Genomic DNA, 71,141 nt, shown 5'->3' with positions numbered 1-71,141 from the left:
AGCCACACAAGTCACCCCATCTTGGATTCCCCTAGGTGTCTAGTTTTCAGAAATGCACAGGTTTGGTAGGTTTCCCTAGGTGCCGGCTGAGCTACAGGCCAAAATCTACAGGTAGGCACTTTGAAAAGACACCTCTGTTTTCTTTAAAAAATTTGGATGTGCCCACATTGCGCTTTGGGGCGTTTCCTGTCGCGGGCGCTACGCCTACCCACACAAGTGAGGTATCATTTTTATCAGGAGACGTGGGGGAACGCTGGGTGGAAGGAAATTTGTGGCTCCTCTCAGATTCCAGAACTTTCTGCCACAGAAATATGAGGAACATGTGTTTTTTTAGCCAAATTTTGAGGTTTGCAAAGGATGCTGGGTAACAGAACCTGGTCCGAGCCACACAAGTCACCCCATCTTGGATTCCCCTAGGTCTCTAGTTTTCAGAAATGCACAGGTGTGGTAGGTTTCCCTAGGTGCCGGCTGAGCTACTGGCCAAAATCTACAGGTAGGCACTTTGCAAAAAACACCTCTGTTTTCTTTCAAAAAATTGGATGTGTCCACGTTGCGCTTTGGGGCGATTCCTGTCGCGGGCGCTAGGCCTACCCACACAAGTGAGGTATCATTTTTATCGGGGGATGTGAGGGAACGCTGGGTGGAAGGAAATTTGTAGTTCCTCTCAGATTCCAGAACTTTCTGCCACAGAAATGTGAGGAACCTGTGTTTTTTTAGCCAAATTTTGAGGTTTGCAAAGGATTCTGGGTAACAGAACCTGGTCCGAGCCACACAAGTCACCCCATCTTGGATTCCCCTAGGTCTCTAGTTTTCAGAAATGCACAGGTTTGGTAGGTTTCCCTAGGTGGCGGCTGAGCTACTGGCCAAAATCTACAGGTAGGCACTTTGCAAAAAACACCTCTGTTTTCTTTCAAAAATTTGGATGTGCCCACATTGCGCTTTGGGGCGTTTCCTGTCACGGGCGCTACGCCTACCCACACAAGTGAGGTATCATTTTTATCGGGAGACGTGGGGGAACGCTGGGTGGAAGGAAATTTGTGGCTCCTCTCAGATTCCAGAACTTTCTGCCACAGAAATATGAGGAAAATGTGTTTTTTTAGCCAAATTTTGAGGTTTGCAAAGGATGCTGGGTAACAGAACCTGGTCCGAGCCACACAAGTCACCCCATCTTGGATTCTCCTAGGTCTCTAGTTTTCAGAAATGCACAGGTGTGGTAGGTTTCCCTAGGTGCCGGCTGAGCTACAGGCCAAAATCTACAGGTAGGCACTTTGCAAAAAACACCTCTGTTTTCTTTCAAAAAATTGGATGTGTCCACGTTGCGCTTTGGGGCGATTCCTGTCGCGGGCGCTAGGCCTACCCACACAAGTGAGGTATCATTTTTATCGGGGGATGTGGGGACATGCTGGGTGGAAGGAAATTTGTGGTTCCTCTCAGATTCCAGAACTTTCTGCCACAGAAATGTGAGGAACCTGTGTTTTTTTAGCCATATTTTGAGGTTTGCAAAGGATTCTGGGTAACAGAACCTGGTCCGAGCCACACAAGTCACCCCATCTTGGATTCCCCTAGGTTTCTAGTTTTCAGAAAGGCACAGGTTTGGTAGGTTTCCCTAGGTGCCGGCTGAGCTACAGGCCAAAATCTACAGGTAGGCACTTTGCAAAAAACACCTCTGTTTTCTTTCAAAAAAATTGGATGTGTCCACGTTGCGCTTTGGGGCGTTTCCTGTCGCGGGCACTAGGCCTACCCACACAAGTGAGGTATCATTTTTATTGGGAGACGTGAGGGAACGCTGGGTGGAAGGAAATTTGTGGCTCATCTCAGATTCCAGAACTTTCTGCCACCGAAATGTTAGGAACCTGTGTTTTTTTAGCCAAATTTTGAGGTTTGCAAAGGATTCTGGGTAACAGAACCTGGTCCGAGCCACACAAGTCACCCCATCTTGGATTCCCCTATGTCTCTAGTTTTCAGAAATGCACAGGTTTGGTAGGTTTCCCTAGGTGGCGGCTGAGCTACAGGCCAAAGTCTACAGGTAGGTACTTTGCAAAAAACACCTCTGTTTTCTTTAAAAAATTTGGATGTGCCCACATTGCGCTTTGGGGCGTTTCCTGTCGCGGGCGCTACGCCTACCCACACAAGTGAGGTATCATTTTTATCAGGAGACGTGGGGGAACGCTGGGTGGAAGGAAATTTGTGGCTCCTCTCAGATTCCAGAACTTTCTGCCACAGAAATATGAGGAACATGTGTTTTTTTAGCCAAATTTTGAGGTTTGCAAAGGATGCTGGGTAACAGAACCTGGTCCGAGCCACACAAGTCACCCCATCTTGTATTCCCCTAGGTCTCTAGGTTTCAGAAATGCACAGGTGTGGTAGGTTTCCCTAGGTGCCGGCTGAGCTACAGGCCAAAATCTACAGGTAGGCACTTTGCAAAAAACACCTCTGTTTTCTTTCAAAAAATTGGATGTGTTCCTGTCGCGGGCGCTAGGCCTACCCACACAAGTGAGGTATCATTTTTATCGGGGGATGTGAGGGAACGCTGGGTGGAAGGAAATTTGTGGTTCCTCTCAGATTCCAGAACTTTCTGCCACAGAAATGTGAGGAACCTGTGTTTTTTTAGCCAAATTTTGAGGTTTGCAAAGGATTCTGGGTAACAGAACCTTGTCCGAGCCACACAAGTCACCCCATCTTGGATAACCCTAGGTCTCTAGTTTTTAGAAATGACAGGTTTGGTAGGGTTCCCTAGGTGGCGGCTGAGCTACAGGCCAAAATCTACAGGTAGGCACTTTGCAAAAAACACCTCTGCTTTCTTTAAAAAAATTGGATGTGTCCACGTTGCGCTTTGGGGCGTTTCCTGTCGCGGGCGCTAGGCCTACCCACACAAGTGAGGTATCATTTTTATTGGGAGACATGGGGGAACGCTGGGTGGAAGGAAATTTGTGGCTCCTCTTAGATTCCAGAACTTTCTGCCACAGAAATTTGAGGAACATGTGTTTTTTTAGCCAAATTTTGAGGTTTGCAAAGGATTCTGGGTAACAGAATCTGGTCCGAGCCACACAAGTCACCCCATCTTGGATTCCCCTAGGTCTCTAGTTTTCAGAAATGCACAGGTGTGGTAGGTTTCCCTAGGTGCCGGCTGAGCTACAGGCCAAAATCTACAGGTAGGCACTTTGCAAAAAACACCTCTGTTTTCTTTCAAAAAATTGGATGTGTCCACATAGCGCTTTGGGGCTTTTCCTATCGCGGGCGGTAGCCCTACCCACAGAAGTGAGGTATCATTTTTATCGGGAGACGTAGGGGAACGCTGGGTTGAAGGAAATTTGTGGCTCCTCTCAGATTCCAGAACTTTCTGCCACAGAAATGTGAGGAACCTGTGTTTTTTTAGCCAAATTTTGAGGTTTGCAAAGGATTCTGGGTAACAGAACCTGGTCCGAGCCACACAAGTCACCCCATCTTGGATTCCCCTAGGTGTCTAGTTTTCAGAAATGCACAGGTTTGGTAGGTTTCCCTAGGTGTCGGCTGAGCTACAGGCCAAAATCTACAGGTAGGCACTTTGAAAAAACACCTCTGTTTTCTTTCAAAAAATTGGATGTGTCCACGTTGCGCTTTAGGGCGTTTCCTGTCGCGGGCGCTAGGCCTACCCACACAAGTGAGGTATCATTTTTATCGGGAGACTTGGGGGAACGCTGGGTGGAAGGAAATTTGTGGCTCCTCTCAGATTCCAGAACTTTCTGCCACAGAAATGTGAGGAACGTGTTTTTTTAGCCAAATTTTGAGGTTTGCAAAGGATTCTAGGTAACAGAACCTGGTCCGAGCCACACAAGTCACCCCATCTTGGATTCCCCTAGGTCTCTAGTTTTCAGAAAATGCACAGGTGTGGCAGGTTTCCCTAGGTGCCGGCTGAGCTACAGGCCAAAATCTACAGGTAGGCACTTTGCAAAAAACACCTCTGTTTTCTTTCAAAAAATTGGATGTGTCCACGTAGCGCTTTGGGGCGTTTCCTATCGCGGGCGGTAGCCCTACCCACAGAAGTGAGGTATAATTTTTATCGGGAGACGGGGGGGAACGCTGGGTGGAAGGAAATTTGTGGCTCCTCTCAGATTCCAGAACTTTCTGCCACAGAAATGTGAGGAACCTGTGTTTTTTTAGCCAAATTTTGAGGTTTGCAAAGGATTCTGGGTAACAGAACCTGGTCCGAGCCACACAAGTCACCCCATCTTGGATTCCCCTAGGTCTCTAGTTTTCAGAAATGCACAGGTTTGGTAGGTTTCACTAGGTGCCGGCTGAGCTACAAGCCAAAATCTACAGGTAACACTTTGCAAAAAACACCTCTGTTTTCTTTCAAAAAATTGGATGTGTCCACGTAGCGCTTTGGGGCGTTTCCTATCGCGGGCGGTAGCCCTACCCACAGAAGTGAGGTATCATTTTTATCGGGAGACCCGGGGGAACGCTGGGTGGAAGGAAATTTGTGGCTCCTCTCAGATTCCAGAACTTTCTGCCCCAGAAATGTGAGGAACCTGTGTTTTTTTAGCCAAATTTTGAGGTTTGCAAAGGATTCTGGGTAACAGAACCTGGTCCGAGCCACACAAGTCATCCCATCTTGGATTCCCCTAGGTCTCTAGTTTTCAGAAATGCACAGGTTTGGTAGGTTTCCCTAGGTGACGGCTGAGCTACAGGCCAAAGTCTACAGGTAGGTACTTTGCAAAAGACACCTCTGTTTTCTTTCAAAAATTTGGATGTGCCCACATTGCGCTTTGGGGTGTTTCCTGTCGCGGGCGCTAGGCCTACCCTCACAAGTGAGGTATCATTTTTATCAGGAGACGTGGGGGAACGCTGGGTGGAAGGAAATTTGTGGCTCCTCTCAGATTCCAGAACTTTCTGCCACAGAAATATGAGGAACATGTGTTTTTTTAGCCAAATTTTGAGGTTTGCAAAGGATGCTGGGTAACAGAACCTGGTCCGAGCCACACAAGTCACCCCATCTTGGATTCCCCTAGGTCTCTAGTTTTCAGAAATGCACAGGTGTGGTAGGTTTCCCTAGGTGCCGGCTGAGCTACTGGCCAAAATCTACAGGTAGGCACTTTGCAAAAAACACCTCTGTTTTCTTTAAAAAAATTGGATGTGTCCACGTTGCGCTTTGGGGCGATTCCTGTCGCGGGCGCTAGGCCTACCCACACAAGTGAGGTATCATTTTTATCGGGGGATGTGAGGGAACGCTGGGTGGAAGGAAATTTGTAGTTCCTCTCAGATTCCAGAACTTTCTGCCACAGAAATGTGAGGAACCTGTGTTTTTTTAGCCAAATTTTGAGGTTTGCAAAGGATTCTGGGTAACAGAACCTGGTCCGAGCCACACAAGTCACCCCATCTTGGATTACCCTAGGTCTCTAGTTTTTAGAAATGACAGGTTTGGTAGGTTTCCCTAGGTGGCGGCTGAGCTACAGGCCAAAATCTACAGGTAGGCACTTTGCAAAAAACACCTCTGCTTTCTTTAAAAAAATTGGATGTGTCCACGTTGCGCTTTGGGGCGTTTCCTGTCGCGGGCGCTAGGCCTACCCACACAAGTGAGGTATCATTTTTATCGGGAGACATGGGGGAACGCTGGGTGGAAGGAAATTTGTGGCTCCTCTTAGATTCCAGAACTTTCTGCCACAGAAATTTGAGGAACATGTGTTTTTTTAGCCAAATTTTGAGGTTTGCAAAGGATTCTGGGTAACAGAATCTGGTCCGAGCCACACAAGTCACCCCATCTTGGATTCCCCTAGGTCTCTAGTTTTCAGAAATGCACAGGTGTGGTAGGTTTCCCTAGGTGCCGGCTGAGCTACAGGCCAAAATCTACAGGTAGGCACTTTGCAAAAAACACCTCTGTTTTCTTTCAAAAAATTGGATGTGTCCACATAGCGCTTTGGGGCGTTTCCTATCGCGGGCGGTAGCCCTACCCACAGAAGTGAGGTATCATTTTTATCGGGAGACGTGGGGGAACGCTGGGTGGAAGGAAATTTGTGGCTCCTCTCAGATTCCAGAACTTTCTGCCACAGAAATGTGAGGAACCTGTGTTTTTTTAGCCAAATTTTGAGGTTTGCAAAGGATTCTGGGTAACAGAACCTGGTCCGAGCCACACAAGTCACCCCATCTTGGATTCCCCTAGGTGTCTAGTTTTCAGAAATGCACAGGTTTGGTAGGTTTCCCTAGGTGCCGGCTGAGCTACAGGCCAAAATCTACAGGTAGGCACTTTGAAAAAACACCTCTGTTTTCTTTCAAAAAATTGGATGTGTCCACGTTGCGCTTTAGGGCGTTTCCTGTCGCGGGCGCTAGGCCTACCCACACAAGTGAGGTATCATTTTTATCGGGAGACTTGGGGGAACGCTGGGTGGAAGGAAATTTGTGGCTCCTCTCAGATTCCAGAACTTTCTGCCACAGAAATGTGAGGAACGTGTTTTTTTAGCCAAATTTTGAGGTTTGCAAAGGATTCTAGGTAACAGAACCTGGTCCGAGCCACACAAGTCACCCCATCTTGGATTCCCCTAGGTCTCTAGTTTTCAGAAATGCACAGGTGTGGCAGGTTTCCCTAGGTGCCGGCTGAGCTACAGGCCAAAATCTACAGGTAGGCACTTTGCAAAAAACACCTCTGTTTTCTTTCAAAAAATTGGATGTGTCCACGTAGCGCTTTGGGGCGTTTCCTATCGCGGGCGGTAGCCCTACCCACAGAAGTGAGGTATAATTTTTATCGGGAGACGGGGGGGAACGCTGGGTGGAAGGAAATTTGTGGCTCCTCTCAGATTCCAGAACTTTCTGCCACAGAAATGTGAGGAACCTGTGTTTTTTTAGCCAAATTTTGAGGTTTGCAAAGGATTCTGGGTAACAGAACCTGGTCCGAGCCACACAAGTCACCCCATCTTGGATTCCCCTAGGTCTCTAGTTTTCAGAAATGCACAGGTTTGGTAGGTTTCCCTAGGTGGCGGCTGAGCTACAGGCCAAAGTCTACAGGTAGGTACTTTGCAAAAGACACCTCTGTTTTCTTTCAAAAATTTGGATGTGCCCACATTGCGCTTTGGGGTGTTTCCTGTCGCGGGCGCTACGCCTACCCACACAAGTGAGGTATCATTTTTATCAGGAGACGTGGGGGAACGCTGGGTGGAAGGACATTTGTGGCTCCTCTCAGATTCCAGAACTTTCTGCCACAGAAATATGAGGAACATGTGTTTTTTTAGCCAAATTTTGAGGTTTGCAAAGGATGCTGGGTAACAGAACCTGGTCCGAGCCACACAAGTCACCCCATCTTGGATTCCCCTAGGTCTCTAGTTTTCAGAAATGCACAGGTGTGGTAGGTTTCACTAGGTGCCGGCTGAGCTACTGGCCAAAATCTACAGGTAGGCACTTTGCAAAAAACACCTCTGTTTTCTTTCAAAAAATTGGATGTGTCCACGTTGCGCTTTGGGGCGATTCCTGTCGCGGGCGCTAGGCCTACCCACACAAGTGAGGTATCATTTTTATCGGGGGATGTGAGGGAACGCTGGGTGGAAGGAAATTTGTAGTTCCTCTCAGATTCCAGAACTTTCTGCCACAGAAATGTGAGGAACCTGTGTTTTTTTAGCCAAATTTTGAGGTTTGCAAAGGATTCTGGGTAACAGAACCTGGTCCGAGCCACACAAGTCACCCCATCTTGGATTACCCTAGGTCTCTAGTTTTTAGAAATGACAGGTTTGGTAGGTTTCCCTAGGTGGCGGCTGAGCTACAGGCCAAAATCTACAGGTAGGCACTTTGCAAAAAACACCTCTGCTTTCTTTAAAAAAAATTGATGTGTCCACGTTGCGCTTTGGGGCGTTTCCTGTCGCGGGCGCTAGGCCTACCCACACAAGTGAGGTATCATTTTTATCGGGAGACATGGGGGAACGCTGGGTGGAAGGAAATTTGTGGCTCCTCTCAGATTCCAGAACTTTCTGCCACAGAAATTTGAGGAACATGTGTTTTTTTAGCCAAATTTTGAGGTTTGCAAAGGATTCTGGGTAACAGAACCTGGTCCGAGCCACACAAGTCACCCCATCTTGGATTCCCCTAGGTTTCTAGTTTTCAGAAATGCACAGGTTTGGTAAGTTTCCCTAGGTGCCGGCTGAGCTGCAGGCCAAAATCTACAGGTAGGCACTTTGCAAAAAACACCTCTGTTTTCTTTCAAAAAATTGGATGTGTCCACGTAGCGCTTTGGGGCGTTTCCTGTCGCGGGCACTAGGCCTACCCACACAAGTGAGGTATCCTTTTTATTGGGAGACGTGGGGGAACGCTGGGTGGAAGGAAATTTGTGGCTCATCTCAGATTCCAGAACTTTCTGCCACAGAAATGTGAGGAACCTGTGTTTTTTTAGCCAAATTTTGAGGTTTGCAAAGGATTCTGGGTAACAGAACCTGGTCCGAGCCACACAAGTCACCCCATATTGGATTCCCCTAGGTCTCTAGTTTTCAGAAATGCACAGGTTTGGTAGGTTTCCCTAGGTGGCGGCTGAGCTACAGGCCAAAATCTACAGGTAGGCACTTTGCAAAAAACACCTCTGTTTTCTTTCAAAAATTTGGATGTGCCCACATTGCGCTTTGGGGCGTTTCCTGTTGCGGGCGCTAGGCCTACCCACACAAGTGATGTATCACTTTTATCGGGAGATGTGAGGGAACGCTGGGTGGAAGGAAATTTGTGGCTCCTCTCAGATTCCAGAACTTTCTGCCACAGAAATGTGAGGAACATGTGTTTTTTTAGCCAAATTTTGAGGTTTGCAAAGGATTCTGGGTAACAGAACCTGGTCCGAGGCACACAAGTCACCCCATCTTGGATTCCCCTAGGTCTCTAGTTTTCAGAAATACACAGGTGTGATAGGTTTCCCTAGGTGGCGGCTGAGCTACAGGCCAAAATCCACAGGTAGGCACTTTGCAAAAAACACCTCTGTTTTCTTTGAAAAATGTGCATGTGTCCACGTTGCGCTTTGGGGCGTTTCCTATCGCGGGCGGTAGCCCTACTCACAGAAGTGAGGTATCATTTTTATCGGGAGACGTGGGGGAACGCTGGGTGGAAGGAAATTTGTGGCTCCTCTCAGATTCCAGAACTTTCTGCCACAGAAATTTGAGGAACATGTGTTTTTTTAGCCAAATTTTGAGGTTTGCAAAGGATTCTGGGTAACAGAACCTGGTCCGAGCCACACAAGTCACCCCATCTTGGATTCCCCTAGGTTTCTAGTTTTCAGAAATGCACAGGTTTGGTAGGTTTCCCTAGGTGCCGGCTGAGCTGCAGGCCAAAATCTACAGGTAGGCACTTTGCAAAAAACACCTCTGTTTTCTTTCAAAAAATTGGATGTGTCCACGTTGCGCTTTGGGGCGTTTCCTGTCGCGGGCACTAGGCCTACCCACACAAGTGAGGTATCCTTTTTATTGGGAGACGTGGGGGAACGCTGGGTGGAAGGAAATTTGTGGCTCATCTCAGATTCCAGAACTTTCTGCCACAGAAATGTGAGGAACCTGTGTTTTTTTAGCCAAATTTTGAGGTTTGCAAAGGATTCTGGGTAACAGAACCTGGTCCGAGCCACACAAGTCACCCCATCTTGGATTCCCCTAGGTCTCTAGTTTTCAGAAATGCACAGGTTTGGTAGGTTTCCCCAGGTGGCGGCTGAGCTACAGGCCAAAATCTACAGGTAGGCACTTTGCAAAAAACACCTCTGTTTTCTTTCAAAAATTTGGATGTGCCCACATTGCGCTTTGGGGCGTTTCCTGTTGCGGGCGCTAGGCCTACCCACACAAGTGATGTATCACTTTTATCGGGAGATGTGAGGGAACGCTGGGTGGAAGGAAATTTGTGGCTCCTCTCAGATTCCAGAACTTTCTGCCACAGAAATGTGAGGAACATGTGTTTTTTTAGCCAAATTTTGAGGTTTGCAAAGGATTCTGGGTAACAGAACCTGGTCCGAGGCACACAAGTCACCCCATCTTGGATTCCCCTAGGTCTCTAGTTTTCAGAAATACACAGGTGTGGTAGGTTTCCCTAGGTGGCGGCTGAGCTACAGGCCAAAATCCACAGGTAGGCACTTTGCAAAAAACACCTCTGTTTTCTTTGAAAAATTTGCATGTGTCCACGTTGCGCTTTGGGGCGTTTCCTATCGCGGGCGGTAGCCCTACTCACAGAAGTGAGGTATCATTTTTATCGGGAGACGTGGGGGAACGCTGGGTGGAAGGAAATTTGTGGCTCCTCTCAGATTCCAGAACTTTCTGCCACAGAAATTTGAGGAACATGTGTTTTTTAGCCAAATTTTGAGGTTTGCAAAGGATTCTGGGTAACAGAACCTGGTCCGAGTCACACAAGTCACCCCATCTTGGATTCCCCTAGGTGTCTAGTTTTCAGAAATGCACAGGTTTGGTAGGTTTCCCTAGGTGCCGGCTGAGCTACAGGCCAAAATCTACAGGTAGGCACTTTGAAAAAACACCTCTGTTTTCTTTCAAAAAATTGGATGTGTCCACGTTGCGCTTTGGGGAGTTTCCTGTCGCGGGCGCTAGGCCTACCCACACAAGTGAGGTATCACTTTTATCGGGAGATGTGAGGGAACGCTGGGTGGAAGGAAATTTGTGGCTCCTCTCAGATTCCAGAACTTTCTGCCACAGAAATATGAGGAACATGTGTTTTTTTAGCCAAATTTTGAGGTTTGCAAAGGATGCTGGGTAACAGAACCTGGTCCGAGCCACACAAGTCACCCCATCTTGGATTCCCCTAGGTCTCTAGTTTTCAGAAATACACAGGTGTGGTAGGTTTCCCTAGGTGGCGGCTGAGCTACAGGCCAAAATCTACAGGTAGGCAGTTTGCAAAAAACACCTCTGTTTTCTTTAAAAAATTTGCATGTGTCCACGTTGCGCTTTGGGGCGTTTCCTATCGCGGGCGGTAGCCCTACCCACAGAAGTGAGGTATCATTTTTATCGGGAGACGTGGGGGAACGCTGGGTGGAAGGAAATTTGTGGCTCCTCTCAGATTCCAGAACTTTCTGCCACAGAAATTTGAGGAACATGTGTTTTTTAGCTAAATTTTGAGGTTTGCAAAGGATTCTGGGTAACAGAACCTGGTCCGAGCCACACAAGTCACCCCATCTTGGATTCCCCTAGGTGTCTAGTTTTCAGAAATGCACAGGTTTGGTAGGTTTCCCTAGGTGCCGGCTGAGCTACAGGCCAAAATCTACAAGTAGGCACTTTGAAAAAACACCTCTGTTTTCTTTCAAAAAATTGGATGTGTCCACGTTGCGCTTTGGGGAGTTTCCTGTCGCGGGCGCTACGCCTACCCACACAAGTGAGGTATCATTTTTATCGGGAGACTTGGGGGAACGCTGGGTGGAAGGAAATTTGTGGCTCCTCTCAGATTCCAGAACTTTCTGCCACAGAAATGTGAGGAACATGTGTTTTTTTAGCCAAATTTTTAGGTTTGCAAAGGATTCTAGGTAACAGAACCTGGTCCGAGCCACACAAGTCACCCCATCTTGGATTCCCCTAGGTCTCTAGTTTTCAGAAATGCACAGGTTTGGTAGGTTTCCCTAGGTACCGGGTGACCCAGAGGCCAAAATCTACAGGTAGGCACTTTGCAAAAAACACCCCTGTTTTCTTTCAAAAAATTGGATGTGTCCACATTGCGCTTTGGGGCGTTTCCTGTCGCGGGCGCTAGGCCTACCCACACAAGTGAGGTATAATTTTTATCGGGAGACGTGGGGGAACGCTGGGTGGAAGGAAATTTGTGGCTCCTCTCAGATTCCAGAACTTTCTGCCACAGAAATGTGAGGAACCAGTGTTTTTTTAGCCAAATTTTGAGGTTTCCAAAGGATTCTGGGTAACAGAACCTGGTCCGAGCCACACAAGTCACCCTATCTTGGATTCCCCTAGGTCTCTAGTTTTCAGAAATGCACAGTTTTGGTAGGTTTCCCTAGGTGCCGGCTGAGCTACAGGCCAAAATCTACAGGTAGGCACTTTGCAAAAAACACCTCTGTTTTCTTTCAAAAAATTGGATGTGTCCACGAAGCGCTTTGGGGCGTTTCCTGTCGCGGGCGGTAGCCCTACCCACAGAAGTGAGGTATCATTTTTATCGGGAGACGTGGGGGAACGCTGGGTGGAAGGAAATTTGTGGCTCCTCTCAGATTCCAGAACTTTCTGCCACAGAAATGTGAGGAACCTGTGTTTTTTTAGCCAAATTTTGAGGTTTCCAAAGGATTCTGGGTAACAGAACCTGGTCCGAGCCACACAAGTCACCCCATCTTGGATTCCCCTAGGTCTCTAGTTTTCAGAAATGCACAGGTTTGGTAGGTTTCCCTAGGTGCCGGCTGAGCTACAGGCCAAAATCTACAGGTAGGCACTTTGCAAAAAACACCTCTGTTTTCTTTCAAAAATTTGGATGTGCCCACATTGCGCTTTGGGGCGTTTCCTGTTGCGGGCGCTAGGCCTACCCACACAAGTGATGTATCACTTTTATCGGGAGATGTGAGGGAACGCTGGGTGGAAGGAAATTTGTGGCTCCTCTCAGATTCCAGAACTTTCTGCCACGGAAATGTGAGGAACATGTGTTTTTTTAGCCAAATTTTGAGGTTTGCAAAGGATTCTGGGAACAGAACCTGGTCCGAGGCACACAAGTCACCCCATCTTGGATTCCCCTAGGTCTCTAGTTTTCAGAAATACACAGGTGTGGTAGGTTTCCCTAGGTGGCGGCTGAGCTACAGGCCAAAATCCACAGGTAGGCACTTTGCAAAAAACACCTCTGTTTTCTTTCAAAAATTTGCATGTGTCCACGTTGCGCTTTGGGGCGTTTCCTATCGCGGGCGGTAGCCCTACTCACAGAAGTGAGGTATCACTTTTATCGGGAGACGTGGGGGAACGCTGGGTGGAAGGAAATTTGTGGCTCCTCTCAGATTCCAGAACTTTCTGCCACAGAAATTTGAGGAACATGTGTTTTTTAGCCAAATTTTGAGGTTTGCAAAGGATTCTGGGTAACAGAACCTGGTCCGAGTCACACAAGTCACCCCATCTTGGATTCCCCTAGGTGTCTAGTTTTCAGAAATGCACAGGTTTGGTAGGTTTCCCTAGGTGCCAGCTGAGCTACAGGCCAAAATCTACAGGTAGGCACTTTGAAAAAACACCTCTGTTTTCTTTCAAAAAATTGGATGTGTCCACGTTGCGCTTTGGGGAGTTTCCTGTCGCGGGCGCTAGGCCTACCCACACAAGTGAGGTATCACTTTTATCGGGAGATGTGAGGGAACGCTGGGTGGAAGGAAATTTGTGGCTCCTCTCAGATTCCAGAACTTTCTTCCACAGAAATGTGAGGAACATGTGTTTTTTTAGCCAAATTTTGAGGTTTGCAAAGGATTCTGGGTAACAGAACCTGGTCCGAGGCACACAAGTCACCCCATCTTGGATTCCCCTAGGTCTCTAGTTTTCAGAAATACACAGGTGTGGTAGGTTTCCCTAGGTGGCGGCTGAGCTACAGGCCAAAATCCACAGGTAGGCAGTTTGCAAAAAACACCTCTGTTTTCTTTAAAAAATTTGCATGTGTCCACGTTGCGCTTTGGGGCGTTTCCTATCGCGGGCGGTAGCCCTACCCACAGAAGTGAGGTATCATTTTTATCGGGAGACGTGGGGGAACGCTGGGTGGAAGGAAATTTGTGGCTCCTCTCAGATTCCAGAACTTTCTGCCACAGAAATTTGAGGAACATGTGTTTTTTAGCCAAATTTTGAGGTTTGCAAAGGATTCTGGGTAACAGAACCTGGTCCGAGCCACACAAGTCACCCCATCTTGGATTCCCCTAGGTGTCTAGTTTTCAGAAATGCACAGGTTTGGTAGGTTTCCCTAGGTGCCGGCTGAGCTACAGGCCAAAATCTACAGGTAGGCACTTTGAAAAAAACACCTCTGTTTTCTTTAAAAAAATTGGATGTGTCCACGTTGCGCTTTGGGGAGTTTCCTGTCGCGGGCGCTACGCCTACCCACACAAGTGAGGTATCATTTTTATCGGGAGACTTGGAGGAACGCTGGGTGGAAGGAAATTTGTGGCTCCTCTCAGATTCCAGAACTTTCTGCCACAGAAATGTGAGGAACATGTGTTTTTTTAGCCAAATCTTTAGGTTTGCAAAGGATTCTAGGTAACAGAACCTGGTCCGAGCCACACAAGTCACCCCATCTTGGATTCCCCTAGGTCTCTAGTTTTCAGAAATGCACAGGTTTGGTAGGTTTCCCTAGGTGCCGGGTGACCCAGAGGCCAAAATCTACAGGTAGGCACTTTGCAAAAAACACCTCTGTTTTCTTTCAAAAAATTGGATGTGTCCACATTGCGCTTTGGGGCGTTTCCTGTCGCGGGCGCTAGGCCTACCCATACAAGTGAGGTATAATTTTTATCGGGATACGTGGGGGAACGCTGGGTGGAAGGAAATTTGTGGCTCCTCTCAGATTCCACAACTTTCTGCCACAGAAATGTGAGGAACCGGTGTTTTTTTAGCCAAATTTTGAGGTATGCAAAGGATTCTGGGTAACAGAACCTTGTCCGAGCCACACAAGTCACCCTATCTTGGATTCCCCTAGGTCTCTAGTTTTCAGAAATGCACAGTTTTGGTAGGTTTCCCTAGGTGCCGGCTGAGCTACAGGCCAAAATCTACAGATAGGCACTTTGCAAAAAACACCTCTGTTTTCTTTCAAAAAATTGGATGTGTCCACGAAGCGCTTTGGGGCGTTTCCTGTCGTGGGCGGTAGCCCTTCCCACAGAAGTGAGGTATCATTTTTATCGGGAGACGATGGGGAACGCTGGGTGGAAGGAAATTTGTGGCTCCTCTCAGATTCCAGAACTTTCTGCCACAGAAATGCGAGGAACCTGTGTTTTTTTAGCCAAATTTTGAGGTTTGCAAAGGATTCTGGGTAACAGAACCTGGTCCGAGGCACACAAGTCACCCCATCTTGGATTCCCCTAGGTCTCTAGTTTTCAGAAATACACAGGTGTGGTAGGTTTCCCTAGGTGGCGGCTGAGCTACAGGCCAAAATCCACAGGTAGGCACTTTGCAAAAAACACCTCTGTTTTCTTTCAAAAATTTGCATGTGTCCACGTTGCGCTTTGGGGCGTTTCCTATCGCGGGCGGTAGCCCTGCTCACAGAAGTGAGGTATCATTTTTATCGGGAGACGTGGGGGAACGCTGGGTGGAAGGAAATTTGTGGCTCCTCTCAGATTCCAGAACTTTCTGCCACAGAAATTTGAGGAACATGTGTTTTTTAGCCAAATTTTGAGGTTTGCAAAGGATTCTGGGTAACAGAACCTGGTCCGAGGCACACAAGTCACCCCATCTTGGATTCCCCTAGGTCTCTAGTTTTCAGAAATACACAGGTGTGGTAGGTTTCCCTAGGTGGCGGCTGAGCTACAGGCCAAAATCCACAGGTAGGCAGTTTGCAAAAAACACCTCTGTTTTCTTTAAAAAATTTGCATGTGTCCACGTTGCGCTTTGGGGCGTTTCCTATCGCGGGCGGTAGCCCTACCCACAGAAGTGAGGTATCATTTTTATCGGGAGACGTGGGGGAACGCTGGGTGGAAGGAAATTTGTGGCTCCTCTCAGATTCCAGAACTTTCTGCCACAGAAATTTGAGGAACATGTGTTTTTTAGCCAAATTTTGAGGTTTGCAAAGGATTCTGGGTAACAGAACCTGGTCCGAGCCACACAAGTCACCCCATCTTGGATTCCCCTAGGTGTCTAGTTTTCAGAAATGCACAGGTTTGGTAGGTTTCCCTAGGTGCCGGCTGAGCTACAGGCCAAAATCTACAGGTAGGCACTTTGAAAAAACACCTCTGTTTTCTTTCAAAAAATTGGATGTGTCCACGTTGCGCTTTGGGGAGTTTCCTGTCGCGGGCGCTATGCCTCCCCACACAAGTGAGGTATCATTTTTATCGGGAGACTTGGGGGAACGCTGGGTGGAAGGAAATTTGTGGCTCCTCTCAGATTCCAGAACTTTCTGCCACAGAAATGTGAGGAACATGTGTTTTTTTAGCCAAATTTTTAGGTTTGCAAAGGATTCTAGGTAACAGAACCTGGTCCGAGCCACACAAGTCACCCCATCTTGGATTCCCCTAGGTGTCTAGTTTTCAGAAATGCACAGGTTTGGTAGGTTTCCCTAGGTGCCGGCTGAGCTACAGGCCAAAATCTACAGGTAGGCACTTTGCAAAAAACACCTCTGTTTTCTTTCAAAAAATTGGATGTGTCCACATTGCACTTTGGGGCGTTTCCTGTCGCGGGCGCTAGGCCTACCCACACAAGTGAGGTATAATTTTTATCGGGAGACGTGGGGGAACGCTGGGTGGAAGGAAATTTGTGGCTCCTCTCAGATTCCAGAACTTTCTGCCACAGAAATGTGAGGAACCGGTGTTTTTTTAGCCAAATTTTGAGGTTTGCAAAGGATTCTGGGTAACAGAACCTGGTCCGAGCCACACAAGTCACCCTATCTTGGATTCCCCTAGGTCTCTAGTTTTCAGAAATGCACAGTTTTGGTAGGTTTCCCTAGGTGCCGGCTGAGCTACAGGCCAAAATCTACAGATAGGCACTTTGCAAAAAACACCTCTGTTTTCTTTCAAAAAATTGGATGTGTCCACGAAGCGCTTTGGGGCGTTTCCTGTCGCGGGCGGTAGCCCTACCCACAGAAGTGAGGTATCATTTTTATCGGGAGACGTGGGGGAACGCTGGGTGGAAGGAAATTTGTGGCTCCTCTCAGATTCCAGAACTTTCTGCCACAGAAATGTGAGGAACCTGTGTTTTTTTAGCCAAATTTTGAGGTTTGCAAAGGATTCTGGGTAACAGAACCTGGTCCGAGCCACACAAGTCACCCCATCTTGGATTCCCCTAGGTCTCTAGTTTTCAGAAATTCACAGGTTTGGTAGGTTTCCCTAGGTGCCGGCTGAGCTACAGGCCAAAATCTACAGGTAGGCACTTTGCAAAAAACACCTCTGTTTTCTTTCAAAAATGTGCATGTGTCCACGTTGCGCTTTGGGGCGTTTCCTATCGCGGGCAGTAGCCCTACCCACAGAAGTGAGGTATCATTTTTATCGGGAGACGTGGGGGAACGCTGGGTGGAAGGAAATTTGTGGCTCCTCTCAGATTCCAGAACTTTCTGCCACAGAAATGTGAGGAACCTGTGTTTTTTTAGCCAAATTTTGAGGTTTGCAAAGGATTCTGGGTAACAGAACCTGGTCCGAGCCACACAAGTCACCCCATCTTGGATTCCCCTAGGTGTCTAGTTTTCAGAAATGCACAGGTTTGGTAGGTTTCCCTAGGTGCCGGCTGAGCTACAGGCCAAAATCTACAGGTAGGCACTTTGAAAAGACACCTCTGTTTTCTTTCAAAAATTTGGATGTGCCCACATTGCGCTTTGGGGCGTTTCCTGTCGCGGGCGCTACGCCTACCCACACAAGTGAGGTATCATTTTTATCAGGAGACGTGGGGGAACGCTGGGTGGAAGGAAATTTGTGGCTCCTCTCAGATTCCAGAACTTTCTGCCACAGAAATATGAGGAACATGTGTTTTTTTAGCCAAATTTTGAGGTTTGCAAAGGATGCTGGGTAACAGAACCTGGTCCGAGCCACACAAGTCACCCCATCTTGGATTCCCCTAGGTCTCTAGTTTTCAGAAATGCACAGGTGTGGTAGGTTTCCCTAGGTGCCGGCTGAGCTACTGGCCAAAATCTACAGGTAGGCACTTTGCAAAAAACACCTCTGTTTTCTTTAAAAAAATTGGATGTGTCCACGTTGCACTTTGGGGCGATTCCTGTCGCGGGCGCTAGGCCTACCCACACAAGTGAGGTATCATTTTTATCGGGGGATGTGAGGGAACGCTGGGTGGAAGGAAATTTGTAGTTCCTCTCAGATTCCAGAACTTTCTGCCACAGAAATGTGAGGAACCTGTGTTTTTTTAGCCAAATTTTGAGGTTTGCAAAGGATTCTGGGTAACAGAACCTGGTCCGAGCCACACAAGTCACCCCATCTTGGATTACCCTAGGTCTCTAGTTTTTAGAAATGACAGATTTGGTAGGTTTCCCTAGGTGGCGGCTGAGCTACAGGCCAAAATCTACAGGTAGGCACTTTGCAAAAAACACCTCTGCTTTCTTTAAAAAAATTTGATGTGTCCACGTTGCGCTTTGGGGCGTTTCCTGTCGCGGGCGCTAGGCCTACCCACACAAGTGAGGTATCATTTTTATCGGGAGACATGGGGGAACGCTGGGTGGAAGGAAATTTGTGGCTCCTCTCAGATTCCAGAACTTTCTGCCACAGAAATTTGAGGAACATGTGTTTATTTAGCCAAATTTTGAGGTTTGCAAAGGATTCTGGGTAACAGAACCTGGTCCGAGCCACACAAGTCACGCCATCTTGGATTCCCCTAGGTTTCTAGTTTTCAGAAATGCACAGGTTTGGTAGGTTTCCCTAGGTGCCGGCTGAGCTGCAGGCCAAAATCTACAGGTAGGCACTTTGCAAAAAACACCTCTGTTTTCTTTCAAAAAATTGGATGTGTCCACGTTGCGCTTTGGGGCGTTTCCTGTCGCGGGCACTAGGCCTACCCACACAAGTGAGGTATCCTTTTTATTGGGAGACGTGGGGGAACGCTGGGTGGAAGGAAATTTGTGGCTCATCTCAGATTCCAGAACTTTCTGCCACAGAAATGTGAGGAACCTGTCTTTTTTTAGCCAAATTTTGAGGTTTGCAAAGGATTCTGGGTAACAGAACCTGGTCCGAGCCACACAAGTCACCCCATCTTGGATTCCCCTAGGTCTCTAGTTTTCAGAAATACACAGGTTTGGTAGGTTTCCCTAGGTGGCGGCTGAGCTACAGGCCAAAATCTACAGGTAGGCACTTTGCAAAAAACACCTCTGTTTTCTTTCAAAAATTTTGATGTGCCCACATTGCGCTTTGGGGCGTTTCCTGTTGCGGGCGCTAGGCCTACCCACACAAGTGATGTATCAATTTTATCGGGAGATGTGAGGGAACGCTGGGTGGAAGGAAATTTGTGGCTCCTCTCAGATTCCAGAACTTTCTGCCACAGAAATGTGAGGAACATGTGTTTTTTTAGCCAAATTTTGAGGTTTGCAAAGGATTCTGGGTAACAGAACCTGGTCCGAGCCACACAAGTCACCCCATCTTGGATTCCCCTAGGTCTCCAGTTTTCAGAAATGCACAGGTTTGGTAGGTTTCCCTAGGTGGCGGCTGAGCTACAGGCCAAAATCTACAGGTAGGCACTTTGCAAAAAACACCTCTGTTTTCTTTCAAAAATTTGCATGTGTCCACGTTGCGCTTTGGGGCGTTTCCTATCGCGGGCGGTAGCCCTACCCACAGAAGTGAGGTATCATTTTTATCGGGAGACGTGGGGGAACGCTGGGTGGAAGGAAATTTGTGGCTCCTCTCAGATTCCAGAACTTTCTGCCCCAGAAATGTGAGGAACCTGTGTTTTTTTAGCCAAATTTTGAGGTTTGCAAAGGATTCTGGGTAACAGAACCTGGTCCGAGCCACACAAGTCACCCCATCTTGGATTCCCCTAGGTGTCTAGTTTTCAGAAATGCACAGGTTTGGTAGGTTTCCCTAGGTGCCGGCTGAGCTACAGGCCAAAATCTACAGGTAGGCACTTTGAAACGACACCTCTGTTTTCTTTAAAAAATTTGGATGTGCCCACATTGCGCTTTGGGGCGTTTCCTGTCGCGGGCGCTACGCCTACCCACACAAGTGAGGTATCATTTTTATCAGGAGACGTGGGGGAACGCTGGGTGGAAGGAAATTTGTGGCTCCTCTCAGATTCCAGAACTTTCTGCCACAGAAATGTGAGGAACATGTGTTTTTTTAGCCAAATTTTGAGGTTTGCAAAGGATGCTGGGAAACAGAACCTGGTCCGAGCCACACAAGTCACCCCATCTTGGATTCCCCTAGGTCTCTAGTTTTCAGAAATGCACAGGTGTGGTAGGTTTCCCTAGGTGCCGGCTGAGCTACTGGCCAAAATCTACAGGTAGGCACTTTGCAAAAAACACCTCTGTTTTCTTTAAAAAAATTGGATGTGTCCACGTTGCTCTTTGGGGCGATTCCTGTCGCGGGCGCTAGGCCTACCCACACAAGTGAGGTATCATTTTTATCGGGGGATGTGAGGGAACGCTGGGTGGAAGGAAATTTGTAGTTCCTCTCAGATTCCAGAACTTTCTGCCACAGAAATATGAGGAACCTGTGTTTTTTTAGCCAAATTTTGAGGTTTGCAAAGGAATCTGGGTAACAGAACCTGGTCGGAGCCACACAAGTCACCCCATCTTGGATTACCCTAGGTCTCTAGTTTTTAGAAATGACAGGTTTGGTAGGTTTCCCTAGGTGGCGGCTGAGCTACAGGCCAAAATCTACAGGTAGGCACTTTGAAAAAAACACCTCTGCTTTCTTTAAAAAAATTTGATGTGTCCACGTTGCGCTTTGGGGCGTTTCCTGTCGCGGGCGCTAGGCCTACCCACACAAGTGAGGTATCCTTTTTATTGGGAGACGTGGGGGAACGCTGGGTGGAAGGAAATTTGTGGCTCCTCTCAGATTCCAGAACTTTCTGCCCCAGAAATGTGAGGAACCTGTGTTTTTTTAGCCAAATTTTGAGGTTTGCAAAGGATTCTGGGTAACAGAACCTGGTCCGAGCCACACAAGTCACCCCACCTTGGATTCCCCTAGGTGTCTAGTTTTCAGAAATGCACAGGTTTGGTAGGTTTCCCTAGGTGCCGGCTGAGCTACAGGCCAAAATCTACAGTTAGGCACTTTGAAAAGACACCTCTGTTTTCTTTCAAAAATTTGGATGTGCCCACATTGCGCTTTGGGGCGTTTCCTGTCGCGGGCGCTACGCCTACCCACACAAGTGAGGTATCATTTTTATCAGGAGACGTGGGGGAACGCTGGGTGGAAGGAAATTCGTGGTTTCTCTCAGATTCCAGAACTTTCTGCCACAGAAATGTGAGGAACATGTGTTTTTTTAGCCAAATTTTGAGGTTTGCAAAGGATGCTGGGAAACAGAACCTGGTCCGAGCCACACAAGTCACCCCATCTTGGATTCCCCTAGGTCTCTAGTTTTCAGAAATGCACAGGTGTGGTAGGTTTCCCTAGGTGCCGGCTGAGCTACTGGCCAAAATCTACAGGTAGGCACTTTGCAAAAAACACCTCTGTTTTCTTTCAAAAAATTGGATGTGTCCACGTTGCGCTTTGGGGCGATTCCTGTCGCGGGCGCTAGGCCTACCCACACAAGTGAGGTATCATTTTTATCGGGGGATGTGAGGGAACGCTGGGTGGAAGGAAATTTGTAGTTCCTCTCAGATTCCAGAACTTTCTGCCACAGAAATATGAGGAACCTGTGTTTTTTTAGCCAAATTTTGAGGTTTGCAAAGGATTCTGGGTAACAGAACCTGGTCCGAGCCACACAAGTCACCCCATCTTGGATTCCCCTAGGTTTCTAGTTTTCAGAAATGCACAGGTTTGGTAGGTTTCCCTAGGTGCCGGCTGAGCTACAGGCCAAAATCTACAGGTAGGCACTTTGCAAAAAACACCTCTGTTTTCTTTCAAAAATTTGGATGTGCCCACATTGCGCTTTGGGGCGTTTCCTGTCGCGGGCGCTACGCCTACCCACACAAGTGAGGTATCATTTTTATCAGGAGACGTGGGGGAACGCTGGGTGGAAGGAAATTTGTGGCTCCTCTCAGATTCCAGAACTTTCTGCCACAGAAATGTGAGGAACATGTGTTTTTTTAGCCAAATTTTGAGGTTTGCAAAGGATGCTGGGAAACAGAACCTGGTCCGAGCCACACAAGTCACCCCATCTTGGATTCCCCTAGGTCTCTAGTTTTCAGAAATGCACAGGTGTGGTAGGTTTCCCTAGGTGCCGGCTGAGCTACTGGCCAAAATCTACAGGTAGGCACTTTGCAAAAAACACCTCTGTTTTCTTTAAAAAAATTGGATGTGTCCACGTTGCTCTTTGGGGCGATTCCTGTCGCGGGCGCTAGGCCTACCCACACAAGTGAGGTATCATTTTTATCGGGGGATGTGAAGGAACGCTGGGTGGAAGGAAATTTGTAGTTCCTCTCAGATTCCAGAACTTTCTGCCACAGAAATATGAGGAACCTGTGTTTTTTTAGCCAAATTTTGAGGTTTGCAAAGGATTCTGGGTAACAGAACCTGGTCCGAGCCACACAAGTCACCCCATCTTGGATTCCCCTAGGTCTCTAGTTTTCAGAAATACACAGGTGTGGTAGGTTTCCCTAGGTGCCGGCTGAGCTACTGGCCAAAATCTACAGGTAGGCACTTTGAAAAAACACCTCTGTTTTCTTTCAAAAAATTGGATGTGTCCACGTTGCGCTTTGGGGAGTTTCCTGTCGCGGGCGCTACGCCTACCCACACAAGTGAGGTATCATTTTTATCGGGAGACTTGGGGGAACGCTGGGTGGAAGTAAATTTGTGGCTCCTCTCAGATTCCAGAACTTTCTGCCACAGAAATGTGAGGAACATGTGTTTTTTTAGCCAAATTTTTAGGTTTGCAAAGGATTCTAGGTAACAGAACCTGGTCCGAGCCACACAAGTCACCCCATCTTGGATTCCCCTAGGTCTCTAGTTTTCAGAAATGCACAGGTTTGGTAGGTTTCCCTAGGTGCCGGGTGACCCAGAGGCCAAAATCTACAGGTAGGCACTTTGCAAAAAACACCTCTGTTTTCTTTCAAAAAATTGGATGTGTCCACATTGTGCTTTGGGGCGTTTCCTGTCGCGGGCGCTAGGCCTACCCACACAAGTGAGGTATAATTTTTATCGGGATACGTGGGGGAACGCTGGGTGGAAGGAAATTTGTGGCTCCTCTCAGATTCCACAACTTTCTGCCACAGAAATGTGAGGAACCGGTGTTTTTTTAGCCAAATTTTGAGGTGTGCAAAGGATTCTGGGTAACAGAACCTGGTCCGAGCCACACAAGTCACCCTATCTTGGATTCCCCTAGGTCTCTAGTTTTCAGAAATGCACAGTTTTGGTAGGTTTCCCTAGGTGCCGGCTGAGCTACAGGCCAAAATCTACAGATAGGCACTTTGCAAAAAACACCTCTGTTTTCTTTCAAAAAATTGGATGTGTCCACGAAGCGCTTTGGGGCGTTTCCTGTCGTGGGCGGTAGCCCTACCCACAGAAGTGAGGTATCATTTTTATCGGGAGACGTGGGGGAACGCTGGGTGGAAGGAAATTTGTGGCTCCTCTCAGATTCCAGAACTTTCTGCCACAGAAATGTGAGGAACCTGTGTTTTTTTAGCCAAATTTTGAGGTTTGCAAAGGATTCTGGGTAATAGAACCTGGTCCGAGCCACACAAGTCACCCCATCTTGGATTCACCTAGGTCTCTAGTTTTCAGAAATGCACAGGTTTGGTAGGTTTCCCTAGGTGCCGGCTGAGCTACAGGCCAAAATCTACAGGTAGGCACTTTGCAAAAAACACCTCTGTTTTCTTTCAAAAATTTGGATGTGCCCACATTGCGCTTTGGGGCGTTTCCTGTTGCGGGCGCTAGGCCTACCCACACAAGTGATGTATCACTTTTATCGGGAGATGTGAGGGAACGCTGGGTGGAAGGAAATTTGTGGCTCCTCTCAGATTCCAGAACTTTCTTCCACAGACATGTGAGGAACATGTGTTTTTTTAGCCAAATTTTGAGGTTTGCAAAGGATTCTGGGTAACAGAACCTGGTCCGAGGCACACAAGTCACCCCATCTTGGATTCCCCTAGGTCTCTAGTTTTCAGAAATACACAGGTGTGGTAGGTTTCCCTAGGTGGCGGCTGAGCTACAGGCCAAAATCCACAGGTAGGCACTTTGCAAAAAACACCTCTGTTTTCTTTCAAAAATTTGCATGTGTCCACGTTGCGCTTTGGGGCGTTTCCTATCGCGGGCGGTAGCCCTACTCACAGAAGTGAGGTATCATTTTTATCGAAAGACGTGGGGGAACGCTGGGTGGAAGGAAATTTGTGGCTCCTCTCAGATTCCAGAACTTTCTGCCACAGAAATTTGAGGAACATGTGTTTTTTAGCCAAATTTTGAGGTTTGCAAAGGATTCTGGGTAACAGAACCTGGTCCGAGGCACACAAGTCACCCCATCTTGGATTCCCCTAGGTCTCTAGTTTTCAGAAATACACAGGTGTGGTAGGATTCCCTAGGTGGCGGCTGAGCTACAGGCCAAAATCCACAGGTAAGCAGTTTGCAAAAAACACCTCTGTTTTCTTTAAAAAATTTGCATGTGTCCACGTTGCGCTTTGGGGCGTTTCCTATTGCGGGCGGTAGCCCTACCCACAGAAGTGAGGTATCATTTTTATCGGGAGACGTGGGGGAACGCTGGGTGGAAGGAAATTTGTGGCTCCTCTCAGATTCCAGAACTTTCTGCCACAGAAATTTGAGGAACATGTGTTTTTTAGCTAAATTTTGAGGTTTGCAAAGGATTCTGGGTAACAGAACCTGGTCCGAGCCACACAAGTCACCCCATCTTGGATTCCCCTAGGTGTCTAGTTTTCAGAAATGCACAGGTTTGGTAGGTTTCCCTAGGTGCCGGCTGAGCTACAGGCCAAAATCTACAGGTAGGCACTTTGAAAAAACACCTCTGTTTTCTTTCAAAAAATTGGATGTGTCCACGTTGCGCTTTGGGGAGTTTCCTGTCGCGGGCGCTACGCCTCCCCACACAAGTGAGGTATCATTTTTATCGGGAGACTTGGGGGAACGCTGGGTGGAAGGAAATTTGTGGCTCCTCTCAGATTCCAGAACTTTCTGCCACAGAAATGTGAGGAACATGTGTTTTTTTAGCCAAATTTTTAGGTTTGCAAAGGATTCTAGGTAACAGAACCTGGTCCGAGCCACACAAGTCACCCCATCTTGGATTCCCCTAGGTCTCTAGTTTTCAGAAATGCACAGGTTTGGTAGGTTTCCCTAGGTGCCGGGTGACCCAGAGGCCAAAATCTACAGGTAGGCACTTTGCAAAAAACACCTCTGTTTTCTTTCAAAAAATTGGATGTGTCCACATTGCGCTTTGGGGCGTTTCCTGTCGCGGGCGCTAGGCCTACCCACACAAGTGAGGTATAATTTTTATCGGGAGATGTGGGGGAACGCTGGGTGGAAGGAAATTTGTGGCTCCTCTCAGATTCCAGAACTTTCTGCCACAGAAATGTGAGGAACCGGTGTTTTTTTAGCCAAATTTTGAGGTTTCCAAAGGATTCTGGGTAACAGAACCTGGTCCGAGCCACACAAGTCACCCTATCTTGGAATCCCCTAGGTCTCTAGTTTTCAGAAATGCACAGTTTTGGTAGGTTTCCCTAGGTGCCGGCTGAGCTACAGGCCAAAATCTACAGATAGGCACTTTGCAAAAAACACCTCTGTTTTCTTTCAAAAAATTGGATGTGTCCACGAAGCGCTTTGGGGCGTTTCCTGTCGCGGGCGGTAGCCCTACCCACAGAAGTGAGGTATCATTTTTATCGGGAGACGTGGGGGAACGCTGGGTGGAAGGAAATTTGTGGCTCCTCTCAGATTCAAGAACTTTCTGCCACAGAAATGTGAGGAACCTGTGTTTTTTTAGCCAAATTTTGAGGTTTGCAAAGGATTCTGGGTAACAGAACCTGGTCCGAGCCACACAAGTCACCCCATCTTGGATTCCCCTAGGTCTCTAGTTTTCAGAAATGCACAGGTTTGGTAGGTTTCCCTAGGTGCCGGCTGAGCTACAGGCCAAAATCTACAGGAAGGCACTTTGCAAAAAACACCTCTGTTTTCTTTCAAAAATTTGGATGTGCCCACATTGCGCTTTGGGGCGTTTCCTGTTGCGGGCGCTAGGCCTACCCACACAAGTGATGTATCACTTTTATCGGGAGATGTGAGGGAACGCTGGGTGGAAGGAAATTTGTGGCTCCTCTCAGATTCCAGAACTTTCTGCCACAGAAATGTGAGGAACATGTGTTTTTTTAGCCAAATTTTGAGGTTTGCAAAGGATTCTGGGTAACAGAACCTGGTCCGAGGCACACAAGTCACCCCATCTTGGATTCCCCTAGGTCTCTAGTTTTCAGAAATACACAGGTGTGGTAGGTTTCCCTAGGTGGCGGCTGAGCTACAGGCCAAAATCCACAGGTAGGCACTTTGCAAAAAACACCTCTGTTTTCTTTCAAAAATTTGCATGTGTCCACGTTGCGCTTTGGGGCGTTTCCTATCGCGGGCGGTAGCCCTACTCACAGAAGTGAGGTATCATTTTTATCGGGAGACGTGGGGGAACGCTGGGTGGAAGGAAATTTGTGGCTCCTCTCAGATTCCAGAACTTTCTGCCACAGAAATTTGAGGAACATGTGTTTTTTAGCCAGATTTTGAGGTTTGCAAAGGATTCTGGGTAACAGAACCTGGTCCGAGTCACACAAGTCACCCCATCTTGGATTCCCCTAGGTGTCTAGTTTTCAGAAATGCACAGGTTTGGTAGGTTTCCCTAGGTGCCGGCTGAGCTACAGGCCAAAATCTACAGGTAGGCACTTTGAAAAAACACCTCTGTTTTCTTTAAAAAAATTGGATGTGTCCACGTTGCGCTTTGGGGAGTTTCCTGTCGCGGGCGCTAGGCCTACCCACACAAGTGAGGTATCACTTTTATCGGGAGATGTGAGGGAACGCTGGGTGGAAGGAAATTTGTGGCTCCTCTCAGATTCCAGAACTTTCTTCCACAGAAATGTGAGGAACATGTGTTTTTTAGCCAAATTTTGAGGTTTGCAAAGGATTCTGGGTAACAGAACCTGGTCCGAGGCACACAAGTCACCCCATCTTGGATTCCCCTAGGTCTCTAGTTTTCAGAAATACACAGGTGTGGTAGGTTTCCCTAGGTGGCGGCTGAGCTACAGGCCAAAATCCACAGGTAGGCAGTTTGCAAAAAACACCTCTGTTTTCTTTAAAAAATTTGCATGTGTCCACGTTGCGCTTTGGGGCGTTTCCTATCGCGGGCGGTAGCCCTACCCACAGAAGTGAGGTATCATTTTTATCGGGAGACGTGGGGGAACGCTGGGGGGAAGGAAATTTGTGGCTCCTCTCAGATTCCAGAACTTTCTGCCACAGAAATTTGAGGAACATGTGTTTTTTAGCCAAATTTTGAGGTTTGCAAAGGATTCTGGGTAACAGAACCTGGTCCGAGCCACACAAGTCACCCCATCTTGGATTCCCCTAGGTGTCTAGTTTTCAGAAATGCACAGGTTTGGTAGGTTTCCCTAGGTGCCGGCTGAGCTACAGGCCAAAATCTACAGGTAGGCACTTTGAAAAAACACCTCTGTTTTCTTTCAAAAAATTGGATGTGTCCACGTTGCGCTTTGGGGAGTTTCCTGTCGCGGGCGCTACGCCTACCCACACAAGTGAGGTATCATTTTTATCGGGAGACTTGGGGGAACGCTGGGTGGAAGGAAATTTGTGGCTCCTCTCAGATTCCAGAACTTTCTGCCACAGAAATGTGAGGAACATGTGTTTTTTTAGCCAAATTTTTAGGTTTGCAAAGGATTCTAGGTAACAGAACCTGGTCCGAGGCACACAAGTCACCGCATATTGGATTCCCCTAGGTCTCTAGTTTTCAGAAATACACAGGTGTGGTAGGTTTCCCTAGGTGGCGGCTGAGCTACAGGCCAAAATCCACAGGTAGGCACTTTGCAAAAAACACCTCTGTTTTCTTTCAAAAATTTGCATGTGTCCACGTTGCGCTTTGGGGCGTTTCCTATCGCGGGCGGTAGCCCTACTCACAGAAGTGAGGTATCATTTTTATCGGGAGACGTGGGGGAACGCTGGGTGGAAGGAAATTTGTGGCTCCTCTCAGATTCCAGAACTTTCTGCCACAGAAATTTGAGGAACATGTGTTTTTTAGCCAAATTTTGAGGTTTGCAAAGGATTCTGGGTAACAGAACCTGGTCCGAGGCACACAAGTCACCCCATCTTGGATTCCCCTAGGTCTCTAGTTTTCAGAAATACACAGGTGTGGTAGGTTTCCCTAGGTGGCGGCTGAGCTACAGGCCAAAATCCACAGGTAGGCAGTTTGCTAAAAACACCTCTGTTTTCTTTAAAAAATTTGCATGTGTCCACGTTGCGCTTTGGGGCGTTTCCTATCGCGGGCGGTAGCCCTACCCACAGAAGTGAGGTATCATTTTTATCGGGAGATGTGGGGGAACGCTGGGTGGAAGGAAATTTGTGGCTCCTCTCAGATTCCAGAACTTTCTGCTACAGAAATTTGAGGAACATGTGTTTTTTAGCCAAATTTTGAGGTTTGCAAAGGATTCTGGGTAACAGAACCTGGTCCGAGCCACACAAGTCACCCCATCTTGGATTCCCCTAGGTGTCTAGTTTTCAGAAATGCACAGGTTTGGTAGGTTATCCTAGGTGCCGGCTGAGCTACAGGCCAAAATCTACAGGTAGGCACTTTGAAAAAACACCTCTGTTTTCTTTCAAAAAATTGGATGTGTCCACGTTGCGCTTTGGGGAGTTTCCTGTCGCGGGCGCTACGCCTCCCCACACAAGTGAGGTATCATTTTTATCGGGAGACTTGGGGGAACGCTGGGTGGAAGGAAATTTGTGGCTCCTCTCAGATTCCAGAACTTTCTGCCACAGAAATGTGAGGAACATGTGTTTTTTTAGCCAAATTTTTAGGTTTGCAAAGGATTCTAGGTAACAGAACCTGGTCCGAGCCACACAAGTCACCCCATCTTGGATTCCCCTTGGTCTCTAGTTTTCAGAAATGCACAGGTTTGGTAGGTTTCCCTAGGTGCCGGGTGACCCAGAGGCCAAAATCTACAGGTAGGCACTTTGCAAAAAACACCTCTGTTTTCTTTCAAAAAATTGGATGTGTCCACATTGCGCTTTGGGGCGTTTCCTGTCGCGGGCGCTAGGCCTACCCACACAAGTGAGGTATAATTTTTATCGGGAGATGTGGGGGAACGCTGGGTGGAAGGAAATTTGTGGCTCCTCTCAGATTCCAGAACTTTCTGCCACAGAAATGTGAGGAACCGGTGTTTTTTTAGCCAAATTTTGAGGTTTGCAAAGGATTCTGGGTAACAGAACCTGGTCCGAGCCACACAAGTCACCCTATCTTGGATTCCCCTAGGTCTCTAGTTTTCAGAAATGCACAGTTTTGGTAGGTTTCCCTAGGTGCCGGCTGAGCTACAGGCCAAAATCTACAGATAGGCACTTTGCAAAAAACACCTCTGTTTTCTTTCAAAAAATTGGATGTGTCCACGAAGCGCTTTGGGGCGTTTCCTGTTGCGGGCGGTAGCCCTACCCACAGAAGTGAGGTATCATTTTTATCGGGAGACGTGGGGGAACGCTGGGTGGAAGGAAATTTGTGGCTCCTCTCAGATTCCAGAACTTTCTGCCACAGAAATGTGAGGAACCTGTGTTTTTTTAGCCAAATTTTGAGGTTTGCAAAGGATTCTGGGTAACAGAACCTGGTCCGAGCCACACAAGTCACCCCATCTTGGATTCCCCTAGGTCTCTAGTTTTCAGAAATGCACAGGTTTGGTAGGTTTCCCTAGGTGCCGGCTGAGCTACAGGCCAAAATCTACAGGTAGGCACTTTGCAAAAAACACCTCTGTTTTCTTTCAAAAATGTGCATGTGTCCACGTTGCGCTTTGGGGCGTTTCCTATCGCGGGCGGTAGCCCTACCCACAGAAGTGAGGTATCATTTTTATCGGGAGACGTGGGGGAACGCTGGGTGGAAGGAAATTTGTGGCTCCTCTCAGATTCCAGAACTTTCTGCCCCAGAAATGTGAGGAACCTGTGTTTTTTTAGCCAAATTTTGAGGTTTGCAAAGGATTCTGGGTAACAGAACCTGGTCCGAGCCACACAAGTCACCCCATCTTGGATTCCCCTAGGTGTCTAGTTTTCAGAAATGCACAGGTTTGGTAGGTTTCCCTAGGTGCCGGCTGAGCTACAGGCCAAAATCTACAGGTAGTCACTTTGAAAAGACACCTCTGTTTTCTTTCAAAAATTTGGATGTGCCCACATTGCGCTTTGGGGCGTTTCCTGTCGCGGGCGCTACGCCTACCCACACAAGTGAGGTATCATTTTTATCAGGAGACGTGGGGGAACGCTGGGTGGAAGGAAATTTGTGGCTCCTCTCAGATTCCAGAACTTTCTGCCACAGAAATATGAGGAAAATGTGTTTTTTTAGCCAAATTTTGAGGTTTGCAAAGGATGCTGGGTAACAGAACCTGGTCCGAGCCACACAAGTCACCCCATCTTGGATTCCCCTAGGTCTCTAGTTTTCAGAAATGCACAGGTGTGGTAGGTTTCCCTAGGTGCCGGCTGAGCTACTGGCCAAAATCTACAGGTAGGCACTTTGCAAAAAACACCTCTGTTTTCTTTCAAAAAATTGGATGTGTCCACGTTGCACTTTGGGGCGATTCCTGTCGCGGGCGCTAGGCCTACCCACACAAGTGAGGTATCATTTTTATCGGGGGATGTGAGGGAACGCTGGGTGGAAGGAAATTTGTAGTTCCTCTCAGATTCCAGAACATTCTGCCACAGAAATGTGAGGAACCTGTGTTTTTTTTAGCCAAATTTTGAGGTTTGCAAAGGATTCTGGGTAACAGAACCTGGTCCGAGCCACACAAGTCACCCCATCTTGGATTCCCCTAGGTCTCTAGTTTTCAGAAATGCACAGGTTTGGTAGGTTTCCCTAGGTGCCGGCTGAGCTACAGGCCAAAATCTACAGGTAGGCACTTTGCAAAAAACACCTCTGTTTTCTTTCAAAAATTTGGATGTGCCCACATTGCGCTTTGGGGCGTTTCCTGTTGCGGGCGCTAGGCCTACCCACACAAGTGATGTATCACTTTTATCGGGAGATGTGAGGGAACGCTGGGTGGAAGGAAATTTGTGGCTCCTCTCAGATTCCAGAACTTTCTGCCACAGACATGTGAGGAACATGTGTTTTTTTAGCCAAATTTTGAGGTTTGCAAAGGATTCTGGGTAACAGAACCTGGTCCGAGGCACACAAGTCACCCCATCTTGGATTCCCCTAGGTCTCTAGTTTTCAGAAATACACAGGTGTGGTAGGTTTCCCTAGGTGGCGGCTGAGCTACAGGCCAAAATCCACAGGTAGGCACTTTGCAAAAAACACCTCTGTTTTCTTTCAAAAATTTGCATGTGTCCACGTTGAGCTTTGGGGCGTTTCCTATCGCGGGCGGTAGCCCTACTCACAGAAGTGAGGTATCATTTTTATCGGGAGACGTGGGGGAACGCTGGGTGGAAGGACATTTGTGGCTCCTCTCAGATTCCAGAACTTTCTGCCACAGAAATTTGAGGAACATGTGTTTTTTAGCCAAATTTTGAGGTTTGCAAAGGATTCTGGGTAACAGAACCTGGTCCGAGTCACACAAGTCACCCCATCTTGGATTCCCCTAGGTGTCTAGTTTTCAGAAATGCACAGGTTTGGTAGGTTTCCCTAGGTGCCGGCTGAGCTACAGGCCAAAATCTACAGGTAGGCACTTTGCAAAAAACACCTCTGTTTTCTTTCAAAAAATTGGATGTGTCCACGTTGCGCTTTGGGGAGTTTCCTGTCGCGGGCGCTAGGCCTACCCACACAAGTGAGGTATCACTTTTATCGGGAGACGTGAGGGAACGCTGGGTGGAAGGAAATTTGTGGCTCCTCTCAGATTCCAGAACTTTCTTCCACAGAAATGTGAGGAACATGTGTTTTTTTAGCCAAATTTTGAGGTTTGCAAAGGATTCTGGGTAACAGAACCCTGTCCGAGGCACACAAGTCACCCCATCTTGGATTCCCCTAGGTCTCTAGTTTTCAGAAATACACAGGTGTGGTAGGTTTCCCTAGGTGGCGGCTGAGCTACAGGCCAAAATCCACAGGTAGGCAGTTTGCAAAAAACACCTCTGTTTTCTTTAAAAAATTTGCATGTGCCCACGTTGCGCTTTGGGGCGTTTCCTGTCGCGGGCGCTACGCCTACCCACACAAGTGAGGTATCATTTTTATCAGGAGACGTGGGGGAACGCTGGGTGGAAGGAAATTTGTGGCTCCTCTCAGATTCCAGAACTTTCTGCCACAGAAATATGAGGAACATGTGTTTTTTTAGCCAAATTTTGAGGTTTGCAAAGGATGCTGGGTAACAGAACCTGGTCCGAGCCACACAAGTCACCCCATCTTGGATTCCCCTAGGTCTCTAGTTTTCAGAAATGCACAGGTGTGGTAGGTTTCCCTAGGTGCCGGCTGAGCTACTGGCCAAAATCTACAGGTAGGCACTTTGCAAAAAACACCTCTGTTTTCTTTAAAAAAATTGGATGTGTCCACGTTGCGCTTTGGGGCGATTCCTGTCGCGGGCGCTAGGCCTACCCACACAAGTGAGGTATCATTTTTATCGGGGGATGTGAGGGAACGCTGGGTGGAAGGAAATTTGTAGTTCCTCTCAGATTCCAGAACTTTCTGCCACAGAAATGTGAGGAACCTGTGTTTTTTTAGCCAAATTTTGAGGTTTGCAAAGGATTCTGGGTAACAGAACCTGGTCCGAGCCACACAAGTCACCCCATCTTGGATTACCCTAGGTCTCTAGTTTTTAGAAATTACAGATTTGGTAGGTTTCCCTAGGTGGCGGCTGAACTACAGGCCAAAATCTACAGGTAGGCACTTTGCAAAAAACACCTCTGCTTTCTTTAAAAAAATTTGATGTGTCCACGTTGCGCTTTGGGGCGTTTCCTGTCGCGGGCGCTAGGCCTACCCACACAAGTGAGGTATCATTTTTATCGGGAGACATGGGGGAACGCTGGGTGGAAGGAAATTTGTGGCTCCTCTCAGATTCCAGAACTTTCTGCCACAGAAATTTGAGGAACATGTGTTTTTTTAGCCAAATTTTGAGGTTTGCAAAGGATTCTGGGTAACAGAACCTGGTCCGAGCCACACAAGTCACCCCATCTTGGATTCCCCTAGGTTTCTAGTTTTCAGAAATGCACAGGTTTGGTAGGTTTCCCTAGGTGCCGGCTGAGCTGCAGGCCAAAATCTACAGGTAGGCACTTTGCAAAAAACACCTCTGTTTTCTTTCAAAAAATTGGATGTGTCCACGTTGCGCTTTGGGGCGTTTCCTGTCGCGGGCACTAGGCCTACCCACACAAGTGAGGTATCCTTTTTATTGGGAGACGTGGGGGAACGCTGGGTGGAAGGAAATTTGTGGCTCATCTCAGATTCCAGAACTTTCTGCCACAGAAATGTGAGGAACCTGTCTTTTTTTAGCCAAATTTTGAGGTTTGCAAAGGATTCTGGGTAACAGAACCTGGTCCGAGCCACACAAGTCACCCCATCTTGGATTCCCCTAGGTCTCTAGTTTTCAGAAATGCACAGGTTTGGTAGGTTTCCCTAGGTGGCGGCTGAGCTACAGGCCAAAATCTACAGGTAGGCACTTTGCAAAAAACACCTCTGTTTTCTTTCAAAAATTTGGATGTGCCCACATTGCGCTTTGGGGTGTTTCCTGTTGCGGGCGCTAGGCCTACCCACACAAGTGATGTATCACTTTTATCGGGAGATGTGAGGGAACGCTGGGTGGAAGGAAATTTGTGGCTCCTCTCAGATTCCAGAACTTTCTGCCACAGAAATGTGAGGAACATGTGTTTTTTTAGCCACATTTTGAGGTTTGCAAAGGATTCTGGGTAACAGAACCTGGTCCGAGCCACACAAGTCACCCCATCTTGGATTCCCCTAGGTCTCCAGTTTTCAGAAATGCACAGGTTTGGTAGGTTTCCCTAGGTGGCGGCTGAGCTACAGGCCAAAATCTACAGGTAGGCACTTTGCAAAAAACACCTCTGTTTTCTTTCAAAAATTTGCATGTGTCCACGTTGCGCTTTGGGGCGTTTCCTATCGCGGGCGGTAGCCCTACCCACAGAAGTGAGGTATCATTTTTATCGGGAGACGTGGGGGAACGCTGGGTGGAAGGAAATTTGTGGCTCCTCTCAGATTCCAGAACTTTCTGCCACAGAAATTTGAGGAACATGTGTTTTTTAGCCAAATTTTGAGGTTTGCAAAGGATTCTGGGTAACAGAACCTGGTCCGAGCCACACAAGTCACCCCATCTTGGATTCCCCTAGGTTTCTAGTTTTCAGAAATGCACAGGTTTGGTAGGTTTCCCTAGGTGCCGGCTGAGCTGCAGGCCAAAATCTACAGGTAGGCACTTTGCAAAAAACACCTCTGTTTTCTTTCAAAAAATTGGATGTGTCCACGTTGCGCTTTGGGGCGTTTCCTGTCGCGGGCACTAGGCCTACCCACACAAGTGAGGTATCCTTTTTATTGGGAGACGTGGGGGAACGCTGGGTGGAAGGAAATTTGTGGCTCATCTCAGATTCCAGAACTTTCTGCCACAGAAATGTGAGGAACCTGTCTTTTTTTAGCCAAATTTTGAGGTTTGCAAAGGATTCTGGGTAACAGAACCTGGTCCGAGCCACACAAGTCACCCCATCTTGGATTCCCCTAGGTCTCTAGTTTTCAGAAATGCACAGGTTTGGTAGGTTTCCCTAGGTGGCGGCTGAGCTACAGGCCAAAATCTACAGGTAGGCACTTTGCAAAAAACACCTCTGTTTTCTTTCAAAAATTTGGATGTGCCCACATTGCGCTTTGGGGTGTTTCCTGTTGCGGGCGCTAGGCCTACCCACACAAGTGATGTATCACTTTTATCGGGAGATGTGAGGGAACGCTGGGTGGAAGGAAATTTGTGGCTCCTCTCAGATTCCAGAACTTTCTGCCACAGAAATGTGAGGAACATGTGTTTTTTTAGCCACATTTTGAGGTTTGCAAAGGATTCTGGGTAACAGAACCTGGTCCGAGCCACACAAGTCACCCCATCTTGGATTCCCCTAGGTCTCCAGTTTTCAGAAATGCACAGGTTTGGTAGGTTTCCCTAGGTGGCGGCTGAGCTACAGGCCAAAATCTACAGGTAGGCACTTTGCAAAAAACACCTCTGTTTTCTTTCAAAAATTTGCATGTGTCCACGTTGCGCTTTGGGGCGTTTCCTATCGCGGGCGGTAGCCCTACCCACAGAAGTGAGGTATCATTTTTATCGGGAGACGTGGGGGAACGCTGGGTGGAAGGAAATTTGTGGCTCCTCTCAGATTCCAGAACTTTCTGCCACAGAAATTTGAGGAACATGTGTTTTTTAGCCAAATTTTGAGGTTTGCAAAGGATTCTGGGTAACAGAACCTGGTCCGAGCCACACAAGTCACCCCATCTTGGATTCCCCTAGGTGTCTAGTTTTCAGAAATGCACAGGTTTGGTAGGTTTCCCTAGGTGCCGGCTGAGCTACAGGCCAAAATCTACAGGTAGGCACTTTGAAAAAACACCTCTGTTTTCTTTCAAAAAATTGGATGTGTCACGTTGCGCTTTGGGGAGTTTCCTGTCGCGGGCGCTACGCCTCCCCACACAAGTGAGGTATCATTTTTATCGGGAGACTTGGGGGAACGCTGGGTGGAAGGAAATTTGTGGCTCCTCTCAGATTCCAGAACTTTCTGCCACAGAAATGTGAGGAACATGTGTTTTTTTTAGCCAAATTTTTAGGTTTGCAAAGGATTCTAGGTAACAGAACCTGGTCCGAGCCACACAAGTCACCCCATCTTGGATTCCCCTAGGTCTCTAGTTTTCAGAAATGCACAGGTTTGGTAGGTTTCCCTAGGTGCCGGGTGACCCAGAGGCCAAAATCTACAGGTAGGCACTTTGCAAAAAACACCTCTGTTTTCTTTCAAAAAATTGGATGTGTCCACATTGCGCTTTGGGGCGTTTCCTGTCGCGGGCGCTAGGCCTACCCACACAAGTGAGGTATAATTTTTATCGGGAGACGTGGGGGAACGCTGGGTGGAAGGAAATTTGTGGCTCCTCTCAGATTCCAGAACTTTCTGCCACAGAAATGTGAGGAACCGGTGTTTTTTTAGCCAAATTTTGAGGTTTGCAAAGGATTCTGGGTAACAGAACCTGGTCCGAGCCACACAAGTCACCCTATCTTGGATTCCCCTAGGTCTCTAGTTTTCAGAAATGCACAGTTTTGGTAGGTTTCCCTAGGTGCCGGCTGAGCTACAGGCCAAAATCTACAGATAGGCACTTTGCAAAAAACACCTCTGTTTTCTTTAAAAAAATTGGATGTGTCCACGAAGCGCTTTGGGGCGTTTCCTGTCGCGGGCGGTAGCCCTACCCACAGAAGTGAGGTATCATTTTTATCGGGAGACGTGGGGGAACGCTGGGTGGAAGGAAATTTGTGGCTCCTCTCAGATTCCAGAACTTTCTGCCACAGAAATGTGAGGAACCTGTGTTTTTTTAGCCAAATTTTGAGGTTTGCAAAGGATTCTGGGTAACAGAACCTGGTCCGAGCCACACAAGTCACCCCATCTTGGATTCCCCTAGGTCTCTAGTTTTCAGACATGCACAGGTTTGGTAGGTTTCCCTAGGTGCCGGCTGAGCTACAGGCCAAAATCTACAGGTAGGCACTTTGCAAAAAACACCTCTGTTTTCTTTCAAAAATGTGCATGTGTCCACGTTGCGCTTTGCGGCGTTTCCTGTTGCGGGCGCTAGGCCTACCCACACAAGTGATGTATCACTTTTATCGGGAGATGTGAGGGAACGCTGGGTGGAAGGAAATTTGTGGCTCCTCTCAGATTCCAGAACTTTCTGCCACAGAAATGTGAGGAACATGTGTTTTTTTAGCCAAATTTTGAGGTTTGCAAAGGATTCTGGGTAACAGAACCTGGTCCGAGCCACACAAGTCACCCCATCTTGGATTCCCCTAGGTCTCCAGTTTTCAGAAATGCACAGGTTTGGTAGGTTTCCCTAGGTGGCGGCTGAGCTACAGGCCAAAATCTACAGGTAGGCACTTTGCAAAAAACACCTCTGTTTTCTTTCAAAAATTTGCATGTGTCCACGTTGCGCTTTGGGGCGTTTCCTATCGCGGGCGGTAGCCCTACCCACAGAAGTGAGGTATCATTTTTATCGGGAGACGTGGGGGAACGCTGGGTGGAAGGAAATTTGTGGCTCCTCTCAGATTCCAGAACTTTCTGCCACAGAAATTTGAGGAACATGTGTTTTTTAGCCAAATTTTGAGGTTTGCAAAGGATTCTGGGTAACAGAACCTGGTCCGAGCCACACAAGTCACCCCATCTTGGATTCCCCTAGGTGTCTAGTTTTCAGAAATGCACAGGTTTGGTAGGTTTCCCTAGGTGCCGGCTGAGCTACAGGCCAAAATCTACAGGTAGGCACTTTGAAAAAACACCTCTGTTTTCTTTCAAAAAATTGGATGTGTCCACGTTGCGCTTTGGGGAGTTTCCTGTCGCGGGCGCTACGCCTCCCCACACAAGTGAGGTATCATTTTTATCGGGAGACTTGGGGGAACGCTGGGTGGAAGGAAATTTGTGGCTCCTCTCAGATTCCAGAACTTTCTGCCACAGAAATGTGAGGAACATGTGTTTTTTTAGCCAAATTTTTAGGTTTGCAAAGGATTCTAGGTAACAGAACCTGGTCCGAGCCACACAAGTCACCCCATCTTGGATTCCCCTAGGTCTCTAGTTTTCAGAAATACACAGGTTTGGTAGGTTTCCCTAGGTGCCGGGTGACCCAGAGGCCAAAATCTACAGGTAGGCACTTTGCAAAAAACACCTCTGTTTTCTTTCAAAAAATTGGATGTGTCCACATTGCGCTTTGGGGCGTTTCCTGACGCGGGCGCTAGGCCTACCCACACAAGTGAGGTATAATTTTTATCGGGAGACGTGGGGGAACGCTGGGTGGAAGGAAATTTGTGGCTCCTCTCAGATTCCAGAACTTTCTGCCACAGAAATGTGAGGAACCGGTGTTTTTTTAGCCAAATTTTGAGGTTTGCAAAGGATTCTGGGTAACAGAACCTGGTCCGAGCCACACAAGTCACCCTATCTTGGATTCCCCTAGGTCTCTAGTTTTCAGAAATGCACAGTTTTGGTAGGTTTCCCTAGGTGCCGGCTGAGCTACAGGCCAAAATCTACAGATAGGCACTTTGCAAAAAACACCTCTGTTTTCTTTCAAAAAATTGGATGTGTCCACGAAGCGCTTTGGGGCGTTTCCTGTCGCGGGCGGTAGCCCTACCCACAGAAGTGAGGTATAATTTTTATCGGGAGACGTGGGGGAACGCTGGGTGGAAGGAAATTTGTGGCTCCTCTCAGATTCCAGAACTTTCTGCCACAGAAATGTGAGGAACCTGTGTTTTTTTAGCCAAATTTTGAGGTTTGCAAAGGATTCTGGGTAACAGAACCTGGTCCGAGCCACACAAGTCACCCCATCTTGGATTCCCCTAGGTCTCTAGTTTTCAGAAATGCACAGATTTGGTAGGTTTCCCTAGGTGCCGGCTGAGCTACAGGCCAAAATCTACAGGTAGGCACTTTGCAAAAAACACCTCTGTTTTCTTTCAAAAATGTGCATGTGTCCACGTTGCGCTTTGCGGCGTTTCCTATCGCGGGCGGTAGCCCTACCCACAGAAGTGAGGTATCATTTTTATCGGGAGACGTGGGGGAACGCTGGGTGGAAGGAAATTTGTGGCTCCTCTCAGATTCCAGAACTTTCTGCCCCAGAAATGTGAGGAACCTGTGTTTTTTTAGCCAAATTTTGAGGTTTGCAAAGTATTCTGGGTAACAGAACCTGGTCCGAGCCACACAAGTCACCCCATCTTGGATTCCCCTAGGTGTCTAGTTTTCAGAAATGCACAGGTTTGGTAGGTTTCCCTAGGTGCCGGCTGAGCTTCAGGCCAAAATCTACAGGTAGGCACTTTGAAAAGACACCTCTGTTTTCTTTCAAAAATTTGGATGTGCCCACATTGCGCTTTGGGGCGTTTCCTGTCGCGGGCGCTACGCCTACCCACACAAGTGAGGTATCATTTTTATCAGGAGACGTGGGGGAACGCTGGGTGGAAGGAAATTTGTGGCTCCTCTCAGATTCCAGAACTTTCTGCCACAGAAATATGAGGAACATGTGTTTTTTTAGCCAAATTTTGAGGTTTGCAAAGGATGCTGGGTAACAGAACCTGGTCCGAGCCACACAAGTCACCCCATCTTGGATTCCCCTAGGTCTCTAGTTTTCAGAAATGCACAGGTGTGGTAGGTTTCCCTAGGTGCCGGCTGAGCTACTGGCCAAAATCTACAGGTAGGCACTTTGCAAAAAACACCTCTGTTTTCTTTCAAAAAATTGGATGTGTCCACGTTGCGCTTTGGGGCGATTCCTGTCGCGGGCGCTAGGCCTACCCACACAAGTGAGGTATCATTTTTATCGGGGGATGTGAGGGAACGCTGGGTGGAAGGAAATTTGTAGTTCCTCTCAGATTCCAGAACTTTCTGCCACAGAAATGAGAGGAACCTGTGTTTTTTTAGCCAAATTTTGAGGTTTGCAAAGGATTCTGGGTAACAGAACCTGGTCCGAGCCACACAAGTCACCCCATCTTGGATTCCCCTAGGTCTCTAGTTTTCAGAAATGCACAGGTTTGGTAGGTTTCCCTAGGTGCCGGCTGAGCTACAGGCCAAAATCTACAGGTAGGCACTTTGCAAAAAACACCTCTGTTTTCTTTCAAAAATTTGGATGTGCCCACATTGCGCTTTGGGGCGTTTCCTGTTGCGGGCGCTAGGCCTACCCACACAAGTGATGTATCACTTTTATCGGGAGATGTGAGGGAACGCTGGGTGGAAGGAAATTTGTGGCTCCTCTCAGATTCCAGAACTTTCTGCCACAGACATGTGAGGAACATGTGTTTTTTTAGCCAAATTTTGAGGTTTGCAAAGGATTCTGGGTAACAGAACCTGGTCCGAGGCACACAAGTCACCCCATCTTGGATTCCCCTAGGTCTCTAGTTTTCAGAAATACACAGGTGTGGTAGGTTTCCCTAGGTGGCGGCTGAGCTACAGGCCAAAATCCACAGGTAGGCAGTTTGCAAAAAACACCTCTGTTTTCTTTAAAAAATTTGCATGTGTCCACGTTGCGCTTTGGGGCGTTTCCTATCGCGGGCGGTAGCCCTACCCACAGAAGTGAGGTATAATTTTTATCGGGAGACGTGGGGGAAGGCTGGGTGGAAGGAAATTTGTGGCTCCTCTCAGATTCCAGAACTTTCTGCCACAGAAATTTGAGGAACATGTGTTTTTTAGCCAAATTTTGAGGTTTGCAAAGGATTCTGGGTAACAGAACCTGGTCCGAGCCACACAAGTCACCCCGTCTTGGATTCCCCTAGGTGTCTAGTTTTCAGAAATGCACAGGTTTGGTAGGTTTCCCTAGGTGCCGGCTGAGCTACAGGCCAAAATCTACAGGTAGGCACTTTGAAAAAACACCTCTGTTTTCTTTCAAAAATGTGCATGTGTCCACGTTGCGCTTTGGGGCGTTTCCTATCGCGGGCGGTAGCCCTACCCACAGAAGTGAGGTATCATTTTTATCGGGAGACGTGGGGGAACGCTGGGTGGAAGGAAATTTGTGGCTCCTCTCAGATTCCAGAACTTTCTGCCCCAGAAATGAGAGGAACCTGTGTTTTTTTAGCCAAATTTTGAGGTTTGCAAAGGATTCTGGGTAACAGAACCTGGTCCGAGCCACACAAGTCACCCCATCTTGGATTCCCCTAGGTCTCTAGTTTTCAGAAATGCACAGGTTTGGTAGGTTTCCCTAGGTGCCGGCTGAGCTACAGGCCAAAATCTACAGGTAGGCACTTTGAAAAGACACCTCTGTTTTCTTTCAAAAATTTGGATGTGCCCACATTGCGCTTTGGGGCGTTTCTTGTCGCGGGCGCTACGCCTACCCACACAAGTGAGGTATCATTTTTATCAGGAGACGTGGGGGAACGCTGGGTGGAAGGAAATTTGTGGCTCCTCTCAGATTCCAGAACTTTCTGCCACAGAAATATGAGGAACATGTGTTTTTTTAGCAAAATTTTGAGGTTTGCAAAGGATGCTGGGTAACAGAACCTGGTCCGAGCCACACAAGTCACCCCATCTTGGATTCCCCTAGGTCTCTAGTTTTCAGAAATGCACAGGTGTGGTAGGTTTCCCTAGGTGCCGGCTGAGCTACTGGCCAAAATCTACAGGTAGGCACTTTGCAAAAAACACCTCTGTTTTCTTTCAAAAAATTGGATGTGTCCACGTTGCGCTTTGGGGCGATTCCTGTCGCGGGCGCTAGGCCTACCCACACAAGTGAGGTATCATTTTTATCGGGGGATGTGAGGGAACGCTGGGTGGAAGGAAATTTGTAGTTCCTCTCAGATTCCAGAACTTTCTGCCACAGAAATGTGAGGAACCTGTGTTTTTTTAGCCAAATTTTGAGGTTTGCAAAGGATTCTGGGTAACAGAACCTGGTCCGAGCCACACAAGTCACCCCATCTTGGATTACCCTAGGTCTCTAGTTTTTAGAAATGACAGATTTGGTAGTTTTCCCTAGGTGGCGGCTGAGCTACAGGCCAAAATCTACAGGTAGGCACTTTGCAAAAAACACCTCTGCTTTCTTTAAAAAAATTTGATGTGTCCACGTTGCGCTTTGGGGCGTTTCCTGTCGCGGGCGCTAGGCCTACCCACACAAGTGAGGTATCATTTTTATCGGGAGACATGGGGGAACGCTGGGTGGAAGGAAATTTGTGGCTCCTCTCAGATTCCAGAACTTTCTGCCACAGAAATTTGAGGAACATGTGTTTTTTTAGCCAAATTTTGAGGTTTGCAAAGGATTCTGGGTAACAGAACCTGGTCCGAGCCACACAAGTCACCCCATCTTGGATTCCCCTAGGTTTCTAGTTTTCAGAAATGCACAGGTTTGGTAGGTTTCCCTAGGTGCCGGCTGAGCTGCAGGCCAAAATCTACAGGTAGGCACTTTGCAAAAAACACCTCTGTTTTCTTTCAAAAAATTGGATGTGTCCACGTTGCGCTTTGGGGCGTTTCCTGTCGCGGGCACTAGGCCTACCCACACAAGTGAGGTATCCTTTTTATTGGGAGACGTGGGGGAACGCTGGGTGGAAGGAAATTTGTGGCTCATCTCAGATTCCAGAACTTTCTGCCACAGAAATGTGAGGAACCTGTCTTTTTTTAGCCAAATTTTGAGGTTTGCAAAGGATTCTGGGTAACAGAACCTGGTCCGAGCCACACAAGTCACCCCATCTTGGATTCCCCTAGGTCTCTAGTTTTCAGAAATGCACAGGTTTGGTAGGTTTCCCTAGGTGGCGGCTGAGCTACAGGCCAAAATCTACAGGTAGGCACTTTGCAAAAAACACCTCTGTTTTCTTTCAAAAATGTTGATGTGCCCACATTGCGCTTTGGGGCGTTTCCTGTTGCGGGCGCTAGGCCTACCCACACAAGTGATGTATCACTTTTATCGGGAGATGTGAGGGAACGCTGGGTGGAAGGAAATTTGTGGCTCCTCTCAGATTCCAGAACTTTCTGCCACAGAAATGTGAGGAACATGTGTTTTTTTAGCCAAATTTTGAGGTTTGCAAAGAATTCTGGGTAACAGAACCTGGTCCGAGCCACACAAGTCACCCCATCTTGGATTCCCCTAGGTCTCCAGTTTTCAGAAATGCACAGGTTTGGTAGGTTTCCCTAGGTGGCGGCTGAGCTACAGGCCAAAATCTACAGGTAGGCACTTTGCAAAAAACACCTCTGTTTTCTTTCAAAAATTTGCATGTGTCCACGTTGCGCTTTGGGGCGTTTCCTATCGCGGGCGGTAGCCCTACCCACAGAAGTGAGGTATCATTTTTATCGGGAGACGTGGGGGAACGCTGGGTGGAAGGAAATTTGTGGCTCCTCTCAGATTCCAGAACTTTCTGCCCCAGAAATGTGAGGAACCTGTGTTTTTTTAGCCAAATTTTGAGGTTTGCAAAGGATTCTGGGTAACAGAACCTGGTCCGAGCCACACAAGTCACCCCATCTTGGATTCCCCTAGGTGTCTAGTTTTCAGAAATGCACAGGTTTGGTAGGTTTCCCTAGGTGCCGGCTGAGCTACAGGCCAAAATCTACAGGTAGGCACTTTGAAAAGACACCTCTGTTTTCTTTCAAAAATTTGGATGTGCCCACATTGCGCTTTGGGGCGTTTCCTGTCACGGGCGCTACGCCTACCCACACAAGTGAGGTATCATTTTTATCAGGAGACGTGGGGGAACGCTGGGTGGAAGGAAATTTGTGGCTCCTCTCAGATTCCAGAACTTTCTGCCACAGAAATGTGAGGAACATGTGTTTTTTTAGCCAAATTTTGAGGTTTGCAAAGGATGCTGGGAAACAGAACCTGGTCCGAGCCACACAAGTCACCCCATCTTGGATTCCCCTAGGTCTCTAGTTTTCAGAAATGCACAGGTGTGGTAGGTTTCCCTAGGTGCCGGCTGAGCTACTGGCCAAAATCTACAGGTAGGCACTTTGCAAAAAACACCTCTGTTTTCTTTCAAAAAATTGGATGTGTCCACGTTGCTCTTTGGGGCGATTCCTGTCGCGGGCGCTAGGCCTACCCACACAAGTGAGGTATCATTTTTATCGGGGGATGTGAGGGAACGCTGGGTGGAAGGAAATTTGTAGTTCCTCTCAGATTCCAGAACTTTCTGCCACAGAAATATGAGGAACCTGTGTTTTTTTAGCCAAATTTTGAGGTTTGCAAAGGAATCTGGGTAACAGAACCTGGTCCGAGCCACACAAGTCACCCCATCTTGGATTACCCTAGGTCTCTAGTTTTTAGAAATGACAGGTTTGGTAGGTTTCCCTAGGTGGCGGCTGAGCTACAGGCCAAAATCTACAGGTAGGCACTTTGAAAAAAACACCTCTGCTTTCTTTAAAAAAATTTGATGTGTCCACGTTGCGCTTTGGGGCGTTTCCTGTCGCGGGCGCTAGGCCTACCCACACAAGTGAGGTATCCTTTTTATTGGGAGACGTGGGGGAACGCTGGGTGGTAGGAAATTTGTGGCTCCTCTCAGATTCCAGAACTTTCTGCCCCAGAAATGTGAGGAACCTGTGTTTTTTTAGCCAAATTTTGAGGTTTGCAAAGGATTCTGGGTAACAGAACCTGGTCCGAGCCACACAAGTCACCCCACCTTGGATTCCCCAAGGTGTCTAGTTTTCAGAAATGCACAGGTTTGGTAGGTTTCCCTAGGTGCCGGCTGAGCTACAGGCCAAAATCTACAGGTAGGCACTTTGAAAAGACACCTCTGTTTTCTTTCAAAAATTTGGATGTGCCCACATTGCGCTTTGGGGCGTTTCCTGTCGCGGGCGCTATGCCTACCCACACAAGTGAGGTATCATTTTTATCAGGAGACGTGGGGGAACGCTGGGTGGAGGGAAATTAGTGGCTCCTCTCAGATTCCAGAACTTTCTGCCACAGAAATGTGAGGAACATGTGTTTTTTTAGCCAAATTTTGAGGTTTGCAAAGGATGCTGGGAAACAGAACCTGGTCCGAGCCACACAAGTCACCCCATCTTGGATTCCCCTAGGTCTCTAGTTTTCAGAAATGCACAGGTGTGGTAGGTTTCCCTAGGTGCCGGCTGAGCTACTGGCCAAAATCTACAGGTAGGCACTTTGCAAAAAACACCTCTGTTTTCTTTCAAAAAATTGGATGTGTCCACGTTGCGCTTTGGGGCGATTCCTGTCGCGGGCGCTAGGCCTACCCACACAAGTGAGGTATCATTTTTATCGGGGGATGTGAGGGAACGCTGGGTGGAAGGAAATTTGTAGTTCCTCTCAGATTCCAGAACTTTCTGCCACAGAAATATGAGGAACCTGTGTTTTTTTAGCCAAATTTTGAGGTTTGCAAAGGATTCTGTGTAACAGAACCTGGTCCGAGCCACACAAGTCACCCCATCTTGGATTACCCTAGGTCTCTAGTTTTTAGAATTGACAGGTTTGGTAGGTTTCCCTAGGTGGCGGCTGAGCTACAGGCCAAAATCTACAGGTAGGCACTTTGAAAAAAACACCTCTGCTTTCTTTAAAAAAATTTGATGTGTCCACCTTGCGCTTTGGGGCGTTTCCTGTCGCGGGCGCTAGGCCTACCCACACAAGTGAGGTATCATTTTTATCGGGAGACATGGGGGAACGCTGGCTGGAAGGAAATTTGTGGCTCCTCTCAGATTCCAGAACTTTCTGCCACAGAAATTTGAGGAACATGTGTTTTTTTAGCCAAATTTTGAGGTTTGCAAAGGATTCTGGGTAACAGAACCTGGTCCGAGCCACACAAGTCACCCCATCTTGGATTCCCCTAGGTTTCTAGTTTTCAGAAATGCACAGGTTTGGTAGGTTTCCCTAGGTGCCGGCTGAGCTACAGGCCAAAATCTACAGGTAGGCACTTTGCAAAAAACACCTCTGTTTTCTTTCAAAAATTTGGATGTGCCCACATTGCGCTTTGGGGCGTTTCCTGTCGCGGGCGCTACGCCTACCCACACAAGTGAGGTATCATTTTTATCAGGAGACGTGGGGGAACGCTGGGTGGAAGGAAATTTGTGGCTCCTCTCAGATTCCAGAACTTTCTGCCACAGAAATGTGAGGAACATGTGTTTTTTTAGCCAAATTTTGAGGTTTGCAAAGGATGCTGGGAAACAGAACCTGGTCCGAGCCACACAAGTCACCCCATCTTGGATTCCCCTAGGTCTCTAGTTTTCAGAAATGCACAGGTGTGGTAGGTTTCCCTAGGTGCCGGCTGAGCTACTGGCCAAAATCTACAGGTAGGCACTTTGCAAAAAACACCTCTGTTTTCTTTCAAAAAATTGGATGTGTCCACGTTGCTCTTTGGGGCGATTCCTGTCGCGGGCGCTAGGCCTACCCACACAAGTGAGGTATCATTTTTATCGGGGGATGTGAAGGAACGCTGGGTGGAAGGAAATTTGTAGTTCCTCTCAGATTCCAGAACTTTCTGCCACAGAAATATGAGGAACCTGTGTTTTTTTAGCCAAATTTTGAGGTTTGCAAAGGATTCTGGGTAACAGAACCTGGTCCGAGCCACACAAGTCACCCCATCTTGGATTCCCCTAGGTCTCTAGTTTTCAGAAATACACAGGTGTGGTAGGTTTCCCTAGGTGGCGGCTGAGCTACAGGCCAAAATCCACAGGTAGGCACGTTGCAAAAAACACCTCTGTTTTCTTTAAAAAATTTGCATGTGTCCACGTTGCGTTTTGGGGCGTTTCCTATCGCGGGCGGTAGCCCTACCCACAGAAGTGAGGTATCATTTTTATCGGGAGACGTGGGGGAACGCTGGGTGGAAGGAAATTTGTGGCTCCTCTCAGATTCCAGAACTTTCTGCCACAGAAATTTGAGGAACATGTGTTTTTTAGCCAAATTTTGAGGTTTGCAAAGGATTCTGGGTAACAGAACCTGGTCCGAGCCACACAAGTCACCCCATCTTGGATTCCCCTAGGTGTCTAGTTTTCAGAAATGCACAGGTTTGGTAGGTTTCCCTAGGTGCCGGCTGAGCTACAGGCCAAAATCTACAGGTAGGCACTTTGAAAAAACACCTCTGTTTTCTTTCAAAAAATTGGATGTGTCCACGTTGCGCTTTGGGGAGTTTCCTGTCGCGGGCGCTACGCCTACCCACACAAGTGAGGTATCATTTTTATCGGGAGACTTGGGGGAACGCTGGGTGGAAGTAAATTTGTGGCTCCTCTCAGATTCCAGAACTTTCTGCCACAGAAATGTGAGGAACATGTGTTTTTTTAGCCAAATTTTTAGGTTTGCAAAGGATTCTAGGTAACAGAACCTGGTCCGAACCACACAAGTCACCCCATCTTGGATTCCCCTAGGTCTCTAGTTTTCAGAAATGCACAGGTTTGGTAGGTTTCCCTAGGTGCCGGGTGACCCAGAGGCCAAAATCTACAGGTAGGCACTTTGCAAAAAACACCTCTGTTTTCTTTCAAAAAATTGGATGTGTCCACATTGCGCTTTGGGGCGTTTCCTGTCGCGGGCGCTAGGCCTACCCACACAAGTGAGGTATAATTTTTATCGGGATACGTGGGGGAACGCTGGGTGGAAGGAAATTTGTGGCTCCTCTCAGATTCCACAACTTTCTGCCACAGAAATGTGAGGAACCGGTCTTTTTTTAGCCAAATTTTGAGGTGTGCAAAGGATTCTGGGTAACAGAACCTGGTCCGAGCCACACAAGTCACCCTATCTTGGATTCCCCTAGGTCTCTAGTTTTCAGAAATGCACAGTTTTGGTAGGTTTCCCTAGGTGCCGGCTGAGCTACAGGCCAAAATCTACAGATAGGCACTTTGCACAAAACACCTCTGTTTTCTTTCAAAAAATTGGATGTGTCCACGAAGCGCTTTGGGGCGTTTCCTGTCGTGGGCGGTAGCCCTACCCACAGAAGTGAGGTATCATTTTTATCGGGAGACGTGGGGGAACGCTGGGTGGAAGGAAATTTGTGGCTCCTCTCAGATTCCAGAACTTTCTGCCACAGAAATGTGAGGAACCTGTGTTTTTTTAGCCAAATTTTGAGGTTTGCAAAGGATTCTGGGTAACAGAACCTGGTCCGAGCCACACAAGTCACCCCATCTTGGATTCCCCTAGGTCTCTAGTTTTCAGAAATGCACAGGTTTGGTAGGTTTCCCTAGGTGCCGGCTGAGCTACAGGCCAAAATCTACAGGTAGGCACTTTGCAAAAAACACCTCTGTTTTCTTTCAAAAATTTGGATGTGCCCACATTGCGCTTTGGGGCGTTTCCTGTTGCGGGCGCTAGGCCTACCCACACAAGTGATGTATCACTTTTATCGGGAGATGTGAGGGAACGCTGGGTGGAAGGAAATTTGTGGCTCCTCTCAGATTCCAGAACTTTCTTCCACAGACATGTGAGGAACATGTGTTTTTTTAGCCAAATTTTGAGGTTTGCAAAGGATTCTGGGTAACAGAACCTGGTCCGAGGCACACAAGTCACCCCATCTTGGATTCCCCTAGGTCTCTAGTTTTCAGAAATACACAGGGGTGGTAGGTTTCCCTAGGTGGCGGCTGAGCTACAGGCCAAAATCCACAGGTAGGCACTTTGCAAAAAACACCTCTGTTTTCTTTCAAAAATTTGCATGTGTCCACGTTGCGCTTTGGGGCGTTTCCTATCGCGGGCGGTAGCCCTACTCACAGAAGTGAGGTATCATTTTTATCGAAAGACGTGGGGGAACGCTGGGTGGAAGGAAATTTGTGGCTCCTCTCAGATTCCAGAACTTTCTGCCACAGAAATTTGAGGAACATGTGTTTTTTAGCCAAATTTTGAGGTTTGCAAAGGATTCTGGGTAACAGAACCTGGTCCGAGGCACACAAGTCACCCCATATTGGATTCCCCTAGGTCTCTAGTTTTCAGAAATACACAGGTGTGGTAGGTTTCCCTAGGTGGCGGCTGAGCTACAGGCCAAAATCCACAGGTAAGCAGTTTGCAAAAAACACCTCTGTTTTCTTTAAAAAATTTGCATGTGTCCACGTTGCGCTTTGGGGCGTTTCCTATCGCGGGCGGTAGCCCTACCCACAGAAGTGAGGTATCATTTTTATCGGGAGACGTGGGGGAACGCTGGGTGGAAGGAAATTTGTGGCTCCTCTCAGATTCCAGAACTTTCTGCCACAGAAATTTGAGGAACATGTGTTTTTTAGCTAAATTTTGAGGTTTGCAAAGGATTCTGGGTAACAGAAACTGGTCCGAGCCACACAAGTCACCCCATCTTGGATTCCCCTAGGTGTCTAGTTTTCAGAAATGCACAGGTTTGGTAGGTTTCCCTAGGTGCCGGCTGAGCTACAGGCCAAAATCTACAGGTAGGCACTTTGAAAAAACACCTCTGTTTTCTTTCAAAAAATTGGATGTGTCCACGTTGCGCTTTGGGGAGTTTCCTGTCGCGGGCACTACGCCTACCCACACAAGTGAGGTATCATTTTTATCGGGAGACTTGGGGGAACGCTGGGTGGAAGGAAATTTGTGGCTCCTCTCAGATTCCAGAACTTTCTGCCACAGAAATGTGAGGAACATGTGTTTTTTTAGCCAAATTTTTAGGTTTGCAAAGGATTCTAGGTAACAGAACCTGGTCCGAGCCACACAAGTCACCCCATCTTGGATTCCCCTAGGTCTCTAGTTTTCAGAAATGCACAGGTTTGGTAGGTTTCCCTAGGTGCCGGGTGACCCAGAGGCCAAAATCTACAGGTAGGCACTTTGCAAAAAACACCTCTGTTTTCTTTCAAAAAATTGGATGTGTCCACATTGCGCTTTGGGGCGTTTCCTGTCCCGGGCGCTAGGCATACCCACACAAGTGAGGTATAATTTTTATCGGGAGATGTGGGGGAACGCTGGGTGGAAGGAAATTTGTGGCTCCTCTCAGATTCCAGAACTTTCTGCCACAGAAATGTGAGGAACCGGTGTTTTTTTAGCCAAATTTTGAGGTTTCCAAAGGATTCTGGGTAACAGAACCTGGTCCGAGCCACACAAGTCACCCTATCTTGGATTCCCCTAGGTCTCTAGTTTTCAGAAATGCACAGTTTTGGTAGGTTTCCCTAGGTGCCGGCTGAGCTACAGGCCAAAATCTACAGATAGGCACTTTGCAAAAAACACCTCTGTTTTCTTTCAAAAAATTGGATGTGTCCACGAAGCGCTTTGGGGCGTTTCCTGTCGCGGGCGGTAGCCCTACCCACAGAAGTGAGGTATCATTTTTATCGGGAGACGTGGGGGAACGCTGGGTGGAAGGAAATTTGTGGCTCCTCTCAGATTCCAGAACTTTCTGCCACAGAAATGTGAGGAACCTGTGTTTTTTTAGCCAAATTTTGAGGTTTGCAAAGGATTCTGGGTAACAGAACCTGGTCCGAGCCACACAAGTCACCCCATCTTGGATTCCCCTAGGTCTCTAGTTTTCAGAAATGCACAGGTTTGGTAGGTTTCCCTAGGTGCCGGCTGAGCTACAGGCCAAAATCTACAGGTAGGCACTTTGCAAAAAACACCTCTGTTTTCTTTCAAAAATTTGGATGTGCCCACATTGCGCTTTGGGGCGTTTCCTGTTGCGGGCGCTAGGCCTACCCACACAAGTGATGTATCACTTTTATCGGGAGATGTGAGGGAACGCTGGGTGGAAGGAAATTTGTGGCTCCTCTCAGATTCCAGAACTTTCTGCCACAGAAATGTGAGGAACATGTGTTTTTTTAGCCAAATTTTGAGGTTTGCAAAGGATTCTGGGTAACAGAACCTGGTCCGAGGCACACAAGTCACCCCATCTTGGATTCCCCTAGGTCTCTAGTTTTCAGAAATACACAGGTGTGGTAGGTTTCCCTAGGTGGCGGCTGAGCTACAGGCCAAAATCCACAGGTAGGCACTTTGCAAAAAACACCTCTGTTTTCTTTCAAAAATTTGCATGTGTCCACGTTGCGCTTTGGGGCGTTTCCTATCGCGGGCGGTAGCCCTACTCACAGAAGTGAGGTATCATTTTTATCGGGAGACGTGGGGGAACGCTGGGTGGAAGGAAATTTGTGGCTCCTCTCAGATTCCAGAACTTTCTGCCACAGAAATTTGAGGAACATGTGTTTTTTAGCCAAATTTTGAGGTTTGCAAAGGATTCTGGGTAACAGAACCTGGTCCGAGTCACACAAGTCACCCCATCTTGGATTCCCCTAGGTGTCTAGTTTTCAGAAATGCACAGGTTTGGTAGGTTTCCCTAGGTGCCGGCTGAGCTACAGGCCAAAATCTACAGGTAGGCACTTTGAAAAAACACCTCTGTTTTCTTTCAAAAAATTGGATGTGTCCACGTTGCGCTTTGGGGAGTTTCCTGTCGCGGGCGCTAGGCCTACCCACACAAGTGAGGTATCACTTTTATCGGGAGATGTGAGGGAACGCTGGGTGGAAGGAAATTTGTGGCTCCTCTCAGATTCCAGAACTTTCTTCCACAGAAATGTGAGGAACATGTGTTTTTTTAGCCAAATTTTGAGGTTTGCAAAGGATTCTGGGTAACAGAACCTGGTCCGAGGCACACAAGTCACCCCATCTTGGATTCCCCTAGGTCTCTAGTTTTCAGAAATACACAGGTGTGGTAGGTTTCCCTAGGTGGCGGCTGAGCTACAGGCCAAAATCCACAGGTAGGCAGTTTGCAAAAAACACCTCTGTTTTCTTTAAAAAATTTGCATGTGTCCACGTTGAGCTTTGGGGCGTTTCCTATCGCGGGCGGTAGCCCTACCCACAGAAGTGAGGTATCATTTTTATCGGGAGACGTGGGGGAACGCTGGGTGGAAGGAAATTTGTGGCTCCTCTCAGATTCCAGAACTTTCTGCCACAGAAATTTGAGGAACATGTGTTTTTTAGCCAAATTTTGAGGTTTGCAAAGGATACTGGGTAACAGAACCTGGTCCGAGCCACACAAGTCACCCCATCTTGGATTCCCCTAGGTGTCTAGTTTTCAGAAATGCACAGGTTTGGTAGGTTTCCCTAGGTGCCGGCTGAGCTACAGGCCAAAATCTACAGGTAGGCACTTTGAAAAAACACCTCTGTTTTCTTTCAAAAAATTGGATGTGTCCACGTTGCGCTTTGGGGAGTTTCCTGTCGCGGGCGCTACGCCTACCCACACAAGTGAGGTATCATTTTTATCGGGAGACTTGGGGGAACGCTGGGTGGAAGGAAATTTGTGGCTCCTCTCAGATTCCAGAACTTTCTGCCACAGAAATGAGAGGAACCTGTGTTTTTTTAGCCAAATTTTGAGGTTTGCAAAGGATGCTGGGTAACAGAACCTGGTCCGAGCCACACAAGTCACCCCATCTTGGATTCCCCTAGGTCTCTAGTTTTCAGAAATGCACAGGTGTGGTAGGTTTCCCTAGGTGCCGGCTGAGCTACTGGCCAAAATCTACAGGTAGGCACTTTGCAAAAAACACCTCTGTTTTCTTTCAAAAAATTGGATGTGTCCACGTTGCGCTTTGGGGCGATTCCTGTCGCGGGCGCTAGGCCTACCCACACAAGTGAGGTATCATTTTTATCGGGGGATGTGAGGGAACGCTGGGTGGAAGGAAATTTGTAGTTCCTCTCAGATTCCAGAACTTTCTGCCACAGAAATGAGAGGAACCTGTGTTTTTTTAGCCAAATTTTGAGGTTTGCAAAGGATTCTGGGTAACAGAACCTGGTCCGAGCCACACAAGTCACCCCATCTTGGATTCCCCTAGGTCTCTAGTTTTCAGAAATGCACAGGTTTGGTAGGTTTCCCTAGGTGCCGGCTGAGCTACAGGCCAAAATCTACAGGTAGGCACTTTGCAAAAAACACCTCTGTTTTCTTTCAAAAATTTGGATGTGCCCACATTGCGCTTTGGGGCGTTTCCTGTTGCGGGCGCTAGGCCTACCCACACAAGTGATGTATCACTTTTATCGGGAGATGTGAGGGAACGCTGGGTGGAAGGAAATTTGTGGCTCCTCTCAGATTCCAGAACTTTCTGCCACAGACATGTGAGGAACATGTGTTTTTTTAGCCAAATTTTGAGGTTTGCAAAGGATTCTGGGTAACAGAACCTGGTCCGAGGCACACAAGTCACCCCATCTTGGATTCCCCTAGGTCTCTAGTTTTCAGAAATACACAGGTGTGGTAGGTTTCCCTAGGTGGCGGCTGAGCTACAGGCCAAAATCCACAGGTAGGCAGTTTGCAAAAAACACCTCTGTTTTCTTTAAAAAATTTGCATGTGTCCACGTTGCGCTTTGGGGCGTTTCCTATCGCGGGCGGTAGCCCTACCCACAGAAGTGAGGTATAATTTTTATCGGGAGACGTGGGGGAAGGCTGGGTGGAAGGAAATTTGTGGCTCCTCTCAGATTCCAGAACTTTCTGCCACAGAAATTTGAGGAACATGTGTTTTTTAGCCAAATTTTGAGGTTTGCAAAGGATTCTGGGTAACAGAACCTGGTCCGAGCCACACAAGTCACCCCGTCTTGGATTCCCCTAGGTGTCTAGTTTTCAGAAATGCACAGGTTTGGTAGGTTTCCCTAGGTGCCGGCTGAGCTACAGGCCAAAATCTACAGGTAGGCACTTTGAAAAAACACCTCTGTTTTCTTTCAAAAATGTGCATGTGTCCACGTTGCGCTTTGGGGCGTTTCCTATCGCGGGCGGTAGCCCTACCCACAGAAGTGAGGTATCATTTTTATCGGGAGACGTGGGGGAACGCTGGGTGGAAGGAAATTTGTGGCTCCTCTCAGATTCCAGAACTTTCTGCCCCAGAAATGAGAGGAACCTGTGTTTTTTTAGCCAAATTTTGAGGTTTGCAAAGGATTCTGGGTAACAGAACCTGGTCCGAGCCACACAAGTCACCCCATCTTGGATTCCCCTAGGTCTCTAGTTTTCAGAAATGCACAGGTTTGGTAGGTTTCCCTAGGTGCCGGCTGAGCTACAGGCCAAAATCTACAGGTAGGCACTTTGAAAAGACACCTCTGTTTTCTTTCAAAAATTTGGATGTGCCCACATTGCGCTTTGGGGCGTTTCCTGTCGCGGGCGCTACGCCTACCCACACAAGTGAGGTATCATTTTTATCAGGAGACGTGGGGGAACGCTGGGTGGAAGGAAATTTGTGGCTCCTCTCAGATTCCAGAACTTTCTGCCACAGAAATATGAGGAACATGTGTTTTTTTAGCAAAATTTTGAGGTTTGCAAAGGATGCTGGGTAACAGAACCTGGTCCGAGCCACACAAGTCACCCCATCTTGGATTCCCCTAGGTCTCTAGTTTTCAGAAATGCACAGGTGTGGTAGGTTTCCCTAGGTGCCGGCTGAGCTACTGGCCAAAATCTACAGGTAGGCACTTTGCAAAAAACACCTCTGTTTTCTTTCAAAAAATTGGATGTGTCCACGTTGCGCTTTGGGGCGATTCCTGTCGCGGGCGCTAGGCCTACCCACACAAGTGAGGTATCATTTTTATCGGGGGATGTGAGGGAACGCTGGGTGGAAGGAAATTTGTAGTTCCTCTCAGATTCCAGAACTTTCTGCCACAGAAATGTGAGGAACCTGTGTTTTTTTAGCCAAATTTTGAGGTTTGCAAAGGATTCTGGGTAACAGAACCTGGTCCGAGCCACACAAGTCACCCCATCTTGGATTACCCTAGGTCTCTAGTTTTTAGAAATGACAGATTTGGTAGTTTTCCCTAGGTGGCGGCTGAGCTACAGGCCAAAATCTACAGGTAGGCACTTTGCAAAAAACACCTCTGCTTTCTTTAAAAAAATTTGATGTGTCCACGTTGCGCTTTGGGGCGTTTCCTGTCGCGGGCGCTAGGCCTACCCACACAAGTGAGGTATCATTTTTATCGGGAGACATGGGGGAACGCTGGGTGGAAGGAAATTTGTGGCTCCTCTCAGATTCCAGAACTTTCTGCCACAGAAATTTGAGGAACATGTGTTTTTTTAGCCAAATTTTGAGGTTTGCAAAGGATTCTGGGTAACAGAACCTGGTCCGAGCCACACAAGTCACCCCATCTTGGATTCCCCTAGGTTTCTAGTTTTCAGAAATGCACAGGTTTGGTAGGTTTCCCTAGGTGCCGGCTGAGCTGCAGGCCAAAATCTACAGGTAGGCACTTTGCAAAAAACACCTCTGTTTTCTTTCAAAAAATTGGATGTGTCCACGTTGCGCTTTGGGGCGTTTCCTGTCGCGGGCACTAGGCCTACCCACACAAGTGAGGTATCCTTTTTATTGGGAGACGTGGGGGAACGCTGGGTGGAAGGAAATTTGTGGCTCATCTCAGATTCCAGAACTTTCTGCCACAGAAATGTGAGGAACCTGTCTTTTTTTAGCCAAATTTTGAGGTTTGCAAAGGATTCTGGGTAACAGAACCTGGTCCGAGCCACACAAGTCACCCCATCTTGGATTCCCCTAGGTCTCTAGTTTTCAGAAATGCACAGGTTTGGTAGGTTTCCCTAGGTGGCGGCTGAGCTACAGGCCAAAATCTACAGGTAGGCACTTTGCAAAAAACACCTCTGTTTTCTTTCAAAAATGTTGATGTGCCCACATTGCGCTTTGGGGCGTTTCCTGTTGCGGGCGCTAGGCCTACCCACACAAGTGATGTATCACTTTTATCGGGAGATGTGAGGGAACGCTGGGTGGAAGGAAATTTGTGGCTCCTCTCAGATTCCAGAACTTTCTGCCACAGAAATGTGAGGAACATGTGTTTTTTTAGCCAAATTTTGAGGTTTGCAAAGAATTCTGGGTAACAGAACCTGGTCCGAGCCACACAAGTCACCCCATCTTGGATTCCCCTAGGTCTCCAGTTTTCAGAAATGCACAGGTTTGGTAGGTTTCCCTAGGTGGCGGCTGAGCTACAGGCCAAAATCTACAGGTAGGCACTTTGCAAAAAACACCTCTGTTTTCTTTCAAAAATTTGCATGTGTCCACGTTGCGCTTTGGGGCGTTTCCTATCGCGGGCGGTAGCCCTACCCACAGAAGTGAGGTATCATTTTTATCGGGAGACGTGGGGGAACGCTGGGTGGAAGGAAATTTGTGGCTCCTCTCAGATTCCAGAACTTTCTGCCCCAGAAATGTGAGGAACCTGTGTTTTTTTAGCCAAATTTTGAGGTTTGCAAAGGATTCTGGGTAACAGAACCTGGTCCGAGCCACACAAGTCACCCCATCTTGGATTCCCCTAGGTGTCTAGTTTTCAGAAATGCACAGGTTTGGTAGGTTTCCCTAGGTGCCGGCTGAGCTACAGGCCAAAATCTACAGGTAGGCACTTTGAAAAGACACCTCTGTTTTCTTTCAAAAATTTGGATGTGCCCACATTGCGCTTTGGGGCGTTTCCTGTCACGGGCGCTACGCCTACCCACACAAGTGAGGTATCATTTTTATCAGGAGACGTGGGGGAACGCTGGGTGGAAGGAAATTTGTGGCTCCTCTCAGATTCCAGAACTTTCTGCCACAGAAATGTGAGGAACATGTGTTTTTTTAGCCAAATTTTGAGGTTTGCAAAGGATGCTGGGAAACAGAACCTGGTCCGAGCCACACAAGTCACCCCATCTTGGATTCCCCTAGGTCTCTAGTTTTCAGAAATGCACAGGTGTGGTAGGTTTCCCTAGGTGCCGGCTGAGCTACTGGCCAAAATCTACAGGTAGGCACTTTGCAAAAAACACCTCTGTTTTCTTTCAAAAAATTGGATGTGTCCACGTTGCTCTTTGGGGCGATTCCTGTCGCGGGCGCTAGGCCTACCCACACAAGTGAGGTATCATTTTTATCGGGGGATGTGAGGGAACGCTGGGTGGAAGGAAATTTGTAGTTCCTCTCAGATTCCAGAACTTTCTGCCACAGAAATATGAGGAACCTGTGTTTTTTTAGCCAAATTTTGAGGTTTGCAAAGGAATCTGGGTAACAGAACCTGGTCCGAGCCACACAAGTCACCCCATCTTGGATTACCCTAGGTCTCTAGTTTTTAGAAATGACAGGTTTGGTAGGTTTCCCTAGGTGGCGGCTGAGCTACAGGCCAAAATCTACAGGTAGGCACTTTGAAAAAAACACCTCTGCTTTCTTTAAAAAAATTTGATGTGTCCACGTTGCGCTTTGGGGCGTTTCCTGTCGCGGGCGCTAGGCCTACCCACACAAGTGAGGTATCCTTTTTATTGGGAGACGTGGGGGAACGCTGGGTGGTAGGAAATTTGTGGCTCCTCTCAGATTCCAGAACTTTCTGCCCCAGAAATGTGAGGAACCTGTGTTTTTTTAGCCAAATTTTGAGGTTTGCAAAGGATTCTGGGTAACAGAACCTGGTCCGAGCCACACAAGTCACCCCACCTTGGATTCCCCAAGGTGTCTAGTTTTCAGAAATGCACAGGTTTGGTAGGTTTCCCTAGGTGCCGGCTGAGCTACAGGCCAAAATCTACAGGTAGGCACTTTGAAAAGACACCTCTGTTTTCTTTCAAAAATTTGGATGTGCCCACATTGCGCTTTGGGGCGTTTCCTGTCGCGGGCGCTATGCCTACCCACACAAGTGAGGTATCATTTTTATCAGGAGACGTGGGGGAACGCTGGGTGGAGGGAAATTAGTGGCTCCTCTCAGATTCCAGAACTTTCTGCCACAGAAATGTGAGGAACATGTGTTTTTTTAGCCAAATTTTGAGGTTTGCAAAGGATGCTGGGAAACAGAACCTGGTCCGAGCCACACAAGTCACCCCATCTTGGATTCCCCTAGGTCTCTAGTTTTCAGAAATGCACAGGTGTGGTAGGTTTCCCTAGGTGCCGGCTGAGCTACTGGCCAAAATCTACAGGTAGGCACTTTGCAAAAAACACCTCTGTTTTCTTTCAAAAAATTGGATGTGTCCACGTTGCGCTTTGGGGCGATTCCTGTCGCGGGCGCTAGGCCTACCCACACAAGTGAGGTATCATTTTTATCGGGGGATGTGAGGGAACGCTGGGTGGAAGGAAATTTGTAGTTCCTCTCAGATTCCAGAACTTTCTGCCACAGAAATATGAGGAACCTGTGTTTTTTTAGCCAAATTTTGAGGTTTGCAAAGGATTCTGTGTAACAGAACCTGGTCCGAGCCACACAAGTCACCCCATCTTGGATTACCCTAGGTCTCTAGTTTTTAGAATTGACAGGTTTGGTAGGTTTCCCTAGGTGGCGGCTGAGCTACAGGCCAAAATCTACAGGTAGGCACTTTGAAAAAAACACCTCTGCTTTCTTTAAAAAAATTTGATGTGTCCACCTTGCGCTTTGGGGCGTTTCCTGTCGCGGGCGCTAGGCCTACCCACACAAGTGAGGTATCATTTTTATCGGGAGACATGGGGGAACGCTGGGTGGTAGGAAATTTGTGGCTCCTCTCAGATTCCAGAACTTTCTGCCCCAGAAATGTGAGGAACCTGTGTTTTTTTAGCCAAATTTTGAGGTTTGCAAAGGATTCTGGGTAACAGAACCTGGTCCGAGCCACACAAGTCACCCCACCTTGGATTCCCCAAGGTGTCTAGTTTTCAGAAATGCACAGGTTTGGTAGGTTTCCCTAGGTGCCGGCTGAGCTACAGGCCAAAATCTACAGGTAGGCACTTTGAAAAGACACCTCTGTTTTCTTTCAAAAATTTGGATGTGCCCACATTGCGCTTTGGGGCGTTTCCTGTCGCGGGCGCTATGCCTACCCACACAAGTGAGGTATCATTTTTATCAGGAGACGTGGGGGAACGCTGGGTGGAGGGAAATTAGTGGCTCCTCTCAGATTCCAGAACTTTCTGCCACAGAAATGTGAGGAACATGTGTTTTTTTAGCCAAATTTTGAGGTTTGCAAAGGATGCTGGGAAACAGAACCTGGTCCGAGCCACACAAGTCACCCCATCTTGGATTCCCCTAGGTCTCTAGTTTTCAGAAATGCACAGGTGTGGTAGGTTTCCCTAGGTGCCGGCTGAGCTACTGGCCAAAATCTACAGGTAGGCACTTTGCAAAAAACACCTCTGTTTTCTTTCAAAAAATTGGATGTGTCCACGTTGCGCTTTGGGGCGATTCCTGTCGCGGGCGCTAGGCCTACCCACACAAGTGAGGTATCATTTTTATCGGGGGATGTGAGGGAACGCTGGGTGGAAGGAAATTTGTAGTTCCTCTCAGATTCCAGAACTTTCTGCCACAGAAATATGAGGAACCTGTGTTTTTTTTAGCCAAATTTTGAGGTTTGCAAAGGATTCTGTGTAACAGAACCTGGTCCGAGCCACACAAGTCACCCCATCTTGGATTACCCTAGGTCTCTAGTTTTTAGAATTGACAGGTTTGGTAGGTTTCCCTAGGTGGCGGCTGAGCTACAGGCCAAAATCTACAGGTAGGCACTTTGAAAAAAACACCTCTGCTTTCTTTAAAAAAATTTGATGTGTCCACCTTGCGCTTTGGGGCGTTTCCTGTCGCGGGCGCTAGGCCTACCCACACAAGTGAGGTATCATTTTTATCGGGAGACATGGGGGAACGCTGGCTGGAAGGAAATTTGTGGCTCCTCTCAGATTCCAGAACTTTCTGCCACAGAAATTTGAGGAACATGTGTTTTTTTAGCCAAATTTTGAGGTTTGCAAAGGATTCTGGGTAACAGAACCTGGTCCGAGCCACACAAGTCACCCCATCTTGGATTCCCCTAGGTTTCTAGTTTTCAGAAATGCACAGGTTTGGTAGGTTTCCCTAGGTGCCGGCTGAGCTACAGGCCAAAATCTACAGGTAGGCACTTTGCAAAAAACACCTCTGTTTTCTTTCAAAAATTTGGATGTGCCCACATTGCGCTTTGGGGCGTTTCCTGTCGCGGGCGCTACGCCTACCCACACAAGTGAGGTATCATTTTTATCAGGAGACGTGGGGGAACGCTGGGTGGAAGGAAATTTGTGGCTCCTCTCAGATTCCAGAACTTTCTGCCACAGAAATGTGAGGAACATGTGTTTTTTTAGCCAAATTTTGAGGTTTGCAAAGGATGCTGGGAAACAGAACCTGGTCCGAGCCACACAAGTCACCCCATCTTGGATTCCCCTAGGTCTCTAGTTTTCAGAAATGCACAGGTGTGGTAGGTTTCCCTAGGTGCCGGCTGAGCTACTGGCCAAAATCTACAGGTAGGCACTTTGCAAAAAACACCTCTGTTTTCTTTCAAAAAATTGGATGTGTCCACGTTGCTCTTTGGGGCGATTCCTGTCGCGGGCGCTAGGCCTACCCACACAAGTGAGGTATCATTTTTATCGGGGGATGTGAAGGAACGCTGGGTGGAAGGAAATTTGTAGTTCCTCTCAGATTCCAGAACTTTCTGCCACAGAAATATGAGGAACCTGTGTTTTTTTAGCCAAATTTTGAGGTTTGCAAAGGATTCTGGGTAACAGAACCTGGTCCGAGCCACACAAGTCACCCCATCTTGGATTCCCCTAGGTCTCTAGTTTTCAGAAATACACAGGTGTGGTAGGTTTCCCTAGGTGGCGGCTGAGCTACAGGCCAAAATCCACAGGTAGGCACGTTGCAAAAAACACCTCTGTTTTCTTTAAAAAATTTGCATGTGTCCACGTTGCGTTTTGGGGCGTTTCCTATCGCGGGCGGTAGCCCTACCCACAGAAGTGAGGTATCATTTTTATCGGGAGACGTGGGGGAACGCTGGGTGGAAGGAAATTTGTGGCTCCTCTCAGATTCCAGAACTTTCTGCCACAGAAATTTGAGGAACATGTGTTTTTTAGCCAAATTTTGAGGTTTGCAAAGGATTCTGGGTAACAGAACCTGGTCCGAGCCACACAAGTCACCCCATCTTGGATTCCCCTAGGTGTCTAGTTTTCAGAAATGCACAGGTTTGGTAGGTTTCCCTAGGTGCCGGCTGAGCTACAGGCCAAAATCTACAGGTAGGCACTTTGAAAAAACACCTCTGTTTTCTTTCAAAAAATTGGATGTGTCCACGTTGCGCTTTGGGGAGTTTCCTGTCGCGGGCGCTACGCCTACCCACACAAGTGAGGTATCATTTTTATCGGGAGACTTGGGGGAACGCTGGGTGGAAGTAAATTTGTGGCTCCTCTCAGATTCCAGAACTTTCTGCCACAGAAATGTGAGGAACATGTGTTTTTTTAGCCAAATTTTTAGGTTTGCAAAGGATTCTAGGTAACAGAACCTGGTCCGAACCACACAAGTCACCCCATCTTGGATTCCCCTAGGTCTCTAGTTTTCAGAAATGCACAGGTTTGGTAGGTTTCCCTAGGTGCCGGGTGACCCAGAGGCCAAAATCTACAGGTAGGCACTTTGCAAAAAACACCTCTGTTTTCTTTCAAAAAATTGGATGTGTCCACATTGCGCTTTGGGGCGTTTCCTGTCGCGGGCGCTAGGCCTACCCACACAAGTGAGGTATAATTTTTATCGGGATACGTGGGGGAACGCTGGGTGGAAGGAAATTTGTGGCTCCTCTCAGATTCCACAACTTTCTGCCACAGAAATGTGAGGAACCGGTCTTTTTTTAGCCAAATTTTGAGGTGTGCAAAGGATTCTGGGTAACAGAACCTGGTCCGAGCCACACAAGTCACCCTATCTTGGATTCCCCTAGGTCTCTAGTTTTCAGAAATGCACAGTTTTGGTAGGTTTCCCTAGGTGCCGGCTGAGCTACAGGCCAAAATCTACAGATAGGCACTTTGCACAAAACACCTCTGTTTTCTTTCAAAAAATTGGATGTGTCCACGAAGCGCTTTGGGGCGTTTCCTGTCGTGGGCGGTAGCCCTACCCACAGAAGTGAGGTATCATTTTTATCGGGAGACGTGGGGGAACGCTGGGTGGAAGGAAATTTGTGGCTCCTCTCAGATTCCAGAACTTTCTGCCACAGAAATGTGAGGAACCTGTGTTTTTTTAGCCAAATTTTGAGGTTTGCAAAGGATTCTGGGTAACAGAACCTGGTCCGAGCCACACAAGTCACCCCATCTTGGATTCCCCTAGGTCTCTAGTTTTCAGAAATGCACAGGTTTGGTAGGTTTCCCTAGGTGCCGGCTGAGCTACAGGCCAAAATCTACAGGTAGGCACTTTGCAAAAAACACCTCTGTTTTCTTTCAAAAATTTGGATGTGCCCACATTGCGCTTTGGGGCGTTTCCTGTTGCGGGCGCTAGGCCTACCCACACAAGTGATGTATCACTTTTATCGGGAGATGTGAGGGAACGCTGGGTGGAAGGAAATTTGTGGCTCCTCTCAGATTCCAGAACTTTCTTCCACAGACATGTGAGGAACATGTGTTTTTTTAGCCAAATTTTGAGGTTTGCAAAGGATTCTGGGTAACAGAACCTGGTCCGAGGCACACAAGTCACCCCATCTTGGATTCCCCTAGGTCTCTAGTTTTCAGAAATACACAGGGGTGGTAGGTTTCCCTAGGTGGCGGCTGAGCTACAGGCCAAAATCCACAGGTAGGCACTTTGCAAAAAACACCTCTGTTTTCTTTCAAAAATTTGCATGTGTCCACGTTGCGCTTTGGGGCGTTTCCTATCGCGGGCGGTAGCCCTACTCACAGAAGTGAGGTATCATTTTTATCGAAAGACGTGGGGGAACGCTGGGTGGAAGGAAATTTGTGGCTCCTCTCAGATTCCAGAACTTTCTGCCACAGAAATTTGAGGAACATGTGTTTTTTAGCCAAATTTTGAGGTTTGCAAAGGATTCTGGGTAACAGAACCTGGTCCGAGGCACACAAGTCACCCCATATTGGATTCCCCTAGGTCTCTAGTTTTCAGAAATACACAGGTGTGGTAGGTTTCCCTAGGTGGCGGCTGAGCTACAGGCCAAAATCCACAGGTAAGCAGTTTGCAAAAAACACCTCTGTTTTCTTTAAAAAATTTGCATGTGTCCACGTTGCGCTTTGGGGCGTTTCCTATCGCGGGCGGTAGCCCTACCCACAGAAGTGAGGTATCATTTTTATCGGGAGACGTGGGGGAACGCTGGGTGGAAGGAAATTTGTGGCTCCTCTCAGATTCCAGAACTTTCTGCCACAGAAATTTGAGGAACATGTGTTTTTTAGCTAAATTTTGAGGTTTGCAAAGGATTCTGGGTAACAGAAACTGGTCCGAGCCACACAAGTCACCCCATCTTGGATTCCCCTAGGTGTCTAGTTTTCAGAAATGCACAGGTTTGGTAGGTTTCCCTAGGTGCCGGCTGAGCTACAGGCCAAAATCTACAGGTAGGCACTTTGAAAAAACACCTCTGTTTTCTTTCAAAAAATTGGATGTGTCCACGTTGCGCTTTGGGGAGTTTCCTGTCGCGGGCACTACGCCTACCCACACAAGTGAGGTATCATTTTTATCGGGAGACTTGGGGGAACGCTGGGTGGAAGGAAATTTGTGGCTCCTCTCAGATTCCAGAACTTTCTGCCACAGAAATGTGAGGAACATGTGTTTTTTTAGCCAAATTTTTAGGTTTGCAAAGGATTCTAGGTAACAGAACCTGGTCCGAGCCACACAAGTCACCCCATCTTGGATTCCCCTAGGTCTCTAGTTTTCAGAAATGCACAGGTTTGGTAGGTTTCCCTAGGTGCCGGGTGACCCAGAGGCCAAAATCTACAGGTAGGCACTTTGCAAAAAACACCTCTGTTTTCTTTCAAAAAATTGGATGTGTCCACATTGCGCTTTGGGGCGTTTCCTGTCCCGGGCGCTAGGCATACCCACACAAGTGAGGTATAATTTTTATCGGGAGATGTGGGGGAACGCTGGGTGGAAGGAAATTTGTGGCTCCTCTCAGATTCCAGAACTTTCTGCCACAGAAATGTGAGGAACCGGTGTTTTTTTAGCCAAATTTTGAGGTTTCCAAAGGATTCTGGGTAACAGAACCTGGTCCGAGCCACACAAGTCACCCTATCTTGGATTCCCCTAGGTCTCTAGTTTTCAGAAATGCACAGTTTTGGTAGGTTTCCCTAGGTGCCGGCTGAGCTACAGGCCAAAATCTACAGATAGGCACTTTGCAAAAAACACCTCTGTTTTCTTTCAAAAAATTGGATGTGTCCACGAAGCGCTTTGGGGCGTTTCCTGTCGCGGGCGGTAGCCCTACCCACAGAAGTGAGGTATCATTTTTATCGGGAGACGTGGGGGAACGCTGGGTGGAAGGAAATTTGTGGCTCCTCTCAGATTCCAGAACTTTCTGCCACAGAAATGTGAGGAACCTGTGTTTTTTTAGCCAAATTTTGAGGTTTGCAAAGGATTCTGGGTAACAGAACCTGGTCCGAGCCACACAAGTCACCCCATCTTGGATTCCCCTAGGTCTCTAGTTTTCAGAAATGCACAGGTTTGGTAGGTTTCCCTAGGTGCCGGCTGAGCTACAGGCCAAAATCTACAGGTAGGCACTTTGCAAAAAACACCTCTGTTTTCTTTCAAAAATTTGGATGTGCCCACATTGCGCTTTGGGGCGTTTCCTGTTGCGGGCGCTAGGCCTACCCACACAAGTGATGTATCACTTTTATCGGGAGATGTGAGGGAACGCTGGGTGGAAGGAAATTTGTGGCTCCTCTCAGATTCCAGAACTTTCTGCCACAGAAATGTGAGGAACATGTGTTTTTTTAGCCAAATTTTGAGGTTTGCAAAGGATTCTGGGTAACAGAACCTGGTCCGAGGCACACAAGTCACCCCATCTTGGATTCCCCTAGGTCTCTAGTTTTCAGAAATACACAGGTGTGGTAGGTTTCCCTAGGTGGCGGCTGAGCTACAGGCCAAAATCCACAGGTAGGCACTTTGCAAAAAACACCTCTGTTTTCTTTCAAAAATTTGCATGTGTCCACGTTGCGCTTTGGGGCGTTTCCTATCGCGGGCGGTAGCCCTACTCACAGAAGTGAGGTATCATTTTTATCGGGAGACGTGGGGGAACGCTGGGTGGAAGGAAATTTGTGGCTCCTCTCAGATTCCAGAACTTTCTGCCACAGAAATTTGAGGAACATGTGTTTTTTAGCCAAATTTTGAGGTTTGCAAAGGATTCTGGGTAACAGAACCTGGTCCGAGTCACACAAGTCACCCCATCTTGGATTCCCCTAGGTGTCTAGTTTTCAGAAATGCACAGGTTTGGTAGGTTTCCCTAGGTGCCGGCTGAGCTACAGGCCAAAATCTACAGGTAGGCACTTTGAAAAAACACCTCTGTTTTCTTTCAAAAAATTGGATGTGTCCACGTTGCGCTTTGGGGAGTTTCCTGTCGCGGGCGCTAGGCCTACCCACACAAGTGAGGTATCACTTTTATCGGGAGATGTGAGGGAACGCTGGGTGGAAGGAAATTTGTGGCTCCTCTCAGATTCCAGAACTTTCTTCCACAGAAATGTGAGGAACATGTGTTTTTTTAGCCAAATTTTGAGGTTTGCAAAGGATTCTGGGTAACAGAACCTGGTCCGAGGCACACAAGTCACCCCATCTTGGATTCCCCTAGGTCTCTAGTTTTCAGAAATACACAGGTGTGGTAGGTTTCCCTAGGTGGCGGCTGAGCTACAGGCCAAAATCCACAGGTAGGCAGTTTGCAAAAAACACCTCTGTTTTCTTTAAAAAATTTGCATGTGTCCACGTTGAGCTTTGGGGCGTTTCCTATCGCGGGCGGTAGCCCTACCCACAGAAGTGAGGTATCATTTTTATCGGGAGACGTGGGGGAACGCTGGGTGGAAGGAAATTTGTGGCTCCTCTCAGATTCCAGAACTTTCTGCCACAGAAATTTGAGGAACATGTGTTTTTTAGCCAAATTTTGAGGTTTGCAAAGGATACTGGGTAACAGAACCTGGTCCGAGCCACACAAGTCACCCCATCTTGGATTCCCCTAGGTGTCTAGTTTTCAGAAATGCACAGGTTTGGTAGGTTTCCCTAGGTGCCGGCTGAGCTACAGGCCAAAATCTACAGGTAGGCACTTTGAAAAAACACCTCTGTTTTCTTTCAAAAAATTGGATGTGTCCACGTTGCGCTTTGGGGAGTTTCCTGTCGCGGGCGCTACGCCTACCCACACAAGTGAGGTATCATTTTTATCGGGAGACTTGGGGGAACGCTGGGTGGAAGGAAATTTGTGGCTCCTCTCAGATTCCAGAACTTTCTGCCACAGAAATGTGAGGAACATGTGTTTTTTTAGCCAAATTTTGAGGTTTGCAAAGGATTCTAGGTAACAGAACCTGGTCCGAGCCACACAAGTCACCCCATCTTGGATTCCCCTAGGTCTCTAGTTTTCAGAAATGCACAGGTTTGGTAGGTTTCCCTAGGTGCCGGGTGACCCAGAGGCCAAAATCTACAGGTAGGCACTTTGCAAAAAACACCTCTGTTTTCTTTAAAAAAATTGGATGTGTCCACATTGCGCTTTGGGGCGTTTCCTGTCGCGGGCGCTAGGCCTACCCACACAAGTGAGGTATAATTTTTATCGGGAGACGTGGGGGAACGCTGGGTGGAAGGAAATTTGTGGCTCCTCTCAGATTCCACAACTTTCTGCCACAGAAATGTGAGGAACCGGTGTTTTTTTAGCCAAATTTTGAGGTGTGCAAAGGATTCTGGGTAACAGAACCTGGTCCGAGCCACACAAGTCACCCTATCTTGGATTCCCCTAGGTCTCTAGTTTTCAGAAATGCACAGTTTTGGTAGGTTTCCCTAGGTGCCTGCTGAGCTACAGGCCAAAATCTACAGATAGGCACTTTGCAAAAAACACCTCTGTTTTCTTTCAAAAAATTGGATGTGTCCACGAAGCGCTTTGGGGCGTTTCCTGTCGTGGGCGGTAGCCCTACCCACAGAAGTGAGGTATCATTTTTATCGGGAGACGTGGGGGAACGCTGGGTGGAAGGAAATTTGTGGCTCCTCTCAGATTCCAGAACTTTCTGCCACAGAAATGTGAGGAACCTGTGTTTTTTTAGCCAAATTTTGAGGTTTGCAAAGGATTTTGGGTAACAGAACCTGGTCCGAGCCACACAAGTCACCCCATCTTGGATTCCCCTAGGTGTCTAGTTTTCAGAAATGCACAGGTTTGGTAGGTTTCCCTAGGTGCCGGCTGAGCTACAGGCCAAAATCTACAGGTAGGCACTTTGCAAAAAACACCTCTGTTTTCTTTCAAAAATTTGGATGTGCCCACATTGCGCTTTGGGGCGTTTCCTGTTGCGGGCGCTAGGCCTACCCACACAAGTGATGTATCACTTTTATCGGGAGATGTGAGGGAACGCTGGGTGGAAGGAAATTTGTGGCTCCTCTCAGATTCCAGAACTTTCTGCCACAGACATGTGAGGAACATGTGTTTTTTTAGCCAAATTTTGAGGTTTGCAAAGGATTCTGGGTAACAGAACCTGGTCCGAGGCACACAAGTCACCCCATCTTGGATTCCCCTAGGTCTCTAGTTTTCAGAAATACACAGGTGTGGTAGGTTTCCCTAGGTGGCGGCTGAGCTACAGGTCAAAATCCACAGGTAGGCACTTTGCAAAAAACACCTCTGTTTTCTTTCAAAAATTTGCATGTGTCCACGTTGCGCTTTGGGGCGTTTCCTATCGCGGGCGGTAGCCCTAGTCACAGAAGTGAGGTATCATTTTTATCGGGAGACGTGGGGGAACGCTGGGTGGAAGGAAATTTGTGGCTCCTCTCAGATTCCAGAACTTTCTGCCACAGAAATTTGAGGAACATGTGTTTTTTAGCCAAATTTTGAGGTTTGCAAAGGATACTGGGTAACAGAACCTGGTCCGAGCCACACAAGTCACCCCATCTTGGATTCCCCTAGGTGTCTAGTTTTCAGAAATGCACAGGTTTGGTAGGTTTCCCTAGGTGCCGGCTGAGCTACAGGCCAAAATCTACAGGTAGGCACTTTGAAAAAACACCTCTGTTTTCTTTCAAAAAATTGGATGTGTCCACGTTGCGCTTTGGGGAGTTTCCTGTCGCGGGCGCTACGCCTACCCACACAAGTGAGGTATCATTTTTATCGGGAGACTTGGGGGAACGCTGGGTGGAAGGAAATTTGTGGCTCCTCTCAGATTCCAGAACTTTCTGCCACAGAAATGTGAGGAACATGTGTTTTTTTAGCCAAATTTTTAGGTTTGCAAAGGATTCTAGGTAACAGAACCTGGTCCGAGCCACACAAGTCACCCCATCTTGGATTCCCCTAGGTCTCTAGTTTTCAGAAATGCACAGGTTTGGTAGGTTTCCCTAGGTGCCGGGTGACCCAGAGGCCAAAATCTACAGGTAGGCACTTTGCAAAAAACACCTCTGTTTTCTTTCAAAAAATTGGATGTGTCCACATTGCGCTTTGGGGCGTTTCCTGTTGCGGGCGCTAGGCCTACCCACACAAGTGAGGTATAATTTTTATCGGGAGACGTGGGGGAACGCTGGGTGGAAGGAAATTTGTGGCTCCTCTCAGATTCCACAACTTTCTGCCACAGAAATGTGAGGAACCGGTGTTTTTTTAGCCAAATTTTGAGGTGTGCAAAGGATTCTGGGTAACAGAACCTGGTCCGAGCCACACAAGTCACCCTATCTTGGATTCCCCTAGGTCTCTAGTTTTCAGAAATGCACAGTTTTGGTAGGTTTCCCTAGGTGCCTGCTGAGCTACAGGCCAAAATCTACAGATAGGCACTTGCAAAAAACACCTCTGTTTTCTTTCAAAGAATTGGATGTGTCCACGAAGCGCTTTGGGGCGTTTCCTGTCGTGGGCGGTAGCCCTACCCACAGAAGTGAGGTATCATTTTTATCGGGAGACGTGGGGGAACGCTGGGTGGAAGGAAATTTGTGGCTCCTCTCAGATTCCAGAACTTTCTGCCACAGAAATGTGAGGAACCTGTGTTTTTTTAGCCAAATTTTGAGGTTTGCAAAGGATTTTGGGTAACAGAACCTGGTCCGAGCCACACAAGTCACCCCATCTTGGATTCCCCTAGGTGTCTAGTTTTCAGAAATGCACAGGTTTGGTAGGTTTCCCTAGGTGCCGGCTGAGCTACAGGCCAAAATCTACAGGTAGGCACTTTGCAAAAAACACCTCTGTTTTCTTTCAAAAATTTGGATGTGCCCACATTGCGCTTTGGGGCGTTTCCTGTTGCGGGCGCTAGGCCTACCCACACAAGTGATGTATCACTTTTATCGGGAGATGTGAGGGAACGCTGGGTGGAAGGAAATTTGTGGCTCCTCTCAGATTCCAGAACTTTCTGCCACAGACATGTGAGGAACATGTGTTTTTTTAGCCAAATTTTGAGGTTTGCAAAGGATTCTGGGTAACAGAACCTGGTCCGAGGCACACAAGTCACCCCATCTTGGATTCCCCTAGGTCTCTAGTTTTCAGAAATACACAGGTGTGGTAGGTTTCCCTAGGTGGCGGCTGAGCTACAGGTCAAAATCCACAGGTAGGCACTTTGCAAAAAACACCTCTGTTTTCTTTCAAAAATTTGCATGTGTCCACGTTGCGCTTTGGGGCGTTTCCTATCGCGGGCGGTAGCCCTACTCACAGAAGTGAGGTATCATTTTTATCGGGAGACGTGGGGGAACGCTGGGTGGAAGGAAATTTGTGGCTCCTCTCAGATTCCAGAACTTTCTGCCACAGAAATTTGAGGAACATGTGTTTTTTAGCCAAATTTTGAGGTTTGCAAAGGATTCTGGGTAACAGAACCTGGTCCGAGTCACACAAGTCACCCCATCTTGGATTCCCCTAGGTGTCTAGTTTTCAGAAATGCACAGGTTTGGTAGGTTTCCCTAGGTGCCGGCTGAGCTACAGGCCAAAATCTACAGGTAGGCACTTTGCAAAAAACACCTCTGTTTTCTTTCAAAAAATTGGATGTGTCCACGTTGCGCTTTGGGGAGTTTCCTGTCGCGGGCGCTAGGCCTACCCACAAAAAGTGAGGTATCACTTTTATCGGGAGACGTGAGGGAACGCTGGGTGGAAGGAAATTTGTGGCTCCTCTCAGATTCCAGAACTTTCTTCCACAGAAATGTGAGGAACATGTGTTTTTTTAGCCAAATTTTGAGGTTTGCAAAGGATTCTGGGTAACAGAACCTGGTCCGAGGCACACAAGTCACCCCATCTTGGATTCCCCTAGGTCTCTAGTTTTCAGAAATACACAGGTGTGGTAGGTTTCCCTAGGTGGCGGCTGAGCTACAGGCCAAAATCCACAGGTAGGCAGTTTGCAAAAAACACCTCTGTTTTCTTTAAAAAATTTGCATGTGTCCACGTTGCGCTTTGGGGCGTTTCCTATCGCGGGCGGTAGCCCTACCCACAGAAGTGAGGTATCATTTTTATCGGGAGACGTGGGGGAACGCTGGGTGGAAGGAAATTTGTGGCTCCTCTCAGATTCCAGAACTTTCTGCCACAGAAATTTGAGGAATATGTGTTTTTTAGCCAAATTTTGAGGTTTGCAAAGGATTCTGGGTAACAGAACCTGGTCCGAGCCACACAAGTCACCCCATCTTGGATTCCCCTTGGTGTCTAGTTTTCAGAAATGCACAGGTTTGGTAGGTTTCCCTAGGTGCCGGCTGAGCTACAGGCCAAAATCTACAGGTAGGCACTTTGAAAAAACACCTCTGTTTTCTTTCAAAAAATTGGATGTGTCCACGTTGCGCTTTGGGGAGTTTCCTGTCGCGGGCGCTACGCCTACCCACACAAGTGAGGTATCATTTTTATCGGGAGACTTGGGGGAACGCTGGGTGGAAGGAAATTTGTGGCTCCTCTCAGATTCCAGAACTTTCTGCCCCAGAAATGTGAGGAACATGTGTTTTTTTAGCCAAATTTTTAGGTTTGCAAAGGATTCTAGGTAACAGAACCTGGTCCGAGCCACACAAGTCACCCCATCTTGGATTCCCCTAGGTCTCTAGTTTTCAGAAATGCACAGGTTTGGTAGGTTTCCCTAGGTGCCGGGTGACCCAGAGGCCAAAATCTACAGGTAGGCACTTTGCAAAAAACACCTCTGTTTTCTTTCAAAAAATTGGATGTGTCCACATTGCGCTTTGGGGCGTTTCCTGTCGCGGGCGCTAGGCCTACCCACACAAGTGAAGTATAATTTTTATCGGGAGACGTGGGGGAACGCTGGGTGGAAGGAAATTTGTGGCTCCTCTCAGATTCCAGAACTTTCTGCCACAGAAATGTGAGGAACCGGTGTTTTTTTAGCCAAATTTTGAGGTTTGCAAATTATTCTGGGTAACAGAACCTGGTCCGAGCCACACAAGTCACCCTATCTTGGATTCCCCTAGGTCTCTAGTTTATAGAAATGCACAGTTTTGGTAGGTTTCCCTAGGTGCCGGCTGAGCTACAGGCCAAAATCTACAGATAGGCACTTTGCAAAAAACACCTCTGTTTTCTTTCAAAAAATTGGATGTGTCCACGAAGCGCTTTGGGGCGTTTCCTGTCGCGGGCGGTAGCCCTACCCACAGAAGTGAGGTATCATTTTTATCGGGAGACGTGGGGGAACGCTGGGTGGAAGGAAATTTGTGGCTCCTCTCAGATTCCAGAACTTTCTGCCACAGAAATGTGAGGAACCTGTGTTTTTTTAGCCAAATTTTGAGGTTTGCAAAGGATTCTGGGTAACAGAACCTGGTCCGAGCCACACAAGTCACCCCATCTTGGATTCCCCTAGGTCTCTAGTTTTCAGAAATGCACAGGTTTGGTAGGTTTCCCTAGATGCCGGCTGAGCTACAGGCCAAAATCTACAGGTAGGCACTTTGCAAAAAACACCTCTGTTTTCTTTCAAAAATGTGCATGTGTCCACGTTGCGCTTTGGGGCGTTTCCTATCGCGGGCGGTAGCCCTACCCACAGAAGTGAGGTATCATTTTTATCGGGAGACGTGGGGGAACGCTGGGTGGAAGGAAATTTGTGGCTCCTCTCAGATTCCAGAACTTTCTGCCCCAGAAATGTGAGGAACCTGTGTTTTTTTAGCCAAATTTTGAGGTTTGCAAAGGATTCTGGGTAACAGAACCTGGTCCGAGCCACACAA

This window comes from Pleurodeles waltl, chromosome 4_1 (genome assembly GCF_031143425.1).
Source record: "Pleurodeles waltl isolate 20211129_DDA chromosome 4_1, aPleWal1.hap1.20221129, whole genome shotgun sequence".
NCBI classification, from domain to species: domain Eukaryota; kingdom Metazoa; phylum Chordata; class Amphibia; order Caudata; family Salamandridae; genus Pleurodeles; species Pleurodeles waltl.
Note: the sequence above shows the minus strand (reverse complement) of the source record.